Source organism: Danio rerio, chromosome 7 (assembly GCF_049306965.1).
Source record: "Danio rerio strain Tuebingen ecotype United States chromosome 7, GRCz12tu, whole genome shotgun sequence".
Lineage (NCBI taxonomy): Eukaryota > Metazoa > Chordata > Actinopteri > Cypriniformes > Danionidae > Danio > Danio rerio.
In genome coordinates, this window is record NC_133182.1 from 60,081,624 (window position 1) to 60,152,500 (window position 70,877).

A 70,877-nucleotide genomic window follows, 5' to 3' on the forward strand; every position below is an offset into this window, starting at 1 on the left:
AATCCTACAGCTCATGATCTAGGAGGCATGATCATAATTTATATGGCTTATATTCTTTAATGATCTATGTTAATGTCTCTTCTTATGCTTTCAGGCGGACCCTTATTTTGCATATTAGCGGTCCAGAGACAAAGAAAATCTCCCGCTCAAATTTTGCCAGGAAACCATTGGTCAGTCAATAGAAAATGGGTGTGACTTGCCACCACAGTTAAAACCCATTTGTGCCCACAGATCTGCACTGAAAGGTCCGAAAGAAACTCTTCAAGAGGTGCCCCACTTGAGGGAGCAAACCGCATTTCTGTACCTGCGTGACACGCTCGAGTCCACATTTGTCTTATTTTACCAGCAAAGTAAACTCAGTTTAAAGTTTGCACCTCACGTACCCTTCAACCTGCATCGCAAGTTCCACACCTCCAGAAAGGACATCAAAGGACTCCATCCTCCAGCGCAGCAGAGAAACTCGCACAAAGAGAGACAGAAATACCCACTAAATCCACGTATTTAATTATGCGTTAAGTTAACTGAATAGTTAACTGAGTGTGGAACTGAGGTAGATGAGGTATATTTGCCATTCTTTTATCTAATCTCTTCATTTCCTCGCTAGTTTTCTTTTTGTTTGTTATATGTCAGACTAGTCAATAAATCCCATTATAATCACGTTGGACTGTTTTTTGCTTGCCTCACAGAGAAAGTCACTTAAACAATCAATTTCTTGCTACAAGCTGTTATTAAGTTTTTCAAAACGTACAAATGATTAATCTACTTCACAAGGAGTAGTTATAATTCCCTTTCTGAATAAATGGATCATTACAGAGTCCGCTCGGACGAGCGGGTGAGGTCTGGTTATATTTATTTGGTAAAATTAACAGTAAGTTAATTCGTAATATTAGTAATTAATAATAACTCGCTATTATTGATCATTATTATTAATAAACTGAGCTAATTTTACTACAAGTTTCATTACTTGTCTCTAACAGATCACGCAGAACTTTAGGATCATATGAATTAGAAACTCCAAGAGTTCAGTGAAAGTTTGCTTAAACATGTTTCTTTTATTCCTGTTAATGTAAAGCACTTATAAATAAACTTGCCTTGCCTTAAAAACACATTAATTAACTTGGTTGCAATAAACAAACAGAATATACAAGGATAGCTGAGGCATATTATTCAAAGATACTTCTACCTTTATGGATAGATTTTTACATGGAGTTGGAGTTATAGTTTACATGTGTTTTGTGGACCACGATCATGTCCCTTGTGGCATTCTCTGGAGGGTGCTCTGGGAGTATGGGGTCAGGGGCGTTGTGTTAGGGGCTGTCTCGTCCCTGTATGAACAGAGTAGGAGTTTGGTTCGCATTGCCGGCAACAAGTCAGTTTACATGTGTTTTGTGGATTTGGAGAAGGCATTCGACCATGTCCCTTGTGGCATTCTCTGGAGGGTGCTCTGGGAGTATAGGGTCAGGGGCGTTTTGTTAGGGGCTGTCTCGTCCCTGTATGAACAGAGTAGGAGTTTGGTTCCCATTGCCGGCAACAAGTCAAACTTGTTTCCAGTGCATTACAGGCTCTGGCCAGGGCTGCCCTTTGTTACCAATTCAGTTCATATTTTTTTATGGACAGAATTTCAAAGTGCAGCCTAGGGGTGGAGAGGATCCGGTTCAGGGACCACTGGATTACATCTCTGTTATTTGCAGACAATGTTGTCCTGTTGGCTTCATCAAACATGGACTTCAGCGTGCACTGGGCTGGTTTGCTGCCAAGTGTGACGCGGCTGGCAGGAGAATCAGCACCTACAAGTCCAAGGCCATGGTGCTCCACTGGAAAAAGGTGTTTTGCCATCTCCAGGTTGGAGGAAAGTCTTTACCCCAGGTGGAGGAGTTCAAGTATCTTGGGGTTTTGTTCACGAAGGAAGAATGGAACGTAAGGTTGACAGGCGGATTGGGTCATGACCCAAAGGACAAGATCTTGAATACTGGGAGCAGCCAAAATGAGTTTCCTTTGCAGGGTGCACCCTTATAGATAGGGTGAGGAGCTCTGTCACCCGGGAAGAGGTCTGAGTAGAGCTGCTGCTCCTTCACATTGAGAGAAGTCAGCCGAGGTGGCTCGGGCACATCTGTGATTATCCAGGCATGTCCCAATGGGAGGAGGCCTCAGGGAAGACCCAGGACACGCTGGAGGGACTATGTCTCTCAGCTGGCCTGGGAACGCCTCAGGATCCGTCCAGAGGAGCTGGACAAAGTGTCAGGGAGAGGGCAGTGTGGAGTTCTCTCCTAAGACTGCTGCTCCCGCGACCCAGCCCCGGATGAGCAGATGAAAATGACATGACATGATATTCAGTTTTATGTTTCATAATGTCACTTCTTTTTTACCGAATAGCCAATCTTGTCCCACTCTTATTAAAGCAGATTTGGACTTGAGAGAGACAGAACTGAGAGTGTGTCTGTGAGGTGATAATCACTGTCCTGTCTTTATTAAACTGCAGACATGAAATTCTTTGTGGTGAGAGACAAAGTCAATACATCAATACATGCCGTTGCCAAAAGGTTTACTGTGTCTACCAGAACTGTCTCAAGAGCATAGCAGAGATTCCAGGAGACACGCAGTTACTCTGGAAGAACTAGACAGGGCTGTAGAAGATCCTTAACCCATTAGCAGAGTGACCACTTCCAGAGCCCTACAACAGGGGTGGCCAACCCTGTTCCTGGAGAGCCACCTTCCTGCAGATTTCAGTTGCTACCCAAATCAAACACACCTGAACCAATTAATTAGGACCTGAACACCACGTGATAATTACAGGCAGGTGTGTTTGATATGGGTTGCAAAAAAAAAAAAATCTGAAACAGGCATCATGAGGGTGGCCTAATGTCAAACATTTTCTAGCAGGCCCTTTGCTAACTTTCTGGCACCATAGAGATTGAAATGCATTTGCCATTGAACATCAGAATTGGCTGGTCCGTAACTGGCACCCTGTACTTTCACAGATAAAAGCAGGTTCATGCTGAGAATGTAGACGTAAAAAAAAGTGTCAAAGTGTTCCTATAATTTTTGAGCAGTGTATAACAAAAAGAGAACAGAAATACTATTTAAGTGAGTATGACAAAAAAAAGTTTATTAAAATAATTATTAAGTATAATAAGTGTGTTTTAAGCTCCAGGTGCAATTTAAACCAGCAGTGCATACATTAAAAGAAAAAATAGAGAAATCTTAGCAAAATCTTCTGAGAAATAAGTGACACTTCTGTCTTTCTGACACTTCTGTCTTTTATGAACTGTACTCTTTACACAGAACAAGTGGACTTTTGCCCTGTTCCTAGAGGACTTTTTATCTGATTTTCACTACACCTGCTATGGGTATCTAGATTGTGTTGCACTATTTAGGAGCATATCCACTAAACCCAAACAAAAGACCTGGTTAAATTACACCCCCATGCCCTTAGATGGCACTGTATTCAGGGAGAGTGCAGGTCCAAAAGAAACTACAAGAAATGACAAGTTTCAGTGGGTATATTAGGGGCAGCCTTTCTGATTACAACAATGCGGTAAAAGTAGCCAAATGCCATGATTTCATTCATTCATTTTCTTGTCGGCTTATTAATCCGGGGTCACCACAGCAGAATGAAACGCCAACTTATACAGCACATTTTTATGCAGCGGCTGCCCTTCCAGCCACAACCCATATCTGGGAAACATTCGCACACACACACACACACACACACACACACACAGACTCATACACTACCGACAATTTAGCCAACCCAATTCATCTGTACCACATGTCTTTGGACTGTGGGGGAAATCAGAGCACCTGGACTGTGGGGCAAACTGGAGCACGCGGGGGAAACCCATGCGAGTGCAGGGAGAACATGCAAACTCCACATAGAAATGCCAACTGACCCAGCCGAGGCTCAAACTTGCGACCCAGCGACCTTCTTGCTGTGAGGCGACAGTACTACCTACTGCGCCACTGCGTCGCCATGCTATTATTTGTAAAATGTTATTTCATCCAGCAGTAATCATCCTAGGGTGTTATTTAATACAATCAAGTCTGTTATAAACACTTGTAACACTGTTTTAGAACATGTGTCAGAATCAACCTGTGGAGAGTTCCTCCTTTATTTTGTTAAGAAGGTGACATCTGTCAGGCCACTGACAGTACTTTTAATTATTCTGAAAGATGTTCTCCCTCTCAGCCCTTAACTGTGTTTAAACCAGTGTCCCTGTCTCTCCTTTCATAGGTGTTCCAGCAGTTGATACCAACAAACTGTCCATTAAACATTATTCTATCTAGGGTGCTTAAACAGGTTTTTAGCATGTTAGGATCATTATGTTATTTGACTACAGTACCACTGCACTTTCTGTTGGAGTTAGCCAAGCTTGTCTTCATCATCTAAAACTTGTACAAAATGCTGTTGCTCACATGTTAAAACAGTTGGAAACATGAATACAATACACTCATTCTCTACTCCCTCCACTGGCTCCCTGTTAAAGTTTAGCTTTTAAACTTTTGACGTTTATTTTTAAGGCAGTCAGTGGCCTTGCACCATCTTTATTTATGTGAAATTTTGCATGTTCACCAACCCAGCAAAAGCCTGCAATCTGCTGGCCATCTTCTGCTAGATGTCACATGGTTAAGGTAAAAGCAGTGAGGCTTGGAGGCATCTGGGATGGACCTCCAAAGCATAGTGGAAACATGTACTGTGATCAGATAAATCAGTATTTTGGTTATTTTTGTGAGAAAAGGATGCCTTGTCCTGAGGACCAAAGAAGTTAAGGATCCTCCAGACTGTTACCAGTAACAAGTCCAAAATCCAGGATCTGTCATGATATGGTGTTATGTCAGTGCCCTTGGCAAAGGTAACTTGCATATGATGGCACCATTAATGCTAAAAAGTAGGTATAGATTTTACAGCGCAAGATGGTGTCTTATTATCGACAACTGAAGGCAAAACCACATTCTGCACACATTACAAAGTCCTGGTTATGGAGCAAAATGATACAAGTTCTTGACTGGCCAACCAGCAGTCCTGATCCGTCTGCAATAGGGAATGTATGGAGCATTTTAAAGTGCAATTGCAATAATGAAGACCCCGTTCTTTTGCCCAACTTAAGACTTGTTTGCAGGAAGAATGGGACAGAAATACATCTGAAACACTTCATCACTTGGTGTCTTCAATCCATAAATGTCTTTTAAGTGTTGTGAAAATGGCAGCATTACAAAGTGGTGAATGTTTTACTGTTTCGCCTTTTTATAATGTGCTGCAGCAAAATTAGAATATGTGTTTATTTTAAAGGAACAAAAAAACTATAATAGTCATGAGGAACACATTAATTAATATTTGTTGCATTGTTTGCTACAAATACCACTCAAAGTAAATTTAGAAATCACTACTTCTTCTGTTTAAGAAAACCACAACTGAAACCACATGTTTTCAGGTCCTTCATCTCCCTGTACTCATAAATTTTTTACATTTATTTTGTTTTTATGTCCCGCCAAATCTCACATTTTGTCTGTCAGTTTTTCTTCCTTCTATTAAGGAAGTTTTCCTTTCACAATGCTTCAGTCATTTTTTCCACAGTCTTTTCCAGCTCTTGCCATCAGGAAGTAGGTTTCAGAGTATTAGAGCCCACTTGGCTATACTGTAGCTATATTGGAGCTCGGCTTTATTGGAGTTTTAACTCCAATCATCTTACTCCCTCTGACTCTTTCATCTCTATAAGACTCTTTCATCTTTCTGAGACTTTAACACTCGTACATATCTCTCACAATTTAACAGACTCTTGCACCAATTTGGCATTTACAGCAGACACTTTCTTAAAATCACTCTATATCTCTATAAAAAATATTATGCATGTCTGTGTGTAAGTAGGCTTGACAAACCACCTGTAAAAACTCTCTCTCTTCTTATGTGTAAATGTACCACAAATCATGTTGCGCTACTTGTTTTCATTAACCTTAAACATGAGACAATAAAGCAAAACCTAACTTGACTTGAGTGATTTGTTTGTATCCCTGAATTAAAATTAGATTTTCTTCATGATTTCATTTTTCTATGTTTCTTTTTTCATTTATTTGTATAATATTAAAATAATGTAATCTTTAATGTTTTGATAACAGGCAGCACAGTGGCTTAGTAGTCAGTGCTGTTGTCTCATAGCAAGAAGGTTGCTGGTTTCAGTCCTAGCTTGGCTTGGTGGCTTTTCTTTGTGGAGTTTGCATGTTCTCCTTGTGTACACATGAGTTTTCTTTAGATACTCTGGTTTCCTTCACAATCCAAGACATGTGGTACAGGTGAATTGGATAAACTAAATTGGCTGTAGTGTATGAGTATGTGTGTGAATGAGAGAGTGCATCCACCCCATAAAACATATGCAAGAGTAACTGGTGGTTAATTCCACTGTGGTTACCCCTAATAAATCAGGGACTAAGCCAAAGAATAGGGAGTGTTTTAATAACTTCACGTTCATTTAATATGCTTTGATGTCTCGTGATGCATATATATATGCCTCGTCATCTGTTTTCAGTGACTTTTCTGTAATGTACTATAAAACACTGTAACCTGCACATTTTTTGGACAGTTGTTCAGATTATTTTGTGGTTTTCCTAAAGCAACATACTCTATATAAATGCAAAATTATTTTAGTGCCATATAACAATATGAAGGCTTAGTATTGAGTATTGAGTATATAAACTACACATTATGGAGAGATTATGACCTACTAACTATGCTCTGCCTTAAGAACATGTGAAGCAACCAAATTAACAACTTTAGTTGAGTTACAAAATAGCTAGTAGATACAAACCTCCAGTTTGGACTTTGAATACAAGGTGCAATCTGAAACTACTCATCTATTGGGATTTTTTTGCACAACCGTCTCTAGGGTTTACAGAGATTGGTCCAAAAAAGAGAAAATATTCAGTGAGCAGCAGTTATGTGGGCGTAAATGCCATGTTGATGCCAGAGGTCAGAGAAGAATAGCCAAACTGGTTCCAGATGATAGAAAGGCAACAGTAAATCAAATAACCACTTGTTACAACAAGGTATGCAGAAGAGCATCTCAGAACGGACAACAGGTGGAACCTTGAGGCGGATGGGTAACATCAGCAAAAGACTACTCCTGTCAGTTAAGAACAGTAAACTGAGGATACAATTTGCACAATTATCAAAATTGGACAAAAGATGATTGGAAAATCTTTATCTGGTCTAATTAGTTTCAATTTCTGTTGCAACATTCGAATAGTAGCATCAGAATTTGGCATCAACAACATGAAAGCATGGATCTATCCTGCTTTGTATCAACAGTTCAGGCTGCTGCTGGTGGTGTAATGGTATGGGAGATAATTTCTTGCCACACTTTTAGTCCATTAGTACTAATTGAGCACCATGTCAACGCCGCAGCCTACCTGAGTATTGTTGGTGATCATGTCCATCCCTTTATGACTGTTATGTTTGTAAAACTGAAATGAAATGTCATAGAACTTATATACTTTTGATTGGTGTCCTTCACCTTTTCTGCTCACAACACTCACACTCACCAAAACTTGTGATCCAGTCTAACATTCACGTCGTCACACATTTTCCGAACACTTAAAGTGACCTGCGCTCTTTAATTATTCTTTGTATAAATTAAAACATTACTCTTATTAAACTCAAGATAATGATTAACTAACTATGCAACAATGACCTCAGTGTAAACATCCTCTGATCTACTCTAAACATCTACTTCCAGCAGGATAACGCACCATGTCATAAAATGTGAATCATCTCAGACTGTTTTTTTTTAACATCACAATGTTCAAGTACTCAATGACACTGTACTCAAATGGCCTCTACAGTCACCAAATCTCAGTCCAATAGAGGACCTTTGGGATGTGATGGAACAAGAGATCCGCATCATAGATGTGTAGCTGACAAATCTGCAGCAACTGTGTGATGTGATCATGTCAGTATGGACCAAAATCTCAAAGGAATTTTCCAGTACTTTGTTGAATCTATGCTATTAGGATTAAGGCAGTTCTGAAGGCAAAAAGGGGTGTACCTAATAAAGTGGCCGGTGAGTTTAAAAACCCTAACTGATGCAGAGAAGCTTTTTATTTCTGAAACAACTATGCCAGAAGACAAATCATGTGGTTGTGGAAAATATGTAAATCTGTTTTAGAAAGGGGCGCAGCTGAACACTACTGATTTACAGAGAAATGCCACTAGCATGTGCACAAGCAGGAAGAATGAACATTAAGGAAGCGCCATTTTTAAATACACAGCAAAGACATTACTTCATAATAAAATATAATAGCGAGCCATGTCGACCTGTGCTTAAGCAAACCTTGTTGTCGTTTTGATGAACAGCCACAAAGCCAAGAAGAAGAGCAGAATCTGCCATGTCTGCCGTGTCCTGTTGTTGTTTACGAGGCTGTGTAAAGCACGAGTGGTTTCTCTCACTTTAGAGCAGGGGTTCCCAAACTTTTTCTTATGAAGGGCCAATAACCAAAATCGATTAAAGCTAGTGGGCCGAAGGTAAATAAAGTTGCCATGAATATTTTCCTACTTTATTTATTTATGGTTAAAAAATGTCTAGAAAATGTTGCTTTATATTAAATATTACAATATTTTTTTACATTTTAGAAATGAATTTATTACAGTAAAAACAATCTAATTTATAACAGAATTACAAGCGTTTTTGCCTGATTTGCTTGCTAATGCTTTTTGCATAATCTATCCATTGAGTGACATTATTTATATTTTTAAGAATCAGATTCATTTACAAACATTTAATTTAAACATTTCAATTTCAGTTTGCTTATTTATAGCTCAGCAAAAAATAAATAAATAAATTAACTGTCAAATTAGAAATGATAATCTCTGTGTTAAAGGCATTTGCTCCAAGCCCCTACTCTCTCCATCATTCTCACTCTCCTCTCATATTAGATGGTGTGCCAAATCCACAGAGAAATGCCTCATGGCCCAGCCAGCCACCTACTTGATGTCAGACGACTGTGTGTGTGTGTGTGTGTGTGTGTGTGTGTGTGTGTGTGTGTGTGTGTGTGTGTGTGTGTGTGTGTGTGTGTGTGTGTGTGTGTGTGTGTGTGTGTTATGTTCTTTTTTGTACCATTGATGTTCATAGAAGTTGAGGGCTCTCAGATTTGATCTAAAATATCTTAATTTGTCGATATCAAAATTTGACTAGGTCTCGCAAGCACCTAGCAACTTATCTGTATTTATTTTATTGCTGTTACTACCAGAGAGGAAAGAAGCGGTATAAACAGTGGAAACAGTTATCTTTTAATGGTAATGAGTGACACCTGTGTGCAACACTCGTTACTGTGAACTTTCAGAAAGGCACAATATGTAAAAATGCTTGCATTAAAATTGACCAAAAACACTAAAACACATATTTTTTATATGTATATTGTTTTCAACAGTGGTTAAATTTGTCAGTCTGTGTATTGCAGTCAATGATGTCATCTAATCGATAGAATATGACAAACCTACTAATCATATCATCAAGCAGGCGACTCAACCATTATCGTTCGCTGTGGCCATTGTCACTAAAAATAACTTAATAAAAGTAAATAAAGATAGCTTATAATATAATAGAAGGTTTTACAAATTAAAGTGATATGAGTATCAGTATTGTCATTATTTTAAAACGGCAAGAGATTATGACAAGCATACAGACAAAAGAGAAATGCTGATCCAGCATATTTTAGTAGACAAATAAGCACCTGTTTGGATGCCTTTATATGAAATTCTAATATTGATCTAGATAACTGCAATGTGCAGCTAAGGTTTCCTGTTATTCAGCAAGTTGTTGCGTACAGCAATATAACAACTTCAGCACACTCAAATGAATTTTTATGATTGTTACTTTCAACCATGTTAAGCAGCTCTGTGTTTTGCACTTGACAAATAAAGTGTGCTGTACAAGTTTAGCTTTAATTTGTCATCACTCTGCCCATTTTACTATAGTAAAATAATATTATGCCGATTTAAATTACCAAATAATATGTTTTATAAAACTTAAATTTATTACCTCTTCCATGAACATGATTTCTGCCTGAGTCCCGTCTGAAGGGTTTCCATAGGCTGTGGAGGTGAATACAACTCCCAGGATTCCACAGTCCTCACTATGGCATTATCATGCTACATCTTTGGTATTGTTTTGATTAAGCAACCTTTATCAGCAAATCTTACATATTGTGCCTTTAATAATATTACATTTTTGTCTAAGCTATGCTTCGGTCAGTTGCTGTTTGCAGATAATGTACAAATGAATAAGGACTGAATACCATCTGTCACAAAACAGTCTGTTTAAAGGCAAAAATGTTGAAGATTAGCTAAAGTTAATAACCATGAGGCACAAACTGTAAAATACTGTAAAGGTTCACTGAAAAAAAATGTTGTCTGCAAAATTGGTGCAAACAATTTATTTGTGTTGAATTTAAGCAAACAAATTTAGTAATGTTTAACTTAATTTGTTTGTTTAAATTCAGCCCAAACAAATTGTTTACAACAACTTAACTTAAAATATTTTAGTAAATTCAAGGAATCATCTTTGAATAATTTTTTTCAGTGTTGTCTAAATGATAATACTGATTTATGTCAAATGAATTTTAGTGAGTTAATAGTTTATTTGCTAATGCTTTTGTATAGACACGTGCACACACACATACAGACACTTACAAACTTATGTTAACAAAATAAGATAAGCAACCTATAGTCGTTATAGTACATAGAAAGATAACTCAAACCAGTGGTGAATTCAAAAGATCCTTCTTTTACCAAGAATCATAACATTTACCTTTTCTCCTTTAATCATTTTCAATAGTCAAATAAACATTTATGTACAATGTGTAAGCAACATCGAACATAAAATCAAGACAACAAAGGATAAAAATGAGGCTGTTTTTTAATACTCAACACTGTAAATTTAAATCAATTCTTTTCCATGAATTTACCTCAGAGCTGGCTATAAGAAAGGCAAAACAGGGCAATGTTGAAAGAAGCACATAGGCCAAAGCAACAGGTCTCCTAAAAGGAAAAAAAAGGTATGCTAAGCTTTCATATTGAAATTTCATTTAATCAATAACAAATTAATCCCAGAACAGTTATTAGATCCAGAATACTAATTATTCATTTAAATGTGGCTGTTTTTTTTACAAATGACAGCTGATGATCATTGGCTAAAATTAACTATTTAAGTTTAATTAACATATAAGTATTTTATGTAATAGCAATAGCAAAGTCTTTTTAAGTAAAAAATCTATGTTAAATTAATATTGTATTATCAGAACTCCAACAAAGTGCTACTATAACACAAATAGGGGTGTAAGTAATGTTACTATCGTTGTACTTCATATAATCATTAAATTGCTTATTATAACATTTACATGGCTCTCCAAGTTACTTTAAGTACAACAGCATTATTTCATTACAATGTAATTTATGTTTTTTTTTTTTGTCATGGTTCTCTGTAAAACTAATTTTACGTTGCATAAAACCCAGAAAAAAAGTCACACTCTCACCACTTCTTTCGTCCAACCAGTACCCTCTTCTTCGTGAACACCATGTACTTCATAGGCAGCCATATCAACATTGCCATTGTTGTTACATAGGCCACAGATGAAGCCACAATTAGCCAATACGCTGTAGTAGAATTCCCACCAGATGGTTGAAGTTGGCTTTTCACTCGAGCTACTATTCGGGCAAAACGTTGCATTATGATAAAAAGAGGAACGCAAAAACTGGCGAACTGCAGCACCTCACATACAGCAAATTTTATCTTGCTCCCTGACCCCATGCTGTGGAATGGATGCCAAAAAGAGAGAAAGAAAATGAAAGAAAAAAGCTGTTGTTAGCCTCCAGTTCCCAGACTGGAGAGGCAGCAGTGTATTGTGCCAAAGCACTGGCATATTCCGTTCACACCAATGAAGCAGGGAGCAGCTGGTGAAGTTACTGCTTACTCTGCACTCACTATTGTGTTGCGAGACCTGAACACATTATATAAACACAGACACTGCAGACCGACAAACAACCAGAGAACATGTATGCAAACCCTTCTCAAAAATCATACAGTAACTATATACTAAGATGATATAGAGAGTGGCAAACTTTATTATTATGTGTGATCTAAAAAACATTTATTTTGCGCAATCAACAAAATGATGTATTTTTAAGGAACACTGAGTGTCGCTTGCCTGTTCTATTTTAGTTGTTTTGCAAGATGATGTGGATGGTTTTAATGAGGTCTTTCAAAGCAAAAGTGCTTTTTGGTGCTTATGATTTTAAATTTGCTAATTCTCTTCTGCTTTCTCTCTCACATAATATAACCCTTCTTTTAGGGACATTCTAGAACGCTTACCATGGTTAAATGCATCAAGACAGTGTTTTTAAAATAACAAACGCATCATTCATTTATTCAATCATTCATTCATTCATTCTCTTTTCGGCTTAGGCCCTTTATTAATCTGGGGTCGCCACAGGGGAATGAACCGCCAACTTATCCAGCAAATGTTTTGCGCAGCAGGTGCCTTTCCAGCTGCAACCTATCACTGGGAAACACCCATACATACTCATTCACTCACATAAACTATGGTAAGCTTTTTGCATACCCAATTCACCTATACCACATGTCTTTGGACTTGTGGGAGAAACCCAGAGGAAACCCATGGGAACATGGGAAGAACATGCAAACTCCACACAGAAATGCCAACTGACCCAGTCAACGCTCGAACCAGTGACTTTCTTGCTGTGAGGCAAACATGCTACCCACTGCGCCTCCGCGTCACCCCAAACTCATCATTATAAATTATTACAAATCCTAAAACACAAGGCAATCAAAATAAATCTGATCTCTGAATGATTGATTACCTTTAGACAGATTACTGTGAACTATGGGTCCATACAAACTCAATTACATGACAAACACATCAAACACATATAGCTTACACTTTTAACGTGTTCAGGATCACATTTTGAGCAAGTATGAGTTGCATATAACACACATAAACACACACATATTCTAGAGAGCAATTTTGTCTCAGTGGCAAACAGAGAGAAGTCTCTTTTATAAATCAAGGAATTCAGTAAAGACTTGACCCTCTTTCCTGTACTGTCATGCAGTCACTTTTGAAATGAGTCTGTTTGTCTGGCTGGTTGTTTTTGTCACACTGAATTGCCTTGATGGCTGTTTTCTCATCCAGCATCTCCTTGTTGCCCTCACAGTAATTATAAATCAATGCTACATGTGTTTAGTCTGCCAAAAATGCATTCAATGACTATTCTAGCTTGACAAAGACAGTCCATAATACTGTTCCCAAATAATGCTCCCCCACTTGCCTTCTCTGTCATTAGATAGGTAAGCAGGTAATATGCTAGGTCCCCAGTAATTATCCTATCAAGGACCTAGCATATTCTTTCCTATCTGATGACAGATGATGCAAATGGGGGAGCATTGAAATAAAATGACCTTCTTCTACTACTTATTTATTTATTTATTTATTTATTTATTTGTTTATTTATGGTTTGTTAGTTTTTTTATTGTTTATTTATTATTTAATTAAATGTTTATTATTTAGTGAAGGGTTTTTTTGTTTGTTTTTGAGGAGAGGAGCATGACATTTTTGATCACAGTTGAGGTTCAGTGTACTTTAAGTGTAGATTTAAAAAGCTGATATTTCTGTATGACAATAAATTGCTAAAGCTGCATCCACTGTATTTTTACCAAATTTTATTATATTTACCAGAGTTTTAGCACCCCTCACATGGCTGATGAGTTAGCACATGGGTCTTAAACTGGATTCCTAAAGGGCTGCAGCTCAGCAGAGTTTTACTCCAACCCTAATTAACCACAGCTGATCCAACTAATTAAGGTGTTCAAGACTACTAGAGAAGACTGCTGTTTCTCAATATGCATTCTTCAGCGGTTCTCGTGCAACGTCATCATAAGCTGCTTAAATACAGTTCCAATACTCAAGACCGCAAGTACGGAGGACACGTGAAACTTCCTGGATGTGTTCTTGATATCGAGGAAGCACCGTTGCAGACTTAAGCACCGAACTCACTCTGGAAGTCCCAGAAGTCATTGTGACTGGAGGTGGGAAGCACAGAATTTTATCTAGATGTATTGGTAAAGTTCAGATATATAATTTATTTACCTCAGAAGTTTCCCTAAATGAAACAATGAAAGTAAACATGACCATGAACAACTTAATAAAGGAATAAACACACTGTTAACCCTTACTGTAGATTATGCAGTAAATAACTGTAAAATAGCCAGTGTTTTGCTGTAATAAAAGGAAACAGTATTTTACTGTAAAAGGAGCAGGATTTGTATGAAATTTTGTAGTGCAAAGAATAAATTACAGTAATTTACTTTATGTACCCATTACAGATAGTTACTGTGATAATAAATGGTAAATTACTGCTCAACCATTATTACCTCATGTACTCTGATGCTTTATGTTGCTATAAATAAATAAATATATATATATATATATATATATATATATATATATATATATATATATATATATATATATATATATATACATACAGTTCAGTTTTGGTATGTGTATGGTCAGTATTGAGGAGAAAGTGAGACAATGCTTTGATGATAAGCTAAATTTCTATGCAGCCATCTCTGTGTTTTCTTTGGTTCCTTTTATGTTTTTAACATTAAGTATCAGGAGTCAAGCAATGTCAATGTCACAGAGCTAATTTAAAGGTAAAGATATCGACGAGATGCATTAAAAGGCAAAAATATTCACACAGAGCAACCAAATTATCACAATCATTTTTATAACTTTGTTTACTTTTTTATAATTAATCTAATTTGCCTAGTTTAACCTATAGTTAAGCTTTTAAATTGCACTTTGGGCTGAATATTAGTATTTTGCTAAATAACTAGTAAAAATGTGTTATTTAAAAAATATCTTAAACAGCACGTACATACATTTTTGCAGAGACTCAATGAATTTGTTTGGAAAACTTCAAATGAAGTAGGTAAAAGGGGCATTAACAGTATAGTATAGAGACTTTCCTAAATAAATGTATTAATCAGGTTATTTGTTTTTTTATTATTATTATTATTATTACTACTACAGGTTTGGAACAACATGAGGATCAGATTATTTTTTTATTTTTTTATTTGTTTGCTTTGGATGAAGTTTTTATATTTTTATTCTTTTTATATAATGATATGTGCATGATTGTGATAAATGTAGGCAATTCCTTTGAAAATATGCTATGTACCAGGCATGTCAAACTCCTGAAGGGCCGCAGCCCAGCAGAATTTAGTTCCAGCCCTGCTTCAACACACTACCTTTAGATTTAGTTTAGGTGTGTTTAATTAGTATAACTGCACTGTTACTCTGTAGATTGTGCAGTAAATAACTGTAAAATAGCCAGTGTTTTGCTGTAATAAAAGGAAACATTTATTATTTATTAACACATATTGTTTTACTGTAAAAGGAGTAGAAGTAGTAGTAAGTAGTAGTACTTTGTATGAAATTGTGTAGTGCAATGAAAATGAAATTGTGTAATTTACTTTATGTACTCATTACAGATAGTAACTGACAATAAATATCAAATTACTGTTCAACCATTACTGTCCCATCTTCTCTGATGTTTATGTTGCTATTTATAGAAACGTGCATTTTAAAGGAAGAAAATAATGATTTAGGCACACACTCCCACAGGCTGTCTGTCTTATTCTAAACACAAAGGTGTTAGAAAGAGTTTTCAGAAAATGCTGGCCCTTTAAGGGAGCCAGGTGTTTGATTTGTTTACTGCCGAGTGTGCTCTATTCTTTGTCCATCAATTCAGATGTAGAGTCTGATATGTATTTGGCTTAAAATAAGAATCTACAACGAGTAAGTAAAATGTGTTCAAATGTTTTTGAGGGTTCCTATAATAAGGCTGTGTTTTAAGCTATATTGTTGTTATCTTGAACTGTGTACTTGAAAGCTACATTGTTAGCTAGTTAGCCTCTCCTCATATAACTTCTTACATTACTTTTGTTTAAGTATATGTATTTATTGGATATTGCATACTGCCATAATGTACAGATGCTAACAGTTGTATGTATCTTTCTGGCAACTAAGCCAAAATTAAATTCCATCATCTCTGTAAGGTAACGTGCACATCATCACAGGGAATCACAAAAACATGATACACATAGCCAGCCACACACAAAAGCTCCACTGTCCGGTCCCAGGTTGTGAGTTTGTTGCCAAGTATTTTTCAGAGCAGTGTTTCCACCTATGAATTTATATTAGAAACAATAGAAAAGTTTGTTGTCATGAGATAATTATAACAATAAAAGATTGGATCCTTTGGTTTTTCGATGTTCCCAACTTTATTTTTATTTTTTATAATTATTTTAAACTTTTTCTTGAGATTTAACACAGTTTTTAATTATTTAAAACTTTAAAATTTAAAATAATTATGTTGTGTTTTTTGCTGTTCATTTGCTGATCTACCTTCCTGCAGATTTCAGTTGCTATCCATATCAAACACACCTAAACCAATTAATTAGGACCTGAACACCACTTGATAATTACAGGCAGGTGTGTTTGATATGGGTAGTAACTGAAATCTGCAGGAAGGTAGATCTCCAGGAACAGGATTGAGCACCCCTGCAATATACCATGGGGGTCAAACTCCAAGTTCCTGGAGAACTGCAGCAGCAGAGTTTAGTACCCACCCTGCTTCAACATTACCTGTAGATTTCTAACAAGCCTTAATTAGTTTGATCAGGTGTGTTTAATTAGAGTAACAGCTTAAAGTCCCGGTCACACTGCACTTTTCTCCCTATAGACTTCCATTCATACGCATGTGAGTACTGCAGACCTGGAATGATAGCTCATGCGACAAATTTCATAATTCGCAGCATTGGAAAGTTCAAGCTTGGAGAACTCTGAACTGCGAAATCACATCATGTGATTGCTTGATACCAATCAAAGATCAAAACATGACCTCTCTGGCTTGCTTTTTCAATCTCTAATTATTTTGTTTAATTCCACTACTCGCTTTGTTTAATTCCACTTTGCAGTGCAGTATGACAGAATTTTGCATGCTCAAACGTTAATGTGACCGCAGCCTTACTGTGCAGACTTGTAACATGCAAGACAATATTTATATCTGCTGATTTCTTAATTTTGTTATACTTTTTCTGTTATTTATTTGTTTGGTGCCAAAACAATAAAATAAATTTGTCTGAAAAATGTTATGCCTTCTATTTTTTTAATAACAGCTAAGAATACTGATTAATTTTAGTAACACTACAATAACTATATATGACATACTATTAATGTGTATGCAGTATAATGCTGTGATTTGTAACACTACAATACAGTAATTAACTGTACACAGTTTCCAGTTAGTTACCACTGCTGCTCTATTACAGTAATTAACTGGCAACTCTGTTCCAGTTACTATGACCATTTATGTGAAGCTGCTTTGACACAATCTACATTGTAAAAGCGCTATACAAATAAAGCTCAATTGAATTGAATTGAACACTGTTGCCAGCTACTCACTGTATCGGTTCAGTTACAGTAAATAACTGGCAACACTGTTGCCAGTCACTCACTGTAATGGTTCAGTTACAGTAATTAACTGGCAACACTGTTGCCAGTTACTTACTGTAACCGAACTTTTACAGTGAGTGGCTGGCAACAGTGTTGCCAGTATTCTACTGTAAAAAAACCCGGTAAGGTCTAACAGTGTACAAAATTTCATACAAATCCTGCTCCTCTTACAGTAAAATACTGTTTCCTTTTATTACAGCAAAACACTAGCTATTTTACAGTTATTTACTGCATAATCTACAGTAAGGGTTAACAGTGCACCAAACTGCCAAAACGTAAAATACTTACGTTTTCTCGTGAGATCAGGCAGAACAAGCCAACACTGGTGAGGATTGTGGAAACCTCTCAGAAGCCTGCAATCCTTCTTCCATCCAGTCAGATAGCCACGAACTACATATATATATATATATATATATATATATATTTTTTTTTTTTTTTTTTTTTTAATGTATGTATGTTTATTTATTTATTATGCTTGTTTGTTTGTTTAACAGAAAATAACACACAAAAAACATATCAACATCTGTATTTCCGCAACAAATTCGCTTTCTATAAAAAAAAAACTTCTAGCTGCATTTACACAAAAAGAGAATAAGTTATGTAGTAAAAGAAATTTGGAGAAAAAAAAACTAACAAACATGTTAACGACATACAAAAGGATTAAGGGCCGTTGCCATGCCACTAGGGAGGGAAAGCATACCTGGGAGTACAACAAAGTAAGTTCCTTTGAAAAAAAAGATGTTGGCCAACTTGGGAACAATTGCAGATGAGCTAAAGAAAATTGGAAAGCAACAAGAGCAGATTATTCAGATTATTCAGTGGGGGGGGAACCGGAGTGGGCGGATTAATCGCCGTATGAAAAACGGGCTTTAATTTGGAAACATGGAACACCGGATGAATTCTCCTGTACGCTGGAGGAAGTTTGAGACGGACTACCACCAGACTAATGATCTTGATGACAGTGAATGGGCCAATAAATTTAGGTGCAAGTTTATTACATACGGAACGCAAGGGAATATTCTTAGTTAAAAGCCACACTTTTTGACCGACGACGTAAACGGGAGGCTTCGACCGGTGGCGATCGGCTTTAGCCTTGGAGCGCGCACCCACTTGGAGGAGGGTCTGTCTGGTCCTGTTCCAAGTGCGTCGACACCTCTGGACAAAGGCGTGGGTGGAGGGAACCGCCACTTCGGATTCCAGACTGGGAAAAGCTGGTGGCTGGTTACCTAAGCTACATTGAAACGGAGAAAGGCCTGTAGCCGACACTGGTAATGAATTGTGTGCTCCACCCAAGGGAGCTGCTGACTCCAAGAGGAGGGATTCTGGGAAACCAAACAACGTAACATACGCTCGAGATCTTGGTTGGCCCTTTCTGTTTGTCCGTTACTCTGAGGATGAAAACCAGAAGAAAGACTTACAGTCGCTCCCAATAAATGACAAAATTCTCTCCAAAGTTTAGAGACAAACTAGGGCCCCCTGTCAGAAACCACGTCGTCGGGAGGCCATGAATGCGAAAGACATGATTAATGACAGCATCCGCTGTCTCTCTGGCTGAGGGTAATTTGGGCAGAGGAATAAAATGAGTAGCCTTCAAAAACCTGTCCACAATGGTCAAAACAGCCGTATTGCCACCAGATGGCGGGAGACCGGTGACAAAATCTAGCGAAATGTGCAACCAGGGTCTTGAAGGCACTGACAGCGGCTGAAGGAGTCCAGCAGGAGGGCGATTAGAAGTCTTAGAAACAGCACAAACAGAACAAGCCAAAACAAACTCGCGTATGTCCCGTGCCATAGCTGGCCACCAGAATCGCTGTTTAACTAAAAATAATGTACGACTCACCCCTGGATGACAAGCCACTTTGGAGGAATGTCCAAATCGAATGACGTCAGACCGAATCCCCTCCGGCACAAACAATCGACTGGGTGGGCATCCGACCGGGGGCGTTACCCCATCCAGGGCTGTGCGGACCCTGCTCTCGATCTCCCATGTCACTGCAGAAATACAAATCCTCTGGGGAACGATGGGCTCAAGAGACGTATTGCGCTCGGAAGAATCAAAAAGACGGGATAACGCGTCGGGTTTGATGATTTTGGAACCCGGCCGATAAGAGATGGTAAAGTCAAAACGTCCGAAAAATAATGTCCACCGAGCCTGCCTGGAGCTGAGTCATTTGGCGGACCTGATGTATTCGAGGTTCTTATGATCGGTCCAAACGATATAGGGAACCCCCGAACCCTCCAACCAATGACGCCACTCCTCCAAAGTGAGTTTGACAGCCAACAACTCCCTATTACCAATGTCGTAGTTTCGTTCTGCGGGAGATAATCGGTGAGAGAAAAACGTGCATGGATGAATTTTGTCATCCGAGGCAGCGCGCTGGGACAGGATAGTGCCCACCCCTACCTCTGACGCGTCAACCTCCACCACACACTGCCGGAAGGATCAGGTGTCACTAAAAAGGGAGCTGAAACAAAGCTGCTCTTCAGTTTGGAGAATGCAGCCTGTGCTGCGCTCGACCACCTGAAGGGAGTTTTGGAGGAGGTTAAGGACGTCAGAAGAGCGGCGAGCTGGCTGAAATTGCGAATAAAACGCCGGTAAAAATTGGCGAAGCCCAGAAATCTCTGCAGGGCCTTACGAGACTCCGGAATTGGCCAATTTACCACAGCCTGAACCTTCTCTGGATCCATGCGCACCCCCTCGACTGACACAATGTGTCCTAAAAAGGGAACAGACTGTGCATGGAACACGCATTTCTCCGCCTTGAAAAAAGCCCATTCTTTAGCAGCCGCTGAAGCACTCGCCTGATGTGCTGCACATGTTCCTGGAGAGAACGAGAAAAAATCAGAATGTCATCCAGGTAGAAATAAATAAACTAATCTATCATGTCTCGCAACACGTCATTTACAAGTGCTTGGAAAACCGCAGGAGCATTAGAAAGCCCAAAAGGAAGAACACAATATTCAAAATGCCCCCTGGGGGTCAAGAACGCGGTTTTCCACTCATGGCCCTGCTTCATGCGAACCAAATGATATGCGTTGCGGAGATCTAATTTTGTGAAAAACGAAGCCCCCTGCAGACGCTCGAACGCTGAAGACATCAGCGGCAAAGGATATGTATTCTTCACCGTGATGCTGTTCAGCCCTCGATAGTCTATGCAGGGTCTAAGAGACCCATCCTTCTTTTTCACGAAAAAGAACCCCGCCCCTGCCGGTGAAGAAGAGGGCCGTATGATCTTGGCCGCTAGAGAATCAGAAATATATTTCTCCATGGCCTCCCTCTCAGGAATAGAAAAAGAGTATAACTTGCCTTTAGGCGGAAACGTACCTGGCAATAAGTCTATTGCACAGTCATAGGGACGATGAGGAGGCAGAGAAGCAGCTCGAGACTTACTGAACACTCTTCAGGTCGAGGTACTCACTGGGCATGTTTGACAGGTCCATGCACTCCTCCTGAAACACAGAACAAGAAACAGCAGAACGAGCAGACGAAAGACAAGACTCATAACAGTTCTCACTCCACGAAAATATTGTATAAAGACCCCAGTTAATATGAGGCTTATGGAGAATCAACCAAGGATGACCTAAAACCACCGGTGTGTTAGAACAGTCTGTTAAAAAAAAATGAAATGTTTTCAACATGATTCCCAGACGTGATAAGTTTTATGGGTTTGGTGGAGTGAGTGATAGTGGGAAGGGAAAGTCCGCTGAGGGCGAGTACTGCTATGGGTTGTGATAGTGCTATAACCGGAAGTTTAAAATTGAAAGCGAAACTAGAGTCAATGAAGTTTCCCTCTGCCCCGGAATCGACGAGCGGCTGTGTGTTTTGAGTTCCGGAACCCCAAGATAAGGTGACGGACAGTAATGTAGCAGACGTAGAGGATTTGTCCAAATTAATTTCACCCATCAGTAACCTCTTACCTACTGATGGGTGTTGTCTTTTACGGGACAGGAAGCCACCCGATGCCCCGCCCCACCGCAGTAGAGGCAGAGTCCCTCCGTTCTCCGCCGGCGCTTTTCCTGTACGGACAAGCGAGATCTGCCCAACTGCATCGGTTCCAGGTCAACGCTGCTAACTTCCGGCGCCATCGCCGAGACCAGCGAGTCAGGAACAGGACCTGGAAACCTGTTTTGCCGCATGCGACTCTCACGGCGAAGCAGTCTGGAGTCCACCCGGATGGCCAAATCCACCAACTCGTCGAGAGTTTTGGGCAGATCTAAGGAGTAGATCTCGTCCTGGAGACGATCAGAAAGGCCATGAAGGAACATATCCCATTGAGCCTCCGCGTTCCAGCCGGATTCAGCAGCCAAAGTGCGGAACTCAATGGAATAGTCCGCCAAGCTCCGATTCCCCTGGCGGAGCTCAGCGAGGACTCGAGTGGCTTCTCTCCCAGAAGCAGCCCGATCAAAGACCTTCTTGAGTTCCTTAGAGAACAGGTCGAACAAGGTACAACATGGTAATTTCTTTTCCCATGCTGTGGTTCCCCATTGAGCCGCCCTTCCTGAAAGAAGGGTGATGACAAACGCCACCTTGGACTGTTCTGTAGAGAACAAGGACGGCTGCAGGGAAAAGTACAGAGAGCATTTGGACAAGAAGGACCGACATAAGTGAGGCTCTCCAGCATAGCAGGTCGGTGGAGGAAGGCGAGGCTCAACTGAGCGACCAATGCTAACATTAGCAGTCACCGGCGCAGGTATCACCTCCGGGGCTGGCGCAGGCTCCGCTTGTGCTGCTCCGGAAACCAGCTGTTGGACCTGTGTAGTCAGTAGTGTTACCTGACCAACCAAGGCCTGAATCGCCTGTGCTGTCGTTGCCAACGCCTCATCCTGGCGATCGATCCTGGCGTTGCTGGTTGTCAGGAACTCCGAGATCTGCGACGCACTCGCTGGATCCATGTAAAGGTCAGTTCGTTTTGTCACACGTAAATAATGTTCTGGTGAATCCAAGTGCGAGTGATACAAATAATAATTTATTAACAAAGTCAAAACAAAAGCAAGGAATGAGTGCGGTGCTAGAACTAGGAGAAACAGGGCAGGAATCAGGCAGGAAACAGGGTCCAGTAAAAACTCCTCAGGTCCTGAGCACAGACAAGAAGCACCATAAGCAGAAGTAAAGAACTGACAATGAACACTGAACACGTAGCACATATATAGGCATGATAATGAGTATCAGCTGGTGAACAATCAATCCAGCTGAGTACCTGTCATGACATGTGACCAAAACAAATACATTTGGGCCGCAAAAACAAAACAAACCCACATGATCAAACAGACACTCCGGAAGAGCGCACAAACCTGCAACCGTGACAACCTCATCCATGCTTATACCAACAATTAATAAAATACCATTGTGAACATTTTGAACCCCACCACCCCTCATACTTCTTGAAGGACACTGAACACAGAAAAATAATAATAATAATACTTCAAAGAACTGTTCTTCTTTTAAAATAACTTCTTTCTAATGCACAGAATTCTAAGAACTAAAATTTATCAATCCCTGACTGGGAGATCTGGCAGATTAAAAGTTGTATTGTATACAATACTAAAAAATACAGCCCTGATATTGTCAACTGTCTGCCAAAAAACAAACACAAAAGTTTTTTATTTATTCATTTTATTATTATTATTTATTTACTTTTTTTTTGGTGGTGGTGGTTGGGTGGATAAGCCTGTTTTGCATTAAATACAGCTAATTTGTGATTCAAACTGACTTGCAGGGGGCAGAACATGGCTGTGTTGATGGTTTGGTGCTGGCGGGGGGATTGGTGCTTAAGGGGGGTTGGCAGACAGCACCAGGGGAGAATGCAAACGGTTCCGATTGTGTGAGTAGGCCATAAGTCTACATGATTATGCATTGCAGATGATGACACATGTTTGATATCTCTGCCTCTGATGATTTCACTTTTGCACACATTACATATCACTTTGGTTTTATCTGCAGCACTGACTGTAAAATGCTTCCACACTGAACTTGGTCAAGTTTTTTGGTTTGATGCAGGACCAAGAGGTTCAGCAGCCGCCACACACTTTTCTATTTGGTTGCCCAAATCAATGTGAGGTGTTTCAACTAAGTTAAGTTAATGAGTGTTGAGAAGTTATGCTAAAGTTGACTAGCCTATAGCTTATTGCTGTCTGCAAAAGATTAAAAGAAGTCATTTAGTTGTAATTTAAACGTAATTTATCCATATAACTCCCACAAGTGCATACAACTCGATACAACTACACAAGAAATGTTTTAACAAATGGAATTCCGAAAAAAGAGAAAAAAAGCAAAAAGATGAGCGAAAGAAAGATCGAAAGAGCAAAATGAAAAGCGAAAGAAAGAACGAAAGTGCAAAAGGAAGAGCAAAAAAAGAGCAAAAGAGTAAAAAGGAGAGCGAAAAAGAGCAGAATGTCAAAAGGAAGACCAAAAGGAAGAGCGAAAAAGAGCAAAAAGAAGAGCTAAAAAAGAGCAGCAGAGCAAAAGGAAGTGCGAAAAAAGAGCAAAAGGTCAAAAGGAAGAGGGAAAAACGAACAAAGGAGCAAAAGAAAAAGCAAAGAAAGAGCAAAAGGAAAAGTGAAAGAAAGAAGAAAATAGCTAAAAGAAAAGCGAAAAAAGTAAAAGAGCAAAAGGAAGAGCGAAAAAAAGCAAAATAACAAAATGGAGAGCAAAAAATAGCAAAAGAGCAAGGGAAAGAGCAAAAGATCCAAAGGAAGAGTAAAAGAAAGAACAAAAAGAGCAAAAGAGCAAAAGCAGAGTGAAAGAGAATAAAAGAGCAAAAGGAAGAGCAATGGAGAAAAAAAACATAATAATTAAACTCATAACAAGCCCCTTATGTCAAAGGTGAAATGCTACAAAACAGATGTTTTCTCGCTCCTTTTGTTATGCAGGATTTTCTCACCAAACTGGTAGATTCAAGGTTCTCTTCTCTTTTTTACAATACCAGAGAATCTGCAGTGATGCATATCCCCAAAATCATGTGTTGGTATAAAATACCGGTCCTGAGCAATCAAAAAATAAATAAACAAAAACAGCACTTAAATCCATGCCATAGAAACAGCACACTGGATTTATTAAAGGATATTTTACACAAAAATGGAAATTCTGTCATCATTAATTCACCCTCCCTTTGTTCTAAATCTCTCCTCAGATAAACACAAAACATGATAATTTGAACAATATAGGTAACTAAACCATTCTTGGTGCACAGGGAAATTTCATGCCCAGAAACTTGTACAGTTTACGAAAGAGTCAAACACTTGATCACAGATTTCTACTGAAATAACTGGAACCTGTCAGTAAATTGTCATAACGCAATAATTAATATAAATAGTTTATTGTCTGTAATATCTCAATTTACACCATAAATCAAATAACATCATCTCTAAACTTAAATTTTAAAAAGATGATATATGAAAAGGTTGTTCTCTGATTTATTTATTTTTTGCCATATTAAATGTATTGCAATACTAATTTGCTATTGAAATCTTAAATACTTCATGTAAAGAAATGGATTTCTTAAAACTACTAAAATCTTCAGTTTTAGTCATTTCTATAAATCATATTTTTTTTACAATTGTACTCTTCAGTGCACAACCATTGCAAACAGCCAATGAAGTACTGGAGGTACTTATAAGTTGTAGGATTAATTTTAATGTTTTTCTATTTTCTTGACATCTGCATCAGCAATCCATCTAAAACTACTAATAATATATATATATATATATATATATATATATATATATATATATATATATATATATATATATATATATATATATATATATATAATTTTTGTCATTAGGAGTTGAGCCCCTCCTTTTGTCATTAGGAGTTGAATCCTAAAATCACCCACCCCTGGATGAAGTTTCATTTGAATTCATAACAGAAAGTGACTAACGTGAATGAATTAATTAATTAATGTAGAAGTGCATAACCTTGTGTTTAGTAGCTAGTCAATTGTGAGACATTTCATCTATATTATTTCCAGCTTATACTGGACAACAGATAAGCATAACTTAATGTGGGGGAAAATGTTTTCCTACACTGACACTCATGCGATACATGTGCAAATGGCCCCTCCAGAGGGATCTCGGGGATGACCAGCCCCTGACGACAGCTGTGCTCGCGCAATGTTTTTGTGACTTTCGCAGTCTGTGCCCGGTACCATGGCGTCTGGCGAGGAGGACGGAACTGTTGAGGAGAAAGAAACCAACAACAAGAAGCGGACTAAAGGCGCCATCGTAACGGCATGGCTCACGTTCTATAATATCGCCATGACAGCCGGGTACTTGCTGGTGAAATTTGAGTTTGAACTGCTTTTATTCATTGTACTTGCTGAATACAGCCGTGTGTCCGTTTATAGTTTCTGTCCATTGTAAATCACTCAACTTGTTGTTAGGTTGCTTTACACGCAATATAGGAGTCATTTAAAAGCTTCAGTACAAGCCATTACAACTTCACAGCGCATGGAGAAATGTTATATTTGATTTTATAAGGTGTTTCATAATGTAACTGGGATATTCCTCACAGTTACCGCTGCATGCTCAGCCTTTCCTAATACGGTTGACTGTAGTGCACGTGTCATCTCCGTCTCCCCAACTGTCGCAGTGATATGTTTAGCGCTGACGCTGGAACTTGGGTCCGGCAAGGCGAAACACTCGACTGGCAATTTTCAACTTAGATTAACGACAGAGACAAGAAAATGTGATAAAAACTCGATTCAATGTGCCCATTATCTTTTATTTAGGGTTGGAGTTACAGGGCAATACCGTGCGAAAAAGAAGTGCTTGCACTTTTGTTGTAGCCTACTTCAAACTATTAAAATTTTACTTTTGAGAGAAAAACATTTGCACATAATAAAACTAAAACAGTTATAAAAATGAAAGGCGTTATTGTAATCTAACTTTCATGTCTAAGTACTGTTTTAAAAGGTACATTTTGTAGTAATTTAAAATGTGAATATTTGATCTGCACTAAAAATGATTCAAAAATGATTCCATGGATTTTATACTTTTTAAGTTGAGTGGTTGTAAATTATTTTTGGGGGGCTGAATTTAAACAAACAGATTGAGTTGAACATTACAAAATTTAATTTGTTTCAATTCAGCCCATATAAATTGTAACAATTTAGCAGAAATATTTTTTCAGTATGTGAGTTGTTTTTAAAGATGTTGAAATTACATTCTTATATATTATATATACGTTGATTATTATGTTTTGTTGTAGTGTGTCATTCAACCTACTGGGTGGTTTCCCTTGACTTGTTTAACAAATAATATTTGGGTGTGATTTTTATTTTATCTATATATTTTTTGCAGGTGGCTTGTACTGACTGTTGCCATGGTTAAGTATTACCTTCAGAAAGGCACCCATAAAGGCTTATACAGAAATATAGCAAGGACACTCAAATTTTTCCAGACATTTGCACTGCTGGAGGTAAGATATACTGCATTTTTTGTATTTAACAGTATTGTAATATATCTACTCATTATTTTACACCACTGTTGAAGTATTTTCACCCACATTTCTTGGTTACTCAACAAAAACTTTATATACTTGGGTAAACTTAGAGAGTGTAGTGAATGGGAGAGTTACAAAGCATACACACACACACACACACATATATATATATATATATATATGTGTGTGTGTGTGTGTGTGTATGCTTTGTTACTGTGTGTGTGTGTGTGTATATATATATACATATATATATATATATATATATATATATATATATATATATATATATATATATATATATATATATATATATATATATATATATATATATACACACACAATTCAAGTCAGATATGGGGCAACGCTGTGGCGCAGTAGGTAGTACTGTCACCTCACAGCAAGAAGGTCGCTGGGTTGCTGGTTCGACCCTCGGATCAGTTGCCGTTTCTGTGAGAATGAATGAATGAAGTCAGAATTATTTGCCAGCCTGAATTATTAGCACCCCTGTTTTTTTTCTTCCAATTTCTGTTTAACAGAGAGAAGATTTTTTTCAACACATTTCTAAACATAATAGTTTGAATTACACATTTCTAATAACTGTTTTATTTTATCTTTGCTACGATGACCGCACATAATATTTGACTAGATATTTTTCAAGACACTTCTATTCAGCTTAAAGTGAAATTTAAAGGCTTAACTAGGTTAATTAGGTTAACTAGGCAGGTTAGGGTAATTAGGCAAGTTATTGTATAACAATGGTTTGTTCTGTAGACAATCGAAATAAAATAAATTAAAAAAAAAAAATATATATATATATATATATATGCATTCCATTTTGGCTCAAATAACAAAAGAAATACCCCACAGTTGTCTTTTCATGACTTTCAGAAAAATGTCAAATTTGCTACCCAACCCATAGATGCTGCATTAAAAACACCTTAAATAAGCGTATAACTTCTAAAAAAAATAAGAGTAACTTCATAAGTGTTTTTATTTTGTGTAAACACAATATAATACAAGTATATCTTTATACATATATATATATTTATTTATTTATTTATTTATTTATTTATTCATTTATTTATTTAGTTGTACATTTTTTCAGTAAAACTATTAAAAACTTTAAAAGAATTAAGGGGCTGGCCACTAGTTGAAAATTGTTTTCTGTGGCTTATAGCTTTACTCTTTGTATTAACAATTGTAGGATAAGTTATTCACAGGATATTGTGCATCTGTATCTGTGCTGTTTTGTTAAATGATTTGAAAAAAATGGAATGTCCTTATATAATTGTAACCATGATAGACATAAAGAGAAATCACCATAGGAAGATCTGTCCAGTATTTAGATTAGTGGTAAACAAATGTGAGGTGTTGAATGGCAAATCTGGTCATTTGTTAAATAATGTTAATTTAACTTGTTGTTTAGAGGGATACACAGCATAAAGCATTGGTTTTTGGGAAATGTAACTTGCTGATACATGAACAGAATACTGCACATTATCAAACCCCAGACATTTTAGAAACACATTTAAAGAATACTTTCCTCTTTGAACTGTTTCATTACTGGTGGTGGTTAAGGAGACCCGCGATGCTCCTAGACCACCTCATTAGTACACTTTTAACCACTTTCCAGATTTCTTTAAGGGTGTGGTCTATGGGCTGGTGTTTGTATGGGTTTCAGATGTTTGATCTGATGTTGTAAAAAAAGGTTCCACATCTAGCATACAAACATGCTAGAATCGGGAATGGTGACTTCTTTTTTAAATTATGAAAAAAACATACATTATTTATATATATTTTATGAAGCATTAATTAATTGAATACATTACCTACATCGGTACCTGAATTGGACTCTTCACACACTATAACAAGCAATTAGTTGACTTTACTTAAATAGAGAGAGTAAACTTGTTGCCTTATAATTATTAAGTAAACAATCTATGTGCATAATAATTAAAATGATTAAGGTAAGTCTACTGATTTATTTTTTTTAAGTAAAATCAACTTGTTGCTTTTAAGGCAACAGGTTTACTTACTTTTTTAAGCAAAGTAACTAATCACTTTTTTGCAGTGCAGCTTTCATCACTCTTTTTGTCAAAACATGTTATAGACCCAGCCTCAACTGTGTTCAAAATGTTTGATAGTTTGACAGCCAAAGTAATCAACTCTTTGTTATTCTGGCACACACTTTTATCCAAAGTGACTTAAACAGAAATTATTCACATAAATACAACCATAAATATACAGCTTCACACCCATGGCCTTGGCTTTGCTAGCAATGTGCCGAGCTACAGTAATATAGCTAAGATTAATCTATGAAGAAACACAACACACACAAAGGTTCAACAATAATATAATGGTAGAAGTAATAAATGAATTTCTTCCTCAAATGAATGTATAAAGAAACATAGCTGCACACGTTTAGACACTGCAATCATTCTCAGATCTTAACCAAAACAATTGGCTAGAGATCAGTGAAACAAACGGTAAAGCAGTTTGTCTCGAGAAAGAAGTTTGACCCAACAGTTCACTGAAGCAGGTTTTATCAAAATGTATTATGGGTTACATACATTGCTTGAGAAAAAACAATGTTTGTTTTGCTGATGCCTCTTAAAAAACCTAATTCAAATTTGGTCTGAAGCATATATTTGACAACAACTGTCCAAAACAAATAAATACAGCTACAAAGAAAGTCCAGTAGCCTTGTAGAGCTGCTGTTTTGCACATTTAAATAAATAACTGATATAAACAGAATCACTAAACATAAACAGGGGTGTTCTCTAAACTTGTTAGGAATAGTGCATTGTGAAAATAAACTGAATCAAGAACAAATTGCAACATTGTAACAGTTACAAACCTTTTTAAAACCAAATTATCTAAATGCCCATTCAGTAATACATAAGTTTAAATTTAATTTATCCTTCATTATAAATTCTATGAGAAGTCCTAAATTAAATGGTGCAGTGTATATAAACATTAATCCACTGCAAACGGTTGTGTATAGAAATTGCCTATCCATTGGTTTGTGCAGTGCTGTAAATGTTATGTTGACCATTAGATGGCACTTGTCATTCAAGCATGTAACCTTACCTCTGAGTCAGCCAAGGCAGATATAGAAGTAGATATAGATACTGACTCTTGTTTACTACCGTTGTAATGTTCTGAGTCTATGGAATAAGGTCAATTTTGAAACATCATCGTGTCATAATAGGGCATACAATATTACATACACATACTGGTGATGTGGTGCATTTAGCATTTTTTTCTCACTTCTAGGATAATATCATTTTTCTTATGAGCAGCTTTTACCAGCAGCAATATTGTAAGGCTGAACTGATCCAGTGTCCAATGCCCATACCTGTGCTCTGATCTCTCCTTTTTTGTTGTTGTTCTTTGTTGTGTTATTTGTACTTTTTTTTTGTTGTTCTTATTACTTATTATTACTTACATTACTTTGTGGCTTATTACTTCTGTTTGTATTTCAGGTCGGCCACTGTGCTATTGGTAAGTAATATAAAGCTTAAAGGGATAGTTCACCCCAAAATGAAAATGTAGTCACTATTTACTCACCTTCAAGTGGATATTAAACCTTTATTAGTCTCTTTTTAAAAAAACAAACAAATATATTTTGAAGAAAGACAAAAACCTCTAACTATAGTCTTCCATAATAGGAAAAACAAATCTATGGAAATCAATGGTTACAGGTTTCCAGCTTTACTTAAAATATATTCTATTGTGTCTAACAAAAAAACAAGTGAAGTATGAGTAAATGATGATTTGAGAATTATAATTTTTTGTCGAACTATCCCTTTAAAGTGATTTTAAAATTTTAGTACTCCAAGTAGGTGTACAGTATAAAGAGATTTTCAAGTGATATTTCTGCTGTGTTGAAGGAATTGTGCGGACATCTGTAATTGTGACTGGGGTCCAAGTGTGTTCTCGGATATTCATGGTTTGGTTTATTACAAACAGCATCAGACAGGTCAGTTTGCATGATTAGGGTATTCATTCCAGAAATATTTTCACATATAAACCTGTAAAACTTTCACTGTTCACCTGTTTACAACCTCTTTGTCTTTGAACTTTTTTTCTATTCACTTGAAACACATGCTAAGATTCAGAACGAGGAGAGTGTGATCTTGTTTGTAGTGGTATGGACAGTTACAGAGATCACTCGCTACTCTTTCTACACTTTCAACCTGCTCAACCATCTGCCATACTTCATCAAGTGGGCCAGGTACAAATGGGGCATGAAGCTAGAATTCATATCCCAGTGGATTCTGCATGGTGTGGATTCCTTAAGCATGTCTGGTACTCACAAGAACATTGTGCAGAATTGGACTTGTTTCAGCTTTTTAATGTAAATTTTCTTCGAAAGTATTTTTTTGAGCAAAATAATCATTATCATTCAGAAACTATACTAATATGCTGATTTGCTGCCAAAAAAGGGATTTTTGTTATTACTAGTGTTGAAGTGTAGACGAAATAGATAATTAATAATTATTATTTAAATTCCTATATGACTAATGTCAATTTTTAGAAATATTTTTTGTACATAATTTAAAATCTAATAAATGAGCTTTCCATTGATTTACACTTTGTTACAATAGCACAATTTTTGGCCAATATTGGCTGACAAATAACCATAAATTGATGAATTCAAAAGAACTGTGGACATTTTTGCAGTGCCATCAGCTTGTTACTATCGTCACAATAGCCCTATACCACAGTGGTTCTTAACTTATTTGAGTTTATGGCTAGGCCTCTCAGAATAAGCAATATTTTGACTTATCACACAACACATGGACATGACCTCAATCATTTTTGGTGATAGAATATATATCGCCTATACAAACAACAACAACAAAAAAACTATTTTAGCAACATTTTAGTCAGTGTGGTTAAAAACACTATAGTATTTACTATAATTTACTTTAGTATGTTTTTATGAGGGTGCCTGACAACTGAAAATAGATCTGGTAGCAGATATCACAGCCTCTGTTACTTTTTACCTTGCTTTTTTTTTTTTTAACATTTATTAATATGCATTTTCACATTCTTATTCCATTGCCTCATTATTAAATTGTCAAAATAATTAAATTAAATACTCTTATAAAATATTATGTGTTCTTTAGAAGAGTGAACTTGCATTGTGATGATATTATACTGTCATTCTGGCATTATATAATGAGAAGCATAAAATGGTCTTAAAATGAAATATATTTTGGCTATACAATATACTGTATGGTACAACAAAAATTAAGATTGTGACAAGCCTCTCTGGGGCCCTCTTTAGTCCTTGAAAGCCCTCTTCTCCCTGACCCCTTGCCACTGCTTTACAGGAATTGAAATTTACCAAGAATTGCTAGTGCACTGGCAACTTCCTACAAAATCAGGAAAATAGATTGAGTTTAATGAGTTGTGGAGTGATTTCTGAATCATAAAACATTTCAAGAGTTCGCTCCTTTTTTTTAGAAGGCCTTATTCCACCATATTGACACAATATCAGGAAGTTGATCTTTTGTATGTACATGTTTGGAAGTGAAGTTAATATTATGCTTTAATCTATTGTTAAATTCCCCATTAAGTAAATTTGTATACTTTTCTCCCACTTTCCTCAGGTATAACATGTTTATTGTCATGTACCCACTGGGAGTAGTTGGTGAACTGCTGACTATACATGCTGCCTTACCATATGTTCGAAGATCGGGCATGTACTCCCTAAGGCTCCCCAACAAATACAACGTGTCCTTTGACTATTACTACTTCTTGATCATTGTCATGCTGTCCTACATCCCGTGTAAGACATATAAATTCTTCTGTCTTTATCTTTATCTTAATCCTGCTATTATTAGGTACTTTCTGCTACAGGCTCATGCATACGGTGGCATTATTTTTTAATAATACTGGAATGAATAAATCTTATATGCTAACCATATGTTCCAGTTGAACATAAAATTTGTTGAGTACTTCTACTGGGTATACTGTAAAAATTGTTTGTGATATCAATGGTAAAAGTAATACGTATAATAGTAAAATTCTGTAAATGGGTAACAGTACACTGTAAAAACATTGAAAAAAAAAAAGTCAAATGACTGGCAGCTACGGCTGCCAAACAAAAACCATAACATTACGGTAAAATTTCTTTGTTGATATCAAGTGCAAAAAATAATAAATCTACAGATATTTTTATTGAAATGTTTACAGAAAAACATGGTTATTTTACAGATATTTCCTAGATTATTACGATGTCAGTAATTTGTCTTTATTGATAAAGTACCTAAAATAATTGTCAAACTGTTAATTTAGAAAGATTGTTTGTCATTTTACTAAGTTTTTAATATAATTTGAAATGACAAAAAATGACTGTAAAATATTTTCTATAAAATTAGTGATTTTTTTTAAGTGTAAGTTCCCTTAAAATGTATGTTGAATTACGTAAATTTGCTTTTCCAGATTTACCTGAATGACTCATTGCTGTTTTTTAGGTTTTTAAAAAATGTTTTATGTTTTTTATTTTTAATGTTATGTAGACTGAAGTTTTATATTACATGTAATATTTATTGCATTACTTTATATCAGTATATATTAGTTATCTGCATGTGGGAATAGTTTGTGATAAACATATGCACAAAAACATTCCCAACATTTCTGTGTGACTATACATTAACGAAATGCAGCAGTTTACCATTAATTTAAAAACTATTTTATGTTTCTACTGTGTTTTTACAGTAAAATTTCAACAACGACAACCCTTTGGGGTTTTTTTCTTAAATTTTACAGATTTATTTTTTACAGTGTACTGTGTAAATTCACTGTTTTTTTCACAATAAAAGATTTTAGTGTAGAAAAACTTGTTTGGTATTCTTAATATATTGAAAGCTGAAGCAGATGAAGCTGTCTCTGATTACAATGTTTATTTACATTTATTTCCACTTGTATCTTCATTTTCAATACTTCATTTTAACATGTGTCTGTTTCTCTTTCAGTGTTTCCTCAGCTCTACTTCCACATGCTACGTCAAAGGAGGAGGGTACTTCATGGAGAGATCATAGTAGAGAAAGACGAGTAGAATGAAATCTACAATTGTTTTAAAAAAACACAGGTAGCCATTATTTTATGAGAAAACTTTCTAAATAACTTTATGGTCAAAATAAAAAGCTAAAAACATTAAATATATAATAATTTCTACAGATATTAGATTACATATTTTTTAGCAAAGCCTGTTTTTAAGGTCCACCACATTTTTTAGTTTAATTAAAGAAAACTATGTCTACATCGTCAAAGAACTTTGAACCAAAGTACAAGGACACCTTAGTGTTATCGGTAATCAACTCGACTGACAAAATACACTGCATTTTTTAACAATATTTTATCTCCCAGATATTCAAAAAGCACTGTGCTTCAAATAAACAATATAATTGCATTAATATACATCTTACGTGGGTTAATCTGCTCTGTATTTGTGATGGTATTGTCATAATAATTTGTCATGTTATTATGTTTAACATGTTAGATGAAAAATCTTAAGTGTGTGATCTTTACTAGTTATTCGTAAGAATGTTTTGATTTCAGCATAAAACTGTACTCTAACCAAGTGCAACATGATATAGCAACAAGTGGTCAAAGCTCATACATGTTAGTTTGTTTCCAAACCAACTGAGACTGTGAAAACAAAACATTTTGTCAATTGTTTAGCTAATATTTTTGTGACGCCACTCTGACATATCATTAGTCCAAAAACTCACTCACATAATTTAGTGTTAACTTTGTCCAAACATGCAGCAGTTTTGGATTTAGTTTGGATAAACAATGATGTTGTTGCTTTGTTTAGGATATATTTGTTACACTTCAGTGTGCACTATGATTTTTTTCTGCTGCTTTTGTGTTTACAATCCAACTAGAGTATAAAAGGTTGTAAAAGTCTGTACAGATTAGTTCTCTAGAAAACATTTAGCACATGTTAGGTTAATCCAAGACTAGTGTGATGCTAGAAAAACCTCATCATTTGACTTTCAGACTTTGTGTTGTTGTTGTTGTTATTTATTTGTCTTTTGTTTGTTTTTTAAGAAACTTGAGTTCACATGCTCTCTTTTTTTGAGTTGATTCCCTCTCTACGGTGCTACATTATTTTATTCTTCTGTGCAGCTGAGAAGAGAAAGATTTGTCATCATTAGAGAATTCAAAGTTACATTGTAATTTAATTCAACACCTGGTAATTGTACTGAATGAATAAAGGTCTTTAAGAATAAAAAGAACAATAAAAAGAACTGGCAATATTTACTCAGGCATTAGTATTGCTCACATTGGTAAATGTTTGTAGTGTATGCACCTTCTAAAAATATAGAAGTTTTGTTAAGTTCATCATACTGAGATTATTATAATCGAGTATATGGCATAAACACTTTTAGATAGTAATTGTCAATTTCCTGTAATCTGAGATATTGCTTTTGTACACAAACTTAAATTGTTTTGTCAAAATGCAATTCAAAAGTCTTGTCAAAATGCAATTAAACTCTAAATGCACAATTTGACATTTAAAATGCAGAATTGCAATAAAACCACCTGTAAAGCTGCATTTGCACCATTTCCCCTGTAATAACAATACCTTTATAAATGCGGCTGAATGTGTCTTAAAATTTAAATAAACACCAAAAGGCATATGTTATGTCTGTGCTTGTGTCTGGATTAAAATGTCAATAAACTACAAAAACAAAAATATTTTATAAAGCTATATTAAAACAAGATGTAGAACATTGTATTTATTTATTTTTTGTTTGCATGTTCACCAGACCATAAGAGGGCATTATAGCAGTCATAGAAGCCACAGCAAGTTGTTTCAATGTGACATCAGCAGAAATGTATACATTAAAAGTAATAAGTATTATAATATTCCTATAATAATTATTATTTAAAAAATACAACTATTTATTATTTTACTAATGAATTGTTTATTTTAATTATCATTTTAATCAATGGAGGCAAAAGTGTAGCCCCAGTCCAATAGTGAAGATAATAAAATGATTGTGACCCTACAAGCAAAAGAAAGTAGTCAATATATGAAGGAAATTATATATATATATATATATATATAGAGAGAGAGAGAGAGAGAGAGAGAGAGAGAGAGAGAGCGAGAGAGAGAGAGAGAGAGGGATAGATAGATAGATAGATAGATAGATAGATAGATAGATAGATAGATAGATAGATAGATAGATAGATAGATAGATAGATAGATAGATAGATAGATAGATAGATAGATAGATAGATAGATAGATAGAATTAATAATAATAATTAATTTTGTATTGCTATTTTTTAATTTATTTATTATTATTATTTATTTATTTATTTATTTTTTGCACACTACAACGATATGAAGTGTTAGACAAGTAATGTACCTGTTGGTAATATGGTAAACAACACTACAGCAGTTCTTGTATAAAAGACAGAATATATTCTTTACATTTGCATATTAATCAGTAATAATATTACAATCAATTTAAACACCGAATAAATATTACACACTTACATTAGTAAATAAATAAATCAAATTATGAGCTCACAAATCTGCGGCAGCCACAAATGTATCAAAATAAAATCCTGTATTTTTGTATTTTAAAATACTAAATAATAAAGGGAGCATGAAATGTCTTCACAAACCTTCCATCAATAGGCCTGTTGGATCAAACCCTTCAGTGTTAAACTGACTTTGTGAAGTAAAGTGTTTGATAACAACAAATATCCTCTTCCACTTCGTTCACCTATAGGGAAAGTTGTGGCCTAATAGTGAGTTGCAACAACTTTTGTTTGCTTTTTTATTTTTACAACACATATGTTGTTTGCTTTTGTTTGAGGAACTGGAGCCTTGACATGGTGTGATTTAAAGGGCATGGCATATGCAGGTAACAATGTACTGTTAAAGGGTTAGTGCACCCAAAATTAAAAATTTGCCTATTTACCTTTAAGGCATCATATGACTTCCTATTTTCAGTTGAATCCTTCTTTAAAAAATGAACTTGAAGCTCAAGCCACAATACAATGGGCGGGTGTTTTACTTCAACAAGTACAATAAAGAGCAACCATTCATTCATCTGATGATGGGTAAAAATCCTAAGGAACTTGCTGACCATAAATTTGTAACATAAAGTTGGTTATTAATTCTTTTGACTATTAAAGTAAAGAACTTTTATAATGTAAAGTAAAGAACTTTTATTGTCATTGTAGTTATACAACAAAATTTGCTTGGTAACTCACAGAGAGACCAGCAGCAATATAAAAAGAGAGAAAACAAACAATAGACATAATACTAAAATATAAGATGTAAGATAAAATATACTAAATGTAATAAGTCACAGTTGGGTTGTGGACAAGGCCAAATAATCCTTTCAAATTCTTAAATTTGCTTACAAAAATGAATTGGATATGGGGATATATCCAGCTTTTTTAATGTTTGAAAATTTCAGATCTTTTGAACAGAACTCTAGGACTGAAGTAGAATATTACTGGGTGATAAAGTTTGTGTTTCGTAGAATATTGTAAATAAGTAGGTACGTGAGTAAAAGTGCTAAGCTATATTTCAGACAATGAAGCACATGGACAGTATGTGGCGTCTGTTGTTTACAATGTGGTATATGCACACAGACTTTCAATTTCAGTCAGCCAGCCCCAGGGCTACTGGTGAATTGTCATCTCATGCAAAATCTCTGCGTTACGATCTAATTTTTTTAAAAACAGCAATTATTACTGCCTGGCTGAGATACAATATAAAGTAGGTATCAGACCAAACAAAAAGCACTGCAATAAACTTTTTTTTTTTTCGTGCCTTGTCTTAAAAATATGGAAATTAATTGGAGTTTCTACACCAGCCTGCGGCTATGATAGTGCCTGCATTTAAACAGTTTTTCGTCTCCTTTTACACTTTAACAACCAAATGGATAATTTTCTCTTTATATTTTTGAACTACATTACAACATCACTGCTGTAAAAGTAACCTTATGAAATTGAAAATAGTCAAATTAAACTCTCACCGGAAGTTCATCATTGGCTGAAAAACACTAGCTGTGCATTTAGCCAATTAGCAAATTAGTGATTTTTTTTAACATGGTGGGGCACATTGGATTGGAATCAGAAATTTAGAATATGTACAAAATAGAATGCAAACACAAATAATCCGGCACAAAAATGGCCACAGATTTGCTTCCCTAAGCAGTCAAAAATTTAAGCAAGGGTAATTTTTGTTTTTTAATTAGTTTTCCTGAGAATGTATTGCTAATGAACTCACAAAGAGACACAACTATTAAATTAATCTTTAATGCAGTAACAGGCATTCAATTACACAAGGACAAATTGAAAAGTTGCTCAAAGGAAAAGTCTGTTTGGTTTGTAGCAATGGTTTGTAGTCAAGAAGTCAAAAAAGCCAAAAAATAAAAAATAAAACTATATTCACTGGTGGATCAAGGACCCAAATAATGGCTGTATTTTTTTCTATTTTGATTTATTTGATTTATTTATTTCATTTTATACGCTTCGATCCAATAGGTGGCGGTAAAGCTGATCTAGATTGTTTGCTACATGCCAGAAAAACTAAGAAGAAAAAGAACTGAAGTTGCTGCTGTTTCTTTGCAAAGAAAGATTTTGTTCTTGTAACGTTACAATTTCTTTAAGCTATGGCCGAAAGCTTTATTGAATTGAATACTAAACTTTACGAGTGTCTGTCAGATACCTCACATGCCTCATCTTAAAGGAGCTTGATGTGTCGCATGCTGATATGTGTGTAATCTGCACTGGATCCATGTACAAAAGGTAACTGCTGTTCGTTTATGTCTTTGTCTTTAATAACTGTTTTCGTTTCCACCATAACAGAGTCATATTTGCCATTACTCTTATTTTTCACACCAATCTGTCCTGTGATTGTAGCATATAGGCCTATCGAACTAACAACGCAATTACCTTGACTCCCACATGAAGGACACAACCTGATTTATGAGTTTGGCTGCTGCTGTAATAGATTAATTATTTTCGTGCAGTCTTTATTTCCATTTCCATCATTAATACATTTGCTTTACTTTAGATATTAGAGATAAAATAATCATCTGTTTTAATAAAATTATAGATATGTACAAATGTACAGGCATGTAAAACGCAGAAAGTGAAATGTCAGCAATAAAAAACAACAAATAAAACTATCACAAACAATAACACAAAAGTAAGCAAACAGAATTAAATAAATGGTACTTTATCTGTTTATCTAGCATATCTAGCATGAAGCATATGGAGCTACAAATAATTGTATTTAAATGTAAATCAGTGTAAGTCTATTATTTCTGAGGGGCAAAAACTTTACCAAAATGTTGTAATGATTTGTGGATTTCTATGTTTATACATGATGTAAACACTAGGAACTACAGTATATTATCACAAGCAAGACAGATATTTTCCTATAAAGTCAGCTTGATTGTAAATGTGATATTGATTTTATAAAAGAGTTTAACAAATTTGAAATCTTAGTAGCTTACATTACAGACTGTTCCCCCTTTTTATTTGTCTGATGAAAAGCCAATACTTGTTCATTTATACAATTGGAAGTTGTGGTGTGTCAACATGTTGCTTTTAGTATGTGTAAATTAAATTAACACTCAACAGAAGCATTGAGCAGTTAAGAAGTAATGTATATATTTCCCAGTATAAAATAGGTTAACAAATCACTAAGATTTGAATGAAAATATTACAGTAATAATAGTTTCAATGCTGCATGGTGGCAAAGTGGGAAGCATGATCGCCTCACAGCAAGAAGGTCTAGAGCAGTGGTCACCAAACTTGTTCCTGGAGGGCCAGTGTCCTGCAGATTTTAGCGCCAACCCTAATCAAACACACCTGAACAAGCTAATCAAGGTCTTACTAGACATGCTTAAAACATCCAGGCAGGTGTGTTGAGGCAAGTTGGAGCTAAACCCTGCAGGGACACCGGCCCCCCAGGACCGAGATTTGTGACCCCTGGTCTAGAGAGATAGTCGCTAGATGTTTTAGCCCCCTGATCTCCCTGTGTTCGTGTGCGTTTCCTCCGGGTGCTCTGGTTTCCCCCACAAGTTCAAAGACGTGGTATTGGTGAATTGGGAGAGCTAAATTGTCCATAATGTATGTGTGTGAATAAGTGTGTATGGATGTTTCCCAGTGATGGGTTGCAGCTGTAAGGGCATGCGCTGCGTAATACATATGCTGGGTAAGTTGTTGGTTCATTCCTCTGTGGCGACCCCATATTAATAAAGGGACCAAGCCGAAAAGAAAATGAATGAATGAATAATAGTTTTCAATTATATTGCATAATAATATGTAAAATTGCCTTTGTTTTTACACAGTAAATTTTGTTGCCTGCTATTTTGAAGAATGTGTTATTGCATTACAGTATACCATAACTATGAATGCCTATTATCATTTACACTACAATGACTGAATTATAGTTAAAGTGATCAACTCAAAAATGAAAATGTACTCATTTTACTTATCCTTAAGTAGTTCTAGACCTTTATGTGTTTCTTCTGTCAAACACAAAATAAGATATTTTGAAGAAAAGGTTGTAAAAATTTACTTTTATAATGGAAAGACAAATTTGAGGGCAGTCAATGGTTAAAGTTTTCCAGCCGGCTTCAAATTATCTTCTGTAATAAACAGAAGGAAAAAAAACATAACAGTTTGGAACAAGTAAAGGGTGAGTAAATGATGACGGATTTTTCTTTTTTGGGTGAACTACCCAATTAAATTGATCTTTATTTCAATGGTGCTTTTTACAATATACAGGTTGGGCCATTTATATGGATACACCTTAATAAACTTATTGGTAATTTTTTAAGAAAAAAATGGTGTGTTTGGTTTTAACATAACTTTATTCATTCATGAGTTATTTACAAGCCCCCTGACATACTAATGTGCCACTAACAGGACATTAATATTACCAACGATTCCCATTTTATTAAGGTTATCCATATAAATGGCCCAACCTGTAGATATACAATGTAGAAAAGCTTAACTTAGATGAAGTTTTAGTAAATGAAAACTGCTTCATCTCAGTTTAGTTCAAATCAATGTAATGCAAATGACACTGCTGAATGCTGAATGCTGAAGATCAAATCCACCGATGCTCAGCTCCACTAGTCCCAGCCAAGCAAGCCAAAGCAGCAGTGTCGAGGAACAAACATCACCAGTTGAAAGAGATAAAATCTTAAGAGAAACCAACTATTGGCTTGCTTTAATGTGATGTTTTGATTAGTGTGGCCCCAAGCCAATTTATTTACCTTATTCTTTTCCGAACCCTGTCCATCATAAAAGGTGCTTTCCAAGCAGCAAGGAAGCATCATCTTCCGTTTTAAAGTCTTGTCTTGAAGCAGACATCTCTATTAATAAGTTCAGTGAGAGTATGATATTTCATTTGAATGTTTTTTTCTTTTGTTTCGATTATAGATCAAGGAAATGGTGACTCTTTTTCCAATGGCCAAAACACTGGCACTAAGACTCCGTGTGCTGAGCCTTTTGGATTACCAAATCCTGAAAGCCTGTGCTGGTAAACCTCTGTCTTCTCCTTTTCTTCAAACCTACACTGGCTGCTTTCCTACATGTTCCTTCCACAGTGCAAGGGCTGTATGCACCACAGAACGAGACCCACTTTTCCTTGCTTCTGGATCTGTTCGTCCGTACCAAGAGCTCTGCCTCAGCGGAAGTGGACTGTCTTTGATGCACTACCTGTCTTCTAATGAGGACCACGCTTTTATGAAACGCCTCTCCTCTTGTAGTACATCTCAGCAAGTGCTACATCTCTTGCGATCTTACTCTGTCCTCTCAAGTGCAGTAGCAGCATCTATACTTCACCGACTTGCTGACTTGGAGCATGATGCCCCAGAAAAATCATGGAGTTATTTATCAGATGTGGCCTTTAATAAGCTGTGTCAAAGACTGGAGGATAATTCAGCTGAATTAGAGAATGAAGTGTTGGTTGGAGCTCTGTTAAGCTGTACACGACTCTACCTTGGTTCTCGGAGCAGCTTAGTGCTAAGGCTGGTCTTGGAGTGTCAGAAAAGATTGGATTCAGAAAAGTTGAATGTTAAAGTGCTTTGTGGCATATCCAGGGCTTCATTTGCTTTAGAGGGGCATGATTCTGGCTTGGTGAAACAGGCTATGAGTCAGCTCCAAAAAACAGAGACTGCTCAATGGAAAGCAGCAGAACTTGTTGCCGTTTACTGTATGCTAGCAACTGGTTTGGCTGAAGATGTATTATACCAGGATCTTCTAAATGAAATGAATGCTCAGGCACTTCGGCTAGTTCATCAAATGGACCCAGAGGCAGTTAGCAAGATTCTAGGTGCTTTAGTCACATTGAGACAAGAGCAAGCATTACCTCTTGTTATTGCACTTTGCAAGCAAGCTGTGCATCAGGTGCAAAGCTTTGCAGATGCAGAACTCACTGTGGTTTTGTCAGCACTAATGCACTTTGGACACAGTGACCACTTTTTTGTGGAAGCTCTTGAGCGCTATGTGCCCAAAGTTGCCTTCACAGCTCATGCAGAAACCATAACCAAAGTGATGCAGTTTTTCCAGCATCGGCGCATACTTTCCCTACCTGTTTTTAATGCGGTGGCTGAGAGTTTTGTGTATCGTGCTGAGGAATACTCCACGTGGCAGGTATCACAACAGATAACTACACTGGGAGTTTTGGGATATCTGCCACCTGATGCTGGTCGGTTGTTCCGAAAGGTGGAGTCTGTATTGCATGCCCGCTTTTCACAGTTTCAGCCAAGAGCCCTTCTAGACCTACTTCATGCCTGCACTCTTCTACAGAGGTACCCACTTAATTTCGTCTCCAAAGTCTTCAGCTCTTACTTCTTGCAGCTGCTACAAGGTAAGAATCAATATATTCCAGAATTATTCATGAATATTTTTAATAACAACTTTACACATTATATAATCATGTTGAAAGGTCACTTGTGAGACTGGGACTAAAAAAAATGATACTTTGGCTTCTTCATGCTTACGTGCACTTCATCTAGTTCATTGAGGCCAATTCCCAATTCTACTCCTTATGCCTAGTTCACACTAAAAGATTTTAAGCCTGATTTGAGCCCGATTTGGAAGTTAACGAGCTCGCCGTCAGATCGGGCTGTGATCGGGAAGAAATCTGCGGGTGCTCGGCGCTCGCCGCTCTTTATGTGTGAACTATTGAACAACGCATCAACGAGGCTCGCTGATGCGTCGCCGAAACCTCGCAGACGGAAATCCAACATCTAGCATGCTAAATATTCCAGAGCAGTCGGTCGACTTAACCCCACGTGTGGTCAGATGTAGTGACGAGCTGCAGCCAATGTGAGAGCATATTAGCATGAGCTGAATGGCTGTGTGTTCAGGAGCTCAGCAGAAACATCTGTGATTGGTCAGAATGGGCATCGGTGCACTTGCTTCATTCTGCGTTAGCACAGACATAAGAGTAGGCTATATTAACAGTGGAACTAAAATTCTGTAACTATTAGAATTACCATACTGCTCATTCTGACCGTTCTCATATAAAAATAAAAAAATTCCATATTGTCACAACATATTTACATTCAAAGCTATTATTGAGATATTAAAATTAAGCTTTGAATGTCTGGCATCATATTTAATGACACCATTACCCTAAAAATATAATCTTTTTTTTGGTAATACAGCCTATAAATATGTAGTTAAGATATTAAAACACTTAAAGGTCTTGGCTTTCAGTTTCACTTTCAATTTCACTGCACAGAATATGCTGTTTTGAAAGATATCTGAAGTAAATTGATGTTTTTGCCATCAGAAAGTTTTGTTTATGTTAGCAGGAAGTTGCTAGGCAAGAAAATGCACACATATTTAAAGTCACAGCGAAAAGTATCAGACATGCATGCAGTCATTCTGACCAATATGGTAATTTAAGGCGGAAATGCTCAGTTATTTACTGTTTTGTAATAAAAAAAATAACAATGTCAGATAGAAATACAGTGATAGTTAGAAATCGGCAGGGTGTTATAAATATGTTAGTTTTATTTCAAAGAGTTATAAAATTACAAAAATTAAAAACTCTGTGTATCTATCCACTCAAACCTTGCAGATGAGTGATTAATCCGCTCATAAATCAGCTGATTTGACGATGTTTTTAAATGCTTTCTCCAAAGCTTGAAACGCTGTCAGTGATGTAATCAGCACACAAGCAGCCAATAGTATTCAGCTTTTTCTGACGACTCCTCCCTCAAAATTTCATTGGCTGTGGTTTGGTAGCTTGAATGAGCTGATGGGGAATGAGTTGTTGTCAGATCATGTAGTGTGTGACCCCCCTCTTGTGGATCATTCACAGAGTGTTGCGTAGTGCGAACACCACAGAGATTAAAAGACACAAAGTCAAGTGATGTAATGTGAACGGCACAGCGATCTGCTGATGTTTAAAACCCTGCAGTGTGAACTAGGCTTTAGCCTATACCCTTATTTGAAGATAACAGAGATTTCCTGGACCACACTAGAAACTAAGGGGTACAAAAATTTACTTGTCCCCCCATCATCGATCTCGTATGAAGTAAAAAATCATGACAACATATGATGACGTGTGCTGGTGTTGTTGTGGTGTCACTTTTTTTAGGGGTAAATTTAAAGCCCTTCCCCTTCACGCTCCGTTTTAATGGCAAAGAGGAAGGGGTAAAAAATAGAATTGGGATTAGGGTTGTGACGATACTGGAATTCAGTATCAATCCATACTGAATTTTGAAAAACGTCCATTTCCTGCTAAAATTTTAGCACTGTTGAGCACAATATTAAACAGCGCTGATTTGCCATTGTGTTCACATGCTCTGCAGAAATAACTGTGATTGGTCATGAAGGTCAGCAGCTTACCGAACTCACTGCTGTTTACTGAGTGTAACCACATACAGGGACACTGGAGAGTTTTAAAGCCGTGATTCAACAGCAGATAACTTGATGTCAGCTTTATAGACAAACCAGTTGATCGACGGGATTTTGAAATACTCCAGTGTCCCTGTAGCTATGGTTACACTCGGTTAACAGCAGTGAGTTTGCTGAACTGATGACCTTCATGGCCAATCAGAGTTATTTCTCTGGAGCCTGTAAATACAATAGCAAATCAGCGGTGTTTAAGAACAGGAAATGGACGTGTTTAAAATTTCTGTACCGATCGGTACCGAATTCCAGTATTGTGACAACCCTAATTGGGACTGGGCCTTTATGGTGGAGGTTACTGAAAATACAGATTATATTGTAAAAGGTTTGATGAATTTAAGTGTGATTAGAAATTCAGCAAATAAATGGAGTATAATTTGATCACCACTCTAAATGCACAGGTCATAATGTTTCAGTTCATCTGTTGGCATGACAGTAAAATTTATGCATTTTAAGTCATGGATAAACTACATCTGGGAGGTTAACAAAATGGCTTTTTGTGTGAAAACAACCATGCTAGATGTACTTTATCCTGCTTATAACACAGCTACTTGTCACAAAACAAAAACATTGTGCTGAGACATAATAGTTAATTAATCCTTTATTTAAATGCAATGCTGACATATACAAAACCGATTGAGTGGTGCTAATGGAGCAAACAATAATTTCTGCATAATTCATTCACAAGAAGGCACCAAACAATCAAAAGCACAACAACAAAACCAGGAGCATGAATGGAGCATATTTTCTTTCTATGCATATTCTATTCTCCTTTTTTTGCCAGTCAAGATGACTGGAAGGACCTTGATGAGTCTGTGTTGATATCTCAGAATAGCATACGTTGGAATGTCATGACTGATCAATCCAGACAGCCATGTAATAATGAACTTTACTGTAAAATGTCCAGTTTGAAATGGTCAAACACAGATGACTATATATTTTTCAGATAAGTGATGTTGCGAGCTGTATTGCAGATTCCAGCTGTAAACTGTTGATAGTGATTTCTCTGAATGTGTTTGTGCTGAAATTGTTTAACGGCCAATGAAGAAGCATATTCAATTAAATAAGTCAACATTTAATACCCTAATATCCCTTTGCAATTTCTCAATATTTGTTTTTCCATCTCTACACTTTCTTAGGGGAGGAAGGCAGTGGGTTATCCCATGTAGTGCTTGCACAGCTGACCCAACTATACATGAGCGTAAAGCTGGAGTGCCCATTTTATGATGTAAGTTAAATAGGATTTTTCTCATTCCTATGTAATGCAAAAAAATGATTCTGTTGTTTTATTCAAAGTCATCTCTGTGACCAATGTTAGCACCAAGCATTAACATTTAATGGGAAAGAGCCTTAAATGTGTTTTAGTTTATTGTGTCCAGGGTAGTTAAATAGTATTGGGGTACAGAAATTGAATAATCAAACGTAAAATAAGACTAAAAACTCTTTCTTTAACTGTTTAAATAGTTCAAAATGATTTTTACTAAAGTTATAAATAGTCAAATGTTCTTGTGCCTTGAGTGCTTTAAATGCTTGCAACAACTTTTGTAAAACAACTTTTGCAAATCTCATGTGTCCTGCACTGTAAAGCTGGTCAACTACAGTGTTGGGCACATTCCTTTAAAATAGTAATTAGTTATAGTTACTAGTTACTTCTCACAAATACTAACTGAGTTACATAATTCTAAAAGTAACTAATTAGCAAGAAAATTAACTATTGCATGACTTTAAAACAAGTCAAATTTGTCCACTGATTATAGAATAAATATATAATATTGTAGACTAATCTACACTATTGTAATGTTTTTGTGGGACAACGTGAGAGACAATTATCAAATTTCAACACATCTGTGTAAATATTATCATTACTATAGTTGCACAATAAAACACAGTAGATGGTTTAGAACTTTAAGTATTTATTGAACAGACCACAAGACTTGAGGTGCTTCATTAGATTAGAATTACTTGTCACCAACTCAGAGAAACTTTTTTTTCTTGGTATAAGTTGCACGATACATAAGCATTCTTGCCTGTCACCTCAACGAGGGATTAATTTGATTATTTATTACTGAAAAAGTATCGCCGTTTTTTTTAAAGCGCTGTTATTTCCATCACTGGTCAACTATAATCCCAACTTGACGTTGCATACACTGCAAAATTGCTTTTCTCAGTTAGATTTTGTTGTCTTGTTTCTAGTCCAAAAATCTAAAATTCTTAAAACATTGCTAAAATAAACAAATTAAGGGTGTGAGCAAAATAATCTTATGTCAAAACGACATTTAAGAGGGAAAAAAATCCTTGATTAACTTTAACTTAATTAACTTTAATTAAATAAACTTAATTTTGGCATATCATTTTTCTAAAAACAAGACTATGTTTTGCTTGTCCATAGAATGCTTCTTAATTGAAGAATTTAGAAACCAGACAGAAAGTAAGACTAGCATTTGCATATGCGCACATTGCCATATTGATGCTGAAATAATATATTGTGCAGTCATACTTTACATCAGTGGGCTCAAACTCAATTCCTGGAGGGCCACAGCTCTGCATAGTTTATCTCCAACCACCTCCAACTCACACCTGCATAATAGGCTCTAGTAGTCTTGAACACCTCGATTAGTTGGATCATTTGTGTTTGAATAGGGTTGGAGCAAAACTGTGCAGAGCTGCAGCCCTCCAGGAATTAAGTTTTCAACCTATGCTTTACATAATAGGTGACCTATAGGTAATATTTTAACGTCATTTGTTTATGTTTTTTCTTTATTCATTACAAACAATGCTCATTTACCAATTTTATTGTCTTATTTGAAGGGTCCACGTCTTCTACCAAAATTTTGTGTGAAATCATTTTTGGCTCCTTTTGAGACTCCAGTGGAACCTCAATTCTACAATGCTCTAAAGTCTGGCCTTGTGGATCTTCTAGGAGATCAATCAATCGTTGCATCCAGAGTACTTACCCCATATTGCTATACACTAGGTAGAGATTTTGCATCCAGTTTGGCCCTAAAAGTGTGTATAGATAAATTTTAAACTCTGTATGTGCCATTATTCTTTTGTTTGTATATTTACAGATATTGAGATAAAACTAGATGAAGATGGATTTGTCCTGCCTGCTTGCCATGCAGATGATGTTCACAAGAGGTAATCATGTCCTCCTCATTACAAATATAGCGCTAATATTGAGTGGTCCTGTGAGATCACATCATATTCTGAGCTCAACATGAATTTATGTATTATCAGGATTGCTGTCTGTATTGATGGCTCACAGCGCTTTGCAGCAAATGCAAAGAAACTACTTGGCAAGGAAGCCATGAAGCAGCGTCACCTTAGAATTCTGGGATATGAAGTTGTTCAGGTAAAATCAACGAACTTAGCCTTTTCATCAACAGACTGTAATTTTTTTTAAAATGCAAACTTTTGCTTCGATGCCTTTTTCAACATATTGGCATTTTTCATGAATCTAGGGTTCCCATACCTTGGTTAACTTCAAATTCAAGGACCTTTCAAGGTCTTTTAGGTCCAATAATCCTAAATGTTAAGTCTTAATGTGACATTTCAAGTGAGAGTAAAGTTGCATCAGGTTTATCTTATTATGTTTGTTGTATTTTTGTTTTGCATACGAATGAAGAATATTCAGTACATCCTCGTGATATGATGTGCATGGATTTTATTGACATCCTCAGACGTTTTGAGTATAACTTTAAGTATTTCTTGCCTCATGATTTACATTGTCTAAAATTCAACATTGGATTCAATAAAATATTTGGAGAGAAAGTTTTGATAAATTTCATACAAGTATGATCAATGAAAATTACAAAGTATTGCAGAGAGTCTATACATTAATGGACTAAAAGGAATAATACAGATTTTTATTTTCCAGAAAACTCCATAAACAAAGAAATTCGAGCAACCTTATTTTACCGTAATTGTGCTTAATTTAAAAAATGTTCTAGGTCTTTAAAAATGTTCTCTCAGATTCACAAACTTTCAAGGATTTCAAGAACCTATGGGAACCCTGTGAATTATGTTTTAATGAATAATTTGCCCCAAATTTGGTATCAGTTGGTTATTAAAGATGCACTACGCATTGTGACCATTTAGTGCAGGGGCCACTAAGTTTGGCCCTGGAGGGCTAGTGTCCTGCAGAGTTGAGCTCCAACCCTTATCAAACACACCTGAACAACCTAATCAAGTTCTTACTAGGTATACTTTCAGCTAAACTCTAAAGGACAATGGCCCTTCAGGACCCCTTAGTTTATTAAGGTTACTGCATTGTTTTGTTAATCACCCAACATTGAAGCCTTGCTCTGCGACAGTTGAATGCATGAAATGTCCGACATTACATCCTCTTTCCCCCATTAAATCTGTATTACCAAGGCTATTAGTGCCTGTTATTTTATTATAAATTCTTTCAGTGTTCATTCTGAAGAACAACATAGAATAGTGAGTTTGGATGTGGCAATCAACTATAATTTCACTCAAAATGTAGATTTTTCTGAAACGGTGCAAAATATTTATCTTTTTTTCACAAAAGAATAAGGATCAGCTGACAAATATTCACAACACTCACAAGACCAGTGGTCACCAAACTTGTTCCTGGAGGGCAGGTGTCCTGCAGATTTTAGTTCCAACCCTTATTAAACACACCTGAACAAGCTAATCAAGGTATTACTAGGTATACTTGAAACATCCAGGCAGGTGTGTTGAGGCAAGTTGGAGCTAAATCCTGCAGGGACACCGGCCCTCCAGGACCGAGATTGATGACCCCTGCACAAGACACATGTCAGTTACCTGGATAATCCAGGATTATATTGCATGTTTTTTTTGATTTTCAAGCATCTTCTACATCTATCTCTCTTCTATGAACTGTCTCAGACAGCAAGTACATTTTTACATCAGTGTTTTCACGTTTAAAGTAATTGCTAGAAAATGGAAACCAAAGAATGTGCAAAAATTAGATTATTAAAATTAGACAAACCAAACTGTTAAAAAGAACATCTAGCGAGATCTGAAAGGAAAGTTTACATGTGAATCCTTCAAAAAATGCTAGAATTTCTATCAAAAGTCAACCTTAAAAACCGTTTTAGATTTTTATCTTATGTGTTATTCATTTTTAATGATGTCTTTATTGTTCTTTTTTTATAGAAATAGAAAATTGGTACATTTGATCTGGTTTTGCAAAGAAATAGCCACAAAAGCTGATGTAAATAATCATATAACTCCAATAACTATCCATAGATCCAAATAAAAAATATCCAGTCTGAATAAATCCAAAACTATCTTTCTCTTCCCTGCTATTGAACAGTTCAGTAACAATATAGTACTTGAACTTTTTAGTCACAAGGGAAGTGATCAAAAAAGCAAATATATTGACAGGTGGTCAAGATGATTCGTAGTTCCTGGGTGAGCCTGTGTTAATAGTATTACTGATTGTTATCAGAAAATAACATACCTTGGTTGAAATGTGGTACTTGACCAATCAAAATCAAATATTCAAGAGAGTGGCGTAATTGAGAAACTTAACATGTAGTAGTAATAAAGGACAGATTAAATAGGAAATCACACCTCACAGTTCTGGATACAAACACTCTAGGCCAAAAGAAAACAACAAATGGTATTAATGTACTTAAATAGTCTGACAGCGATTCATCTTTAAAACTTGATTATGATCCGATTAATCAGGTTATGATTAAACAGTGCTCATAAATGGCTATATGCATTTTGCAGTAGTGGATTGGACCTGAAAACATTATTATTGAAAGTACAGCTTAACAAGGGGATAAAACAATTGCGGCGTTTTTTTGTTTTGTTTGTTTGTTTTATTAACTGTTGTAATGTTTAATTGGTGGAGTATTCTAGAATTTGAGATGTTTAGAAATGGTTAAATTCATTTAACTTATTCATTTGAACCTCACACAGTAGTTTGGAATTTGCTACAAAGATTGTTTGTCCCACAATGATTTGAGTTTTACTCTTTCTCTAGATTCCATACTACGAGTTTGAGAAACTGAAGAAAAAAAAAGAGGTTGTGGAATATCTGCACAAGAAAATCTTTCCCCACAGCTATAGACTGAGTTGGTGAGGCCTGAATCACCACATCCATGCTGAACTAATTTCACTTTCAGCAGTTTATCAGGGGTATTGATGATTGTTTTGATTTATGGGTTTTAATTGTGAGATTATGCAAATTCTTATATTAAAAGGAAAAACAGAATACATAAAGGTTGTTTATTAGTGTATCTATCAAAATGAAGCAGGCACATTTGTTTTTACCTGAGCCAGTCTGTTCTCATTGTTCTCACAAAAATAGCATCAATTTGTTGCGTGTTTTTAACCAACTGTAACAGAATTACACAATGTTACATTGCAATGCAATCCTCCAACAATGTCAGATATATATTTTTTTAATATTTGCTTTCAATAAATGACAGTATTGCAGTATAAAGAAAACCAACTACCAGTGTATATCCTTGAGAGAAAAAGAAGCAGAAGAATATTACACCAAATAGGATGAAAAAGATCAACATATGAAAGATTGTTCCAATTTTGATATAGAAGGTCTGTCCCGCTCTTTGATTGTGTGTTTAAATATTTGTCCAAATCTTTTGTGGGTTTGGGAAGTTGTAGCGCTGTCATTATGTAGCTGGAATTTGAGGTAGGCCAAACTCATCCACCAGTACTCCATCCTGTGTGCAAACAGCAGAATGTCAATTAGCAATACACATTTTCTTCATCGCAGAGACACATAGCATTCACTCATACTTTCAAGGTAAAACTGCTCACTACTAATAGATTGATAGATTATTGCTGCTCTGCACCTTCAAATTTAGTTGTAACCTCATACCACACCAGTTATTGATACCAGTGAAGAGTACTCTCTTTTTAAAATTGCACTCATCAACAACAGGTACGTTTCTGTTAACCTGACAATACACACACATACAAAAAGGAAATTGTCATGTTCACTGCCCATCGTTGTCATACTTTAAATTTTATTTAATAGACCAGAGTTGGTTATATATTCTGAAAAAATACAGGTTGACTTTTTGACTTTTACATGACTGAACAAGCTATTGTGTGAAGCTAGAACAGTGGTGTCCAGTTCTGTTCCTGGAGGGCCAACATTCTGCTGACTTTAGCTACAAAACACTTGATTAACTGGTTCATGTGCGTTTCATTATGGGTTACAGCAAACCTCTGCAGGACCCTGGCCCTTGAGGGACAGGTTAGAATGTCCCTGAGCTAAAGTAAAAACAAAATCTCGAGATTTGACTTTGATAATGCAGAATCTGACACTTCAGACAAAAAATTTTTATCTTTTACACTTAAAATAAAATCGAAGAACAAACTCCAAACAAAAAGTTAATTTTGAGTTTGTTTATACAGTTTCAAATTGCTCACCAATTAAGCCTTTAATATTTTCTAATATACATCTAGAAGTCCGTAATGCTAGGAGCATGTGTAGATTTGAATCTTTCCTTAAACACTAGGTGCATCCTAAGCAAAACTATTATTTGGAAGTTGATGCCACGAAGTAGTGATGGCTGCTGTCAAAACACTTTTTAAAGCTTCAAATCTTTACTAATATTCTGTTTTAAATCAGTGGTTTTGAAGCGCATATCACATGGCAAAGTCACGTGTTTTCAATTCACCATAAGCATTTCAAAACCTCTGGGTCATAACAAAATCTACATGAATCTCGTGGCTTCACTCTGATCGCCCCACAGTTGTGAATCAATGAACGTTTTTACCTGATCTTAGATCATTTTTATGAGTTACTAAGTTGTCTCTTGCTTATCAGAGCCAATTATGAAATAAATATAGTGAAGTTCATTTATAGATTATACTTTCAATTTAAAGCTATTAAAATATATTTAAATGTGTACTGTTTACTCTAAAAATATAAATAGTTTTAAGGTTTATGACCCTTTAATCGCATTTACCCGGTTAGTGGTTCTGTCTCCTGGTGCTCCCTCAGGTATAGCTGGAGCCGAAGACGCTTCGTCCAGATAGGAATTGTCATCATCCAAAAGGAGTTCGTCACCCAGTGCATCCAGCTCTTTTGGTACAAACAAAAATGCAGGTTCAATATTGCACAAAGTTGCTGCTAAATGACAAAAGAAAAGAAACGTTAACTAACCTGCTTCCAAGTCATCTTCATCAATTTCTGGTGTCCCATAGCTGCGACTAAGAGCTTCTTGGACTTCATTAGCATCTTCCATCATGTCCTCCAACTGGTCTTGCAGATCCTGCAGCATAAAACATTTTGAATATGCAGTCTTTGCAAACGCTTACATTTTCATCAGTTCATGCCATCTGTATTTTATTCTATTATTTACACAAGAGAAAGGAATCTTACCTCGATCTGATCAATTTTAACATTCTTGTATGCTTTTTTCATTTCTTTGGCACCGATTTTCATTGCCTCCACCTATTTTAAAAACATTAACAAGAAAACAAATATGTTTGATGTATATTGTCATAAGAAAATAGTAGTATTTTTCCTACGTCTGCATTCTTACCGTGGTCTTGGTGTCTTTTAGCGTCTGGATAGTGTAGTTTGCTTGTTCCATGTTAAATGACTGCTGCATCAACTGGTCTCTCTGCCCTTCATACCTGGAGATATATACAATATAATTCAGTACAACAGTGGATACATCAAAATCAGAAGACCAAATAAGACCAGGGATTAATTCATTTTATTATGTTTTAATGCAATATCAGCAGCATTGGCTATATGCATGGCAACACTTGTACTAAATAATTTATAATATTAATTGTTCTTAATCATTCATTGCACACAAATACAACATATAAAGATAAAAATTCTGAAGTTCCTCCAGAAGACACCTTTTTAAATGTTTCCCTTAAAAGATTTCCTGAATAAAAATTCTCTAATATCATCTAAAAAATACATTCTGTTAAAATGGGTTTTGATGATAAAACATAAATCACAAACGGTTTTTCTTCCCCTTTCAATTATATGCATGAGTGGCCAATTCCACATCCCGTATGTACCTGATCATGTCTATTTTCAAACTAGTAATGATTTTTTTCCATTTAAAAATGGATTCACTTTGCATAATATGTTTACACATTCGTCCCATACCATTTGTCATTTCTCATCAGACACAGGAATACAACATTCTGCTACCTCCAACTGTAGGACTACCTTTGCTGCTTTATCTGCCCGTTCATTTCCAATCAATCCTATATGGCAAGGATCAGATTTCATAGACTCAAGTGCTTGTAAGCAGGACATAGACTCCATTATATTCATGTATTCACATTATGCTCTGGTGAATGGTAACCAGGTTCTAAGTAGTGCTTTATAATGACAAAAGAAGAAACTGGAACAAAGTGACAAAAACGAGAGCAAACAACTGGTTGTAATCTTAAAAAGATCTAATAATTGAATAAAAAGTCTGAGAATAAAAATTGTGGATGTTCTACATTCAGTAATCGGGCTGTTAATTAACCATTTGTGTTTGTGTTGATGCTGACGTTCCAAACCAAATGAGTGATTGCAGCTGCAAGCAGGAAATATACAAAAATCTCAACGTTAAATGTTCTTCAGCCTCCTGTCAGGTAACAGAGAGCTTCTTCTTCTTCTGACAATTTATGTTACCCGGCCAGATTGTGCTACCTCTTACTAAAAATAGGTAGCACATCTCAATAACAAAATGCACTGTGACTGTGTTGTCATTTTGGTACTGTAGTTCTGTTGCTGCTGGTGTTTGTCACTAGCTAAAGTATTGTGCATTAATTGTTAAAAACTGAACAAAAGATATACACACAAACATACACACAGGATGGTACTGTGCACATTTTGGATCTGGAAACCATAAACTCTATCTGGCAACACTGAAACTGACAATAAGGAATGACTACAAAATAATTCTACTTACATTCTCTTCTGTTTGAGGACTCGCATTGCTTTCTGTTTCACCATATTCTAGAAAAGAAGCAGAGAAAACTCAGTTGGAAAAAAGGTTAAAAATTTAGCAAAAATAAAAAACGTTCTTGAACATGTCAGGATTGTTCAGCTGCACAAACAAGGCCCCTCTTAGCACACTGGCTACTCACTTTTTTGGTACTTTCTGTTGTGCATTTTTGTCCTATGCGCTTAAACTTTTGATCAGCTAATAAACAGCTGTTTGACTTTTCAGTTTTCTATGCATTGCCTGTTTTCTAGCGATCTAACTACCTACAGTGGGTACGAAAAGTATTCAGACCCTCTTAAAATTTTCATTCTTTGTTATAGTGCAGCTAATTGCTAAATCATTTCAGTTATTTTTTTCCCTCATTAATGTACACACAGCAGCTCATATTGACAGAAAACCACACAATTGTTGACATTTTTGTAGATTTATTAAACTAGAAAACCTGAGACCCTTTGCTCTGTATTTCGTCTTTTTGGGAAAGATGCAAGAAGTTTTTTACACCTGGATTTGGGGATCTTATGCCATTCCTCCTTGCAGATTCTTTCCAGTTCTGTCAGGCTAGATAGTAAGCATATGTGGACAGCTATTTTATGTCTCCCCAGAGATGCTCAATTGGGTTCAAGTCAGGGCTCTGGCTGGGCCTTTCAAGAACAGTCACAGAGTTGTTGTGAAGCAGCTCTTTTATTTTAACTGTGTGCTTGGGGTCATTGTCTTATTGGCAGGTAAACCTTCAGCCTAGTCTGAGGTTCTGAGCTCTCTAGAAAAGGTTTTAGTCCAGGATATCCCAGTACTTGGCCACATTCATCTTTCCCTCGATTGCAAATAGTCGTCCTGTCCCTTCAGCTGAAAAACAGGCACACACCATGATGCCGCCATGGCCATGTTTCACTGTTGGGAGTGTATGAGACAGGTGATGATTAGTGCCTGGTTTTCTCCTGACATACTGCTTGGAATTAAGACCAAAAAAGGTTTAATATTGATCTTATCAGACCATAGATTCTAATTTCTCTCCATCTTGGAGTTGGTCAGGTGTTTTTTTTCTCCACTGAGGAGAGACTTCCATCAGGCCACTGCCATAAAGCCCTGACTGGTGGAGGGCTGCAGTGATGGTTGACATTCTACAACTGTCTCCCATCTCCTGACTCCATCCCTGTAACTTAGACACAGTGATCTTTGAGTTTTTCCTTACCTCTGTCACCAAGGCTCTTTCCCTCAATAGCTCAAATTGGCCAGATGGCTAGCTCTAGGAAGGGTTCTGTTCATCCCAGACATCTTCCATTTAAGGATTATGAAGGCCACTGTGCTCTTAGGAACCTTAAGTGCAAATACAGCTGGACTCAAATGAAGACGTAGAACCATCCCAAGAATGATCAGAAGAAATGGACAGCAACTGAGTTAAATATATAAGTGTCACAGCAAAGAGTCTGAATACTTCGGATCATGTGATATTTCAGTTTTTTCTAATAAATCTGCAAAAATGTCAACAATTCTGTGCTTTTAATAAAATTTAAGGGGTCTGAATACTTTTTGGTAGTGTGGTGGCTGAGTGGTTAACGCTGTCCCCTCACTGCAAGAAGGTCAGTTGGCATTTCTGTGTGGAGTTTGCATGTTCTCCCCATGTTCACGTGGGTTTATTCTGGGTGCTCCGGTTTCCCCCACAGTCCAAAGACATGCGCTATAGGTGGATTGAATAAACAAAATTGGCCGTAGTATATGTGTGTGAATGTAAAAGTGTATGAGTGTTTCCCAGTACTGGGTTGCGGCTGGAAGGGCAACCACTGAAATGTGTTTTTACCACTTTTCAAAATGTAATAGTTTAAATAACTTCATAATTTAATAATTTCTTTCATCTTTGCCATGATGACAGTACATCATTTTTGTTTTGAAGACGCTATTTTTCAGCTTAAAGTTTAATTTAAAGGCTTAACTAGATTCATTAGTTTGACTAGGAAGATTAGGGTTATTAGGCAAGTCATTGTATAATGATAGTTTGTTCTGTAGACATTTGAACAAAAATACATTGCTTAAGGGGTCTAATACTAGTAATATTAATCTTAAATAAATATTATGTTATTTATATATATATATATATATATATATATATATATATATATATATATATATATATATATATATATATATATATATATATATAATAACAAAAATATAAATTGCTTTTATTTCAGGCAAAACAATAATATATAACAATAATAATATAATAAATACTGTGAAAAAAAATCCTTGCCGTTAAAAATAATTTGTGAAATGTTTGGAAAAAAAAAGTAATAATAAATCACAGACACAGAGCTAATGATTTTGACTTCATGTGTCCATATACTGGATGGTGTGTGACACTTTAAAAATAAATAAATAAATAAGAAACAGATTACCAAACCTTGGAGAAATACCTAACTGTTTTTGGAGTAAATCTGAATGAAATAAGACTATGTTAAGACTGCATAGTCAATGTTAAGCACAGTAGCCTACGATCTCCAACACTGACTGAATGAATAAAAAGCAAGTCTAGATTCTATTTGACTTCCACTATAAAAGGTATAGGGGATGAAGTAATCAAAACAGTGAAGTGACAATCAGGTCTGAGATTTAGAGTATATCTGTCAAATCTGAATTAACACTATATACATATATCTGTCTGTTTCCCAGAGATGGGTTGCGGCTGGAAGGGCATCCGCTCCGTAAAAAAACTTGCTGCATGGAAGGGCATCCGCTGCGTAAAAAACTTGCTGGATAAGTTAGCAGTTCATTCTGCTGTGGCGACCCCGGGTTAATAAAGGGACTAAGCCGACAAGAAAATGAATGAATATATCTGTCTGGCCACATTTGTATTGCAAGAATATAACAGCTTCAAATCGCAATATAACGTATAGCACACAAGTTAGACATTATCTAACAACACACAATTTAGTCTATTGAAATTACTGTTTGGGATAAGCAAGGAATGAAAGAACAATTCCTGTAACGATTAAACAAAACAACAACAAAAAAATCCACCAAGGCAAAGTCTGAGGCGAGTTGTACCTTTGATGGGCCGTCCCTCATTTTCTTCATCTGGTCTTTGTATTTCATCAGTTCGGCATCAAGCCTGGCTATTTTCTTATCGACCGACTCTGCTCGAGAGTCAACCTGGAATTTAGCAAAGCAAAGAAAAATATTCCACAGAGTTTCATAGATGTACATAAAAATAATAGCCCAAATTGTATAAAGATAAAAATAGCAATGATAAGTCACTGATGATCACTAACAAACCAGCAAAACAGGTTTAATTTTACACAATATCAACAACACAAACCCTTTGTCCCCGGAAACATCTTTTAAAACATAACTTACGTGCGTATTTGGACACAACAATCACATAATTAGCACAAGTAACAGTTAAACAACAAGAGAGTGGTATAATGTGTATAATATATGATATAACGTTACACACATACAGACAGAGTCTGTTTCACGACATGACACAGCAAAATATATTGATAACAAAAAGCCTGTTCAAATTGTCATTGACATTCAACATAATGAGAGATGTAAACGTTACCCCGAAACGCTGACCATTTCAGCTTTCAGTTATTTTGTTGGGAAGTACAAAAGTTTAACAACAAAATACTTACACCTGATATACAGTCCGTGAGGTTCGGCGGTGGTCCTTTGGGTTTTCCTCGTCCGAAGATACGATTCATCTTGACAGTATCTTTAATAAACGGGTTTAAATAAAAACGAAGAAAAGACAAAACAGTCTCTCCCTTTCACCGCCTGACAACAAAACGCAGCCTGAAAAGCAACCCGGAAGTACTGACGTCATGACGTCCAAGAGGTTTCACACACATAGATATGTTTCACACAGACCAAGACCCATTTAAAGCAAAACTTAATGGTTAAATGGTAAACTATGTTATTGGCACGTTCGAAACACTGCTTCACAGTGATTCGAGATCTTTAAGAACTTTTTTGTTTTGATTCAGTGGATCGGAGCTTTTCGAACTCCAGTATTCACGTGATTTCAATAAAGAGGCGTAGGCGTGTCCAACTAAATGTAGAGCTGCGCTATCTGTACAGACCGATCCCTTGTTGACGTCAAAGTACCGTGAGAGCAACTTAAAAAACACACGGAGCTGTCGGATTATGGCAAGCCGTTTTAACATTTACTACTTTGTTTTGACTATCCATAAATATATTTAGAGATATCTCTAATTATATTTTTAACTGACCGCTACCAGTTTGTGAATCTTAATGGACAGCCTTCACAAATCTGCCCAGTAAAGTATGGGGTGCCTCAAGGATCAGTTTTAGGCCCTTTACTGTTTACAATTTATATGCTACCTCTGGGAGACATTATTAGAAGACATGGGATCAGCTTTCACTGCTATGCAGATGATACTCAATTATATATTTCAACTAAACCTGACGAGACGTCTGAACTTTCTAAACTAACTGAGTGTATCAAAGACATCAAAGACTGGATGACCAACAATTTTCTTCTCTTAAACTCCGACAAAACAGAATTGTTACTTATTGGGCCTAAATCTTGCACACAGCAGATCTCGCAACTCAATTTACAATTAGAAGGATACAAAGTTAGCTTTAGCTCTACTATAAAAGATTTGGGTGTCATATTTGACAGCAATCTAACTTTTAAAAACCATATATCCCATGTCACTAAAACTGCCTTCTTTCATCTGAGAAATATCGCTAAATTATGAAATATGCTATCCATCTCAGATGCAGAAAAGCTAGTCCATGCTTTTATGACTTCGAGACTGGATTACTGTAATGCTCTATTTGCTGGCTGCCCAGCATCCTCTATTAACAAACTTCAATTAGTACAAAATGCAGCAGCCAGAGTTCTGACCAGGTCTAGAAAATATGATCATATAACCCCAATTTTATCCTCCTTACACTGGCTGCCTGTTAAGTTTCGTATTGAATTTAAAATATTACTTCTCACCTATAAAGCTCTAAATAATCTAGCTCCTGTTTATCTAACCAACCTTCTGTCTCGCTACAAACCAACTCGCTCTTTAAGATCTCAAAATTCAGGGCTTCTGGTAGTACCTAGAATAGCAAAATCAAGTAAAGGAGGTCGAGCCTTCTCTTTCATGGCTCCTACACTCTGGAATAGCCTTCCTGATAACGTCCGAGGCTCAGACACACTCTCCCAGTTCAAAACTAGATTAAAGACCTATCTGTTTAGTAAAGCATACACTCAATGCATCACCTAGCGGGTTCCACACTGGCTTCTACATCTTGCTTATATACACTATGAACAGCAGCTACGCTAATTATTTTCTTTATTCTCTATTTTCACCTGGGGATACTCATCCCGAGGTCCTCAGATTATGCGGAGTCACTGATTGGATCCAAGACCAGCGACGTGATGATCCCAAGGATTCCATATCCGGGACCAGGCCATATCCTGAGCTGCTGCTGCGCTGATGGTCGTGGGGAGTGGAGAACATGAGTCTGATTTCAGCGACGCTCCAGGGACAGACGAGTCTTCGCTGAGGCCATCTTCCAGCCTAAACCACGACGAATGAAGTTCTGCACTAGACTTTTGGCCAGCGGAGAAATTAAAATGGTCGTGCCCAACTGAGTCTGGTTCTCTCAAGGTTTTTTTTCTTCACTCCCATCATGTGAAGTTTTTTTTCCCTCTCCGCTGTCGCCACTGCCTCGCATGGTTCAGGATTGGTAGAGCTACGCATCGATGAATTGGCTCTTCAGTGTTTGAACTCTCAGTAATGATTAAATTACACTGAACTGAGCTAAACTGAACTGAACTTAAACACTAAAAACTGAACTACACTGTTCCAGTTACTGAACCACACTGTTCCAGTTACTATGACCATTTATGTGAAGCTGCTTTGACACGATCTACATTGTAAAAGCGCTATACAAATAAAGCTGAATTGAATTGAATTGACTAGTCATAATTATAATTCGACTAGTCAGAATGACAATTAGAGATATCTGCAAATATAATTTGACTAGTCAAAACTCAATTGAAGATATCTCTAATGATGTTGTAGATATCTCTAAAAGATGCGTCAGATATCCGCAAATGTAATTAGAGATATCTCTAATTCCGTTTCGACTAGTCACAATTATATTTGAAGATATCTGCATTGCTATTGCTCCTAGTCAAATCTGCGTGAGTGACGTCATTTCCTCAGCTCCGCCCACAGATCCTCCCCAGACCTTCTTTTCACAGCGGAATTTTACACCGGAAGCGCCCTTCGAAGCAATGTATCGATTTTTCCGGATTCGCTCAATAGTATGATCCTGCACAACTGGAGTAGCTGCACTCTCAGGACCGCATTTTTAGGACCGCATTTTTAGGACCCTAGTTTTTTTTGCGAAAGCGCCACCTACCGGATTGGATGACATAGTGAAACTGCATTTCTAGGACCCGTTTTGTAACTGCGCCACCTACTGAATTGGATTATATAGCAGAAACTTTCAGGCACTTTTTTCCAGAGGTTAAAGTGTAAAACGCCTGCTTTAAATAACAATTTTAAAATGAAACAAATGAATATACACCTAAAATATAAATGAATAAATAGAGTTGAGTGCCTTAAAAGTCTTAAATTCCTTGAAAAATACTGTATATTGATGAACACCATTACATTGAACTAATTAGCTCAGTATTAGGGAAAATAAATTGAAATCAAATGGGATCAGCATTTGCAGTTACTATTTTAAAACCAGGTTGTAAAGGTTTTAGAGAGTCAAGACACAAGAATGATTCAAGAATGTACTTTTATATAAATATCCACACACTCTTTTTGTATTAATGCAATTCAACCACAAAAATGACCCCACTGTTTATTCAGTTGCTGCATTCAATTTTTTATTCCTGTGAATGAGAGAGAAGAAGAGAGTTCAAGTATATGTATATACACACACACACACACACAAACATATATATACATATTATATATATATATATATATATATATATATATATATATACATACATACATATACATGCATATACATATATATACATACATACACACAGTGGGGTAAATAAGTATTCAACACGTTCCCAATTGCCTCAGAAAACATATTTCTAAAGGTGCTATTGACCTGAAAACCAAAGAAAAAAATATATGAATAGAAAACAAATCTAATTACTTTACAAATTGTTATCAACATCTGGTGAAAATTTCAAGTCAACAGCACCTTTATAAACATGTTTCCTGAGAAAAATGGAAGCGTGTTGAATATTCAATTCAATTTCAATTAACTTCATCTTTATTTCTAAAGCACTTTTACAATGTAGATTGTGTCAAAGCAGCTTAACATTTATTAAATTCAGTTTAGTTCAGTGTGGTTTAGTTTTCACTGCTGAAAGTCCAAACACTGAAAAGCAAATCCATCGATGCACAGTTCCACAAGTCCTAAACCAAGCAAGCCAATGGCGACAGTGGAGGAACAAAACTTTACCAATTGATGAAAGTGAAGGAATGAACCTTGAGAGAAACCAGGCTCAGTTGTGGGCACAACCATTTCTCTTCTGGCCACACTTCACGTGCAGAGCTGCAGTCTAGGCGCTGGAGGCTAAAGAACACTGGGCGTCCATCGTGGAGAAGCTGCAGGTGTGAATAGGTCACCAGCGGGTTTTCAGGCTGGACCACAGGATCAATGCGGGCACTCATCTGTTGCTGAGGTCTTTCATAACTTTCATTATCACTTGGGGTCTCATGCTCTCCACTTCTCCATGACCACCACTGCATCTGCTCATGATACGGTCTGTTTCAGGATTATGGATACATCTAGAAGTCCTCTATGGTGGCATCATCTCTTCACAGGTCACGATCTCTAGAGGCTTCAGGATGAATATCCCCAGGTGGAAATAGGGAACAAGGAAAATAATTAGCGCAGCTGCAGTTCATAGTGTATTTATTTAAACAAATGATATTAAATATCAAGACAAAAATGAAGTGCTATGAGATAAAACAGCAGTTATATAAATAAACATGAAACGCACATGATTATTTATAACAAAATGTCTGGTGCATTAAGACAGCAAGAGTGTGTCCTCCAGGTGGTTTGTCAATCCCACTCACCCGCATAGAGCACATAGGGCAGCACAGTGGTTAGCACCGTCGCCTCACAGCAAGAAGGTTGCTGGTTCAAGCCCCGGCTGGGCCAGTGGTCATTTCTGTGTGGAGTTTGCATGTTCTCCCCATGTTCAAGTGTATGAGTGTAAATGGGTGTTTCCCAGTACTGGGTTGCGGCTGGAAGGGTATCCACTGTGTAAAACATATACTGCATAAGTTGGCGGTTCATTCTGCTGTGGCAACCCCTGATAAATAAAGGGACTAAGTCGAAAAGAAAAATGAATGTCTATAGATATTCTTGAATATGTAAAATCATGTATATAAACTCAAAAGGTTAATCAATTGTTATGCAATTAAATTTAGATTAATATTTAATATAAGAGGTATAATAACAAACATTTGCTTTACAGTGTTAGCTTTTAACATATATATATATATATATATATATATATATATATATATATATATATATATATATATATATATATATATATATATGCACTGTTGGGAGAACCAAACAGGAAACCTTACTCCCAATTCCATATTTTTTAGTATATAAGAGCAATACCCACCTATTGAATGGTCTCTCTTCTTTCGTCAGTTGTTTGTCAATCTGTCTGTTAAATTATTTTACTTCTATGAAATAGAGAACAATCACTGTTGAGTTAACATATATACCAGTAACAAAAAGGCTCTTTGAGCATTGTGCAAAAATTAACCATATTCTGACCTGTAATGATAATCTTTACCAGAAAGAAAGACCTGCTCAGCATATTTTTATTACAAAATAAACACATACTTTAACAGTTTAAAATAAAACTTAATAGAAAATCGGTACTTACACTTTCCTTGTCATCCGTGTCGTCCATTAGCGCATCCATGATCCAATCCGACAGTTGGCGCTGTCACAAAAAAATAGGTTCCTAAAGATGCGGTCCTAAAAATGTGGTCCTGAGAGTGCAGCCACTCCAGTTGTGATTCGCTAGGAGCCGCAGAGACATGACAGCCTCGGGACAGCGGAAGACTTTCTCACGGTCAACTTTGCCATAATTTGGACAGGAAGATGTTGTTCGGTGAATGTGTAAAATTGCCTAAATAAAAAACAGCATTTAAAAGATGATACCGATTTGCAGAATTTGTGCAGAAAACGTGTCTTACACGCAGCGTTTGCAACGTCAGGTTACAGTAAGGTGCACAGCCAACAGCATAAGATCTGCTCATTCAAGCCATTCGTGCGCAAGATTAACCTGGCTATTTAACATCCAGCAGGATGAGTTTTATGTCAGTAGTCCCGTCTGCATACTGTGCTAACCTCCTCCTTCCTTTTTATTCAGAGTCAGATATAGTGAATGGCGAGTTAGTTGTGCAGGCGAGTTGCTATCGGGCAATGCAGGAGCCCCATTCATTACAGGTTGTTTAATGCTCGTAAGGTTTTCTTAAGTCTGAAAACACGTTAGCTCCTACTCGTGGATAATATTCATTTTTATTATTTATTTGAAGAACAGCAAATAACATTTTTACAATACAAAAATGTACATGCCAGGGGGTTATTATAAATAAAATACAAAATGTAATATAACAATAATAAAATACATTGTAGAGTTCACACATTTTAAAGTGGGTCGAGTTTTCTTGTTTAGAGAGTTGATCCTGGTATTATACAAGTATATTTCAGTCATCAATCCCTTAAAATCTGGTTTCATATTAGTAAATTTACATTTATTAATGTACAATTTTGTTAACAACATAAGCAAATTAAATAAATAAAACTATTTTCCTCTAGATTAGGATAATCAAGTAAAGCCCAAATGTACATTTTTCCATAATGATGAAAGAGGTTTTGAACACAAAAAAAATTTTATTAATAAAATTTTGCACCTCACCCCATAAGCTGACTATGTACAATATCAAAATAAGTGTAAAACTGTCTCCTCTTCCTTCCAAAAATACAATTTACATCAATCCCACTTTTAATTTTTTGCAAACAATGCTTTGCTGGATAAAACCTGTGGATAAGTTTATAGGACATTTCTTTAATTCTATTTCTAACATGATATTTCTGTGGTAACAGCCAAACTTTATTAAAGGGTGAATTAAATAAGACATAAAATTGGATATAAGGTACAGTAGTCATTTCTTTTTGGAAAAGAGTATGAATAGCTCTATCATTACTCTTGGTATTTAGTAAAACAAAATTTGCAGACATAAGATTTAGTAATATCAAAAGACAATGCATCAGAAGGATTGTCTTATTAATACATCTAAATAACATGAATGAATAACATGTCTCTAAAGGAATTGAACCAATAACAGTAGAAAACTTGCTGGGTTATTGAGATTTTGTAATTAAAAAGAACTCCGTTGTAAGAAAAGTATTCCATCTTTATTATATAACTGACTAAACAAATAATTTTGCGTTTTTGCGAGATTTGCGTTTGTATGAATTGTCTATTATTCCAAGAAAGTGGGGAGAAATCATGCTTATAGATGAATGACCATGATGAGCACTTGTTTGTAGAAGGCAGATAGCTTAATTGGAGTTTTGTCTATATTATAATTACTCATCAAAATAAAATTAAGACCACCAGTCTTTAATAAAACATGATAATCTCCGCTTTGAAGTGCATACAGCATACGAACGTACTCCCGCATATAACTTGAAAAGACATTCAACCCCTCTAATAATGTCATCCATGATTTTCTCTGTCCTTCGTCTTTCGGGAGATATTGGTCATTAAAGTAAGGTTGTTGTTTTCTTGAGTTGGAGCAGCCGAGAACGCAGCAATCACAGCGATGAGATGACCCTGCCATTCTTTCTTAGTCCGTCGCATTGAAACCGTATGTTGTTGGGACGCTGTTTCGCTAACACCGGAACCAGGAAGTGTGAAAAAGGCCTATTGGCGCGCTCGAATACCAAATGCGTAATAATTTAGGCGGGGTTAAGCAAAGCAGGTGATTTGAATATACAATACAGATATCTACAATAGAGTTTTGACTAGTCACAATGTTAATTAAAGATATCTACAATTATATTCTTCCTAGTCACAAAGCTCAATGCAGATATCTCCAAAGAATGATCCTCCTAGTCAAAACTTTAAACAAGATATCTCTAATTACATTGCAGATATCTTTTAATGAGTTTTGCCTAGTCACAATTCCATTTCAAGATATCTCTAAATGAATTTTGACTAGTCAAAAATCCAATTCAAGATATCTACAATTGTAATTCGACTAGTAGTAAATTAATTAGAGATATCTTCAAATATATTTGTAGATATCTCTAAATATGACTAATTAAAGATATCTCTAAATGTATTATGACTAGTAGAAACTCAGTTAGAGATATCTCTAATTACAATTGTGACTAGTCGAAATTCATTTAGAGATATCTCTAATTATAATTGTGACTAGTCGTAACTCATTTAGAGATATCTCTAATTACAATTGTGACTAGTCAAAACTCATTTAGAGATATCTGCAAATATTTTTCAATGGAAGTCAATGGAGGAATATGACTAGTCATAATATATTTGCAGATATCTCCAACATGATTTCGTACTAGTACAATTGTAATTGCAGATATCTCTAATTGTCATTCTGACTAGCCGAATTATAATTATGACTAGTCAAAATATAATTAGAGATATCTCTAAATATATTTATGGATAGTCAAAACAAAGTAGTAAATGTTAAAACGGCTTGCCATAGTCGGATCTCTAAACGCTCTCGCGATACTATGACGCCACGCACTGATCCGTCCGCGCAATGCTGCTTTTAAATTTCCACTTTTTTCTACGTCATCATAGCTTGAAAAACATACTTGTCAATAGTTTATATCTGAATATGTATTAATACTTTGTGTAATGTATCAAGGCATATAGTAAAAAAAATAAAGTTAAAAAAATTCCACTGGTTTGTCGCTGGGGGGCGATCTCCGTGAATAAATAATGCTGAACTAGTTCTACTTTTATTATATCTCTTGATTTACGGATTTGCAACATTAATAATAACAACAAGAACAAGTAAAGATAATGGACACCTCTGGTGACCAGCTTTATGCGGATTTGATTGTCAGAAACTCGCATGCCCCACACTGCCAAAAATATTATTGAAGGCTGTTTTTCAGAGCAACCTAACTTTCCCTGACCAAGTATTGAGTGTTTTTTACATCTTCATACAATTAATTAGTCCAACATTTCTGTCCTAAAAGTCAATAATAGTAATATTTAAATTTTCAAATAGGCCTATACTTAATTTTACGGTTTCATTTGCTGCAAGCTAATCATCAACATAAAAAAAACACTTGAAATATATAAGATAATCAAATTTACTGAGATACATTTATATAAACCCATATACAAACTCATATGCAGATGTGAAATAAATTGTTGGTACCCTCCCTCACATTAAATATGAAAAACCCACAGTCACTGAAATAACATTCATTAATTTTCCTTCAACTTAGTCCCTTACTTATTACTGGTCACCACAGAGGAATGAACCACCAAATATTTTGGAACATGATTTATGCAGCAGATGCCCTTTCAGCTGCAACCCAGTATTGGGTTAACACACACTCTCATTCACACACACACTGATACTGCAGGCAATTTAGTTCCATTGTAGTTCCATCCAATTCACCTATACCGCATGTCTTTGGACTGTGGAGGACCCTGAGTAAACCCACCTAAACAACTGGGAGAATATGCAAACTCCACAAAGAAATCACAACTGACCGAGCCTGGACTTGAACCAGTGACCTTGGAACCAGCTGTGAGGTGATAATGCTAACCACTGAGCCACCGTGCTACATGGATTAACAACACATTATCAAATAGCATTATCAAAACTATAACAATGTCAAACTGACAAAAGTGATGATTAATAGTAATAATAATAATAAAAAAAACACTGTAAATAAACAAATGAAAATCTCATTTTGTTTTCAAATTGTGGTTCAATTGAAGCATAAAAAAGCAAAGTATTGAAATTGGTCTGGACAAAATGGATAAAACACCTAGAAAAGATTACAAATAATTTAACCATATTTTAAAGGGCAACTATTAAGCTGTTTGGACAGTGTATATGTAGTGTGTCCAAAGTCATATTAGGGTAATAGAAACATAATTAGTCTATTTTTTTTAATTTCCTGAGGTTCAAATAGGATCCAAATCCCTCCCATATTGAGGCCCACCACAACTTGATGTAGAAGTGCGGTTTCCCCGCCCCCCAAACTGATTGACAGCCGTACATTAAAATGTCTACATTGTAACACGTATAATACTATAAACAAGACAGGACATGCGTAAAGCAACTAGAACTAAAAGATCTGTTCAGCTCTCTGTGATAATCAATCATCATCAAATGTGATCAAGTATGAGTTTTACAAGTTTAAAACAGTTCATGTGTGTAATCAATTACAGAAATTTTAACGTCTTTACTTTATCACCACAGTCATGTGTCAGTACAATGATAAAAAAGACGCTTCAATCCTGCTTTGTGGACAATAAATTAGGTTTATTTTGTACATTAACATAACAGATCTTTAGCAGCAGTGAATATTAATGTGTATTCTATCACATTTGCTGTGCAAAACAGGGCAAAGTTAAATGCGAATTGTGTGTGTGTGTGTGTGTGTGTGTGTGTGTGTGTGTGTGTGCGTGAACATTGTAATAACATTGTGTATGACCCATCAATGCAGAAAGGCTTGAATTAACTCCACAACAAATACATCAAATAATCATTGGGAAAGTTCTTACTGTAGTATTTCTCCTAAACGTTATGTGAGATCTGCTTCCTTCATGTCTTTCACTGTGCTGCTTATCAGATGCAGCAGAAGATGAGAACACACATCAGAGCCATAGGGATTGATCTCTGTGACTCTGACAGGCAAGTGGGAATGGTGGGAAGGGAGAACTAGCTCACAGACAAAAGCTGAAACGTCTAATATACTGAAAGGCATAATAAATAATCTGATGGGTGTTTTAACCTGATACCTTACAGGCACATTCTAGAGACACAAAACATTTATCTTAAACCATAAAAAGGGGATAAAATATGTGCCCTTTAAACTAAAACATAGACTGTAATTATCACCACAAGCATTTTCAAACAGGTAATCAGTCAGTGTGTCTATTTAAATGGTGAATAGTACTCATGGTATCATGGTGTGCAACACACAAAACATGGGCCAAAGAGATCTATGGAGATAAGAAAGAACATTTTAGACATGCATCTAAATGTTAGAGGCTATAAGACCATCTCCATGCAGATTGATGTTTCTGTAACTGCAGTTGTACATGCTATATATAAGTTTAAGGTCTACAGGACTGTGGCCAAACTCACTGGATGTGATCAAAAGAGAAAAAAATATATGACAAAAATCAGTTACTGATGATATGAATATTAACTAAAGAGCCCAGAATAACTTCCAAATATATTAGAAGTGAACTTCTGGATCCAGGTCATATCACCTGGTATTATAGGTCTTAAATATTTGCAGGGTACCATTAAATCTCAAGACTATCAAAGCATTCTGGATGAAGATGTGGTGCCCAGTGTCAGAAAGCTTGGTCGAAGTCATAGATCATGGGCCCCCCAACAGGATAATGACCAAAAACACAGCTTAAAACAGACAACAGATATGAACAAAACAGTGGACTGTTCTGAAATGGGGGCAGCGCAGTAGGCAGTGCTGTCACCTCACAGCAAGGTTGCTGGTTCGAGCCTCGGCTGGGTCAGTTGGCATTTCTATGTGGAGTTTGCATGTTCTCCCTGTATTGTTGTGGTTTTCACCTGGGTGCTCCGATTTCCCCTACAGTCCAAAGACGTGGTACAGGTGAATAGGGTAAGCTAAATTGGCTGTGGTGTATGAGTGTAAATGAGTGTATGGATGTTTCCTGGTGATGGATTGCAGCTGGAAGGGCATGCGCTGTGTAAATCATATGCTGGATAAGTTGGCGGTTTATTCCGTGTTGGCGACCCCAGATTGATAAAGGGACTAAGCCGAAAAGAATATGAATTAATGTTCTGAAGAGGCCTTCTACAAGTCCTGAACTGAATTCAATACAATTTTTGTGGAAAGAGCTAAAGCATGCAATCTGCAGAAGGCATCCTTCAAACCTGAAACACCTAAAACATTTTACTCACAAGAAGAGGGCCAAAATACCTGTCATCAGGTGCAGAAGTCTCATTGAGAGTTATAAAATTACAGTGATTGCCTCAAAAGAAGGGTACCATCAGTTTTGTCCAGGCCAGTTTCATTGGTTTGCAACAATTTGAACAATTCGAAAAAATAAAACGTATAAGAGGGCTGATAGATAGACAGATAGATAGATAGATAGATAGATAGATAGATAGATAGATAGATAGATAGATAGATAGATAGATAGATAGATAGATAGATAGATAGATAGATAGATAGATAGATAGATAGATATGACATATAGTTATAGAATGCAAATAGGCATATTGTTTTCATTTAATTTCTGTTTGCATTAAAGGGCACCTAGGGTAAAAAAAATCTACTTTTCAAGCTGTTTGGACAGACATGTGTGTAAGTATAGTGTATAGACTGTCATATTGGGGTAATATAAACACACCCAGTACTTTTTTTTTTTTCAATTTAAAAACATAAAAACAGTGGACCAATGGGAGCTGTTTTCAGAGCAACCGCAACTTGACGTAGGAGTGCGGTCCCCCCCGCCCACCAATATTGACTGACAGGCAATGCGTCACCTAACCCTCAGTTAGTCGTTTCAGCGTTCAGCATTTTCAGCGCAAGTCAAAGCGATGTCACTAAAGGAACATCCTTGCTCTATTTTTAGATGTAAGGCTAATTGGGCTCAACACAAGCTCAATATTCTCCACATTATCGCTCTTATCGGAATTAT

At 36.2% G+C, this 70,877-nt stretch overlaps 4 protein-coding genes across 10 annotated transcripts in view; 2 read left to right on the plus strand and 2 right to left on the minus strand.

Moving 5' to 3' along the window:
- The window catches only part of LOC110439952 (transmembrane protein 236-like), a 766,382-nt gene extending 754,415 nt beyond the window's left edge, over positions 1 to 11,967 (minus strand). For both annotated transcript variants that reach the window (XR_011016419.2, XM_073907388.1), the window contains exons 1-2: positions 11,518 to 11,967; positions 10,951 to 11,023 (exon numbers count right to left, since the gene is read on the minus strand). Coding sequence is in view for 1 of the 2 variants with exons in the window: in XM_073907388.1 (XP_073763489.1) it covers positions 10,951 to 11,023; positions 11,518 to 11,792 (348 nt within the window). In the remaining variant the exon portion in view is untranslated. The remainder of the gene's footprint in view (positions 1 to 10,950; positions 11,024 to 11,517) is intronic.
- Positions 11,968 to 25,660: 13,693 nt separating this feature from the next.
- hacd1 (3-hydroxyacyl-CoA dehydratase 1) lies at positions 25,661 to 35,770 on the plus strand. 5 transcript variants are annotated; one of them, NM_001327864.1, is made up of 7 exons: positions 25,661 to 25,850; positions 26,884 to 27,001; positions 30,511 to 30,529; positions 30,919 to 31,007; positions 31,141 to 31,262; positions 32,647 to 32,825; positions 34,015 to 35,693. In NM_001327864.1, exons 1-7 carry the CDS (start codon positions 25,732 to 25,734, stop codon positions 34,095 to 34,097), a joined length of 729 nt encoding a protein of 242 aa, NP_001314793.1. In that variant the 5' UTR covers positions 25,661 to 25,731; the 3' UTR covers positions 34,098 to 35,693. The 5 variants fall into 5 exon arrangements, 4 of the variants coding, with proteins under 4 accessions (NP_001314793.1, XP_005166608.1, XP_073762663.1 ...); XM_005166551.6 differs by having other exon boundaries at positions 25,715 to 25,860; positions 34,015 to 35,770; XR_012382427.1 differs by lacking the exon at positions 31,141 to 31,262 and having other exon boundaries at positions 25,715 to 25,850; positions 34,015 to 35,770.
- A 2,826-nt stretch (positions 35,771 to 38,596) lies between these two features.
- Positions 38,597 to 51,413, plus strand: fastkd3 (FAST kinase domains 3). Of its 2 annotated transcripts, XM_001338215.8 has the most exons (7): positions 38,597 to 38,825; positions 41,478 to 42,909; positions 46,106 to 46,194; positions 47,775 to 47,940; positions 48,035 to 48,104; positions 48,204 to 48,318; positions 50,947 to 51,413. In XM_001338215.8, the coding sequence occupies exons 2-7, from the start codon at positions 41,487 to 41,489 to the stop codon at positions 51,043 to 51,045; spliced, it is 1,962 nt and encodes a 653-aa protein (XP_001338251.1). In that variant the 5' UTR covers positions 38,597 to 38,825; positions 41,478 to 41,486; the 3' UTR covers positions 51,046 to 51,413. The 2 variants fall into 2 exon arrangements, with proteins under 2 accessions (XP_001338251.1, XP_073763490.1); XM_073907389.1 differs by lacking the exon at positions 41,478 to 42,909.
- Positions 51,178 to 58,911, minus strand: chmp5b (charged multivesicular body protein 5b). The gene is given in 8 exon segments (NM_200380.1): positions 51,178 to 51,649; positions 52,907 to 53,022; positions 53,104 to 53,212; positions 53,323 to 53,394; positions 53,486 to 53,579; positions 54,872 to 54,918; positions 57,947 to 58,051; positions 58,537 to 58,911. Coding segments are annotated over 8 exon segments (663 nt in total). The 5' UTR covers positions 58,606 to 58,911; the 3' UTR covers positions 51,178 to 51,598.
- Between the last annotated feature and the right edge of the window lie 11,966 nt (positions 58,912 to 70,877).

What these genes read in the sequence shown, in the direction of transcription:
- hacd1 (NM_001327864.1), top strand. Translation starts at nt 25,732, where the DNA reads ATGGCGTCTGGCGAGGAGGACGGAACTGTTGAGGAGAAAGAAACCAAC. An exon ending in AATATCGCCATGACAGCCGG is followed by an intron (nt 25,851 to 26,883) that starts GTACTTGCTGGT and finishes TATTTTTTGCAG; the next exon opens with GTGGCTTGTACTGACTGTTG. An exon ending in CATGCTGTCCTACATCCCGT is followed by an intron (nt 32,826 to 34,014) that starts GTAAGACATATA and finishes TTTCTCTTTCAG; the next exon opens with TGTTTCCTCAGCTCTACTTC.
- fastkd3 (XM_001338215.8), top strand. Translation starts at nt 41,487, where the DNA reads ATGGTGACTCTTTTTCCAATGGCCAAAACACTGGCACTAAGACTCCGT. An exon ending in CTTCTTGCAGCTGCTACAAG is followed by an intron (nt 42,910 to 46,105) that starts GTAAGAATCAAT and finishes ACACTTTCTTAG; the next exon opens with GGGAGGAAGGCAGTGGGTTA. An exon ending in GCAGATGATGTTCACAAGAG is followed by an intron (nt 48,105 to 48,203) that starts GTAATCATGTCC and finishes ATGTATTATCAG; the next exon opens with GATTGCTGTCTGTATTGATG.